Raw genomic sequence first — 52,460 nt, forward strand, 5'->3', positions numbered from 1 at the left:
CTCTCTCTCTCTTTCTCTCTCTATATATATATATATATATGCACAAAATTAAAATGAGAGAGCATTTCATGCCTTTTACAGAGTCATGCTGTGAGAAGATTTCCCTTGGTGCATGTGATTTCAGAGGTCTTGTCCATCATATCCGTTCTTTCTCTTATATCAATACAGGATGAAAACAGTTGAGGAGAAAGGCCATGGCTAACACCAGCATGGCCTCTCAGGCCTCAAAGTAGCATGTTACTCATCATTATTATGAGGTTACCTGAGGTAATCTAAAAGTTAATGATCTAGTTGTGGTTAATGTGTTGGGGGAAAGGAATGTAGAGGTTTTAAGGAAGGAAAACATTTCTGCAGCTTGGTGGAAACCACTGGGAAAGACTGTTGGACAAATCCTGTAATTTTCTGTAACATGGAATAGTTTTATGTCCTATACATGTGTAGAAAATTTGCTGACATCTGAGCAGCCAACATCCATAAACTGATGTCCATAAGTGAAACACCTACACTTCAGTTAAGAACAAATTACTTTACTAGTTACAACATTTTTAAAACAGTCATCCATTATTATATTGATAAATGATACATGGGATTTTGTTCCTGTGTTCATTAAGAAATAACAACTTTATGCTATAAGTAACTATCAGCAAAGTACACTGTCAAATAACAAAAGTCGTTGGATGTAGATATGGCAAGAAATGCATACAATTTACTTCTGAAGATTGCATATTTGATTTATGGTGACTTTATCCAAATGAACAAAGCTTCGTAACAGGTCTGCCTCTGCAGTGTTCCCATGGCACCGGAAGAGGGAATAGTTTTGGAACTACTGGTAGATCTTTAGATGATATAACAAAAATTCCTAGAGTCTTCTGAGTCCCAGTTGTTTAGCAACAGTTTATATTATGAGGTTTTTTAAAAGAAAGGATTGAGAAGTGAGTGATGCCCAGAGATGGTGAGACTACATGCAAGTAGTAAGAACTTCAGGGTTTTTTCCACCGTGTTGTGCAGCTGTGTTGTCACACTCAAGCTCAACTTCATTTTCATAGACGTATGGGACTTCTTCACATCTGAAATATTAAGGGTAGGGAGGAGATTTTTTTATTACATTGTATTCCACTCTAATACACACATATCCTGATTTTGCAAGGTAGATTATGTTGTTAATCCAAGATTACATAGTGAGATTTGCAGCTGAGCAAGGGGTTGAACTCAGGCATTTCTGGTTTTTTAACAACAATACTAGACTGATGTTCATGTCAGTACTGAACAGCAACTGATTTCATGAGGATGGAAGGAAGGATCTATTGTATGAAATCGGAATGTGATGCACAGGTGCTTACTGAAGCATGTATGCTTGTTTGATACAGTTGTCCCTTCTTATACACGGATTTTTTATACATGGATTCAAGCATCCACAGTTTGAAAATGTTCCAAAAAAAGTATAAATTTCAAATATCAAACCTTGATTTTCCATTTTTTATAAAGGATACCATTTTGCTATGTCATTATAGCACTGGAGGGGAAGAGCCCTGCCCTCCTTCCTTCCAACTGTCATCTTCTGGCCTGGGAGGGAGTGAAAGGACAGGCCCAGTGCTATCGGGCCTGGCCTCGATTTAGAAAAAGAGCCCTCCCTCCGGTCCATCTGCCTTGGTCCAGGCCTCAGAGGGAGAGAGGAATGCTGGACCTGATCCCCTCCCCCCCTCACCATTCCCTTCTACTTTTGTGTTGTGTCTTCTTAGATTGTAAGCCTGAGGGCAGGGAACAGTCTATTATCCATTCTGTTGTAAGCCGCCTGGATTCCCAGTGATTGGGTGGCATATAAATAAATCCTATTATTATTGTTGTTGTTGTTGTTGTTGTTGTTGTTGTTGTTATATTTAATGGGACTTGAGCATTCACCGATTTTGTTATCCATGGGGGATCTTGGAACCAAACAAGGGTCCACTGTACTATATGCGATGCACAGATACTTGTGGAGGTGTGCACATATGTATGCATGAAGAAATAAATCAGAACTTGGAAACATTACTTGGACTAATATTCCCAGAAATCTTTATTTAGATCGTATTTAGAATTTTCTGCTGTTTTTTCAGGCAGCAGGTAGCCAGAATCCTACTGGGGGTTTGCATGTTTGTCAGTGGACTAATATCTGTGGGAATCAGAATTGCATAGTTACATAACACCCACATCCAGTAGAGAGCTGCTGTTATGTTACTATGTAGCAGAACTGCCAAAGTGACCAATAATATTGGACCGATATGGACCAATGAACATTGGTGCCTGATACATAACGGGATCGAGGTACAATTGACCAGTGCACAATGGATACCAGGGCATTGATACTCAGTGCACAATTGGAACAATGCACAGCAGGACGAATGCACATCACATTGGTTCCAGTGAGCACTGGACTTCAATGTTCATCAGGCATAGTTGCCAGTGTCCCACTACACATCTTCACAATTCAGTAACTGGGTTTCTTAGCATCTCTGCTACATAATTAAATATATGCAGGGATACATAACAGGTAAAATTCAAGCAAATAATTCTAAATACCTGGCTCAACTACAAGTCCTAGAATTCTATAACATGTAACCAGGACAATTAAAGTGTTTTCAAAATGCTCTAATGGTGCAGTGTGGTCAATTGGCAAGAGATCTGTCAAGATAACAGAGAAAGTAACAGAAACATGAAGGAGTTATCAGAAAAGTAGCCTGGAGCTAGTCTGGAGTCCTACCTTCTCATGAAGTTCATAACTATTTTCACTTGGTATGTGAGACAGGCTTAGACAGACTTGGATTGCAATTCTACATGTATATACCTGGGCATACGCCCCAATTGAACACAATTAATAAATAAAATAATAAATAAAACTTTTATTTATATCCCGCTTTTTGTTAAAACAATGAAAACAGCTTACAATATTAAAATAATACAACCATATATACAAAGTATCTCCCACTTAAAAAGAGATTAAACAATATAAGATTAAAATTACATAAACTATTAAAACCCAATAACGGTGGGCAGAGTCATCACATATATGTGAGGAAATCATCACATGGCCGAGTAATTTATTCTGGGCAGGCTTGCCGAAAGAGATCTGTCTTGACAGCTTTCTTGAAGCTGTCAAAGTTAGTGATTTGACGGATCTCATCCGGCAGGCAATTCCACAGACTGGGAGCGGTTGCAGAAAAGGTCTTCTGGGAGGTCACATTCAGTCTGGCTTTTATAGGCTGCAATAGATTCTTCTCAGAGGACCTGAGTGTACCGGGCAGATTATATGGAAGTAGGCAATCCCTTAGATAAGTTGGGCCCAAGACCAAACCCAAGTGATAACCAACACCTTGTACTGTGCCCAAAAACGAATAGGCAGCCAGTGGAGTGACTTTAATATTGGTGTTATATGGTCACTCTTGAATGTTCCAGTAATCAGCCTGACCACCATATTCTGTACCAGTTGCAGTTTCTGGACTAGGCACAAGGGTAGCCCCATGTAGAGCGCATTGCAAAAATCGAGTCTTGAAGTTACCAGTGTGTGTACTACAGTTTCAATGTCCCCCAGTTCCTGGGTGCAGCTGGCATATCAGCTGAAGCTGATAACAAACGCTCTTGACTGTCACATTCACTTGATTTGACATTTGAAGCGTCAGATCAAGAAGCACCCCCAGACTGCGAACACAGTCCTTTGAGGAGAGCGTGAATCCCTCTATGACTGGAGGATGCAACCCAATGCCTGGTTTGGGGACCCTGACTGTATGTACCTCCATTTTGTCTGGATTCAGCTTGAGCTTGTTTTCCCTCATCGAGTCCATTACTGCCTCAAGACATTGAGGGGAGAAATGACATCTGTCATCATTGCTGATGATCGAGACTTGGAGAAATATATTTCAGTGTCATCAGCATACTGATAACACCCCACCCCATGTCTATGGATGATTTCTCCCAGCGGCTTCATACAAATGTTAAATAGCATTGGGGACGGGATTGAGGTTTACCAGAGTAGATGTGTGTATACTGTTATATTTTACTTAGGCCTGAAATGCATGAGCTAAAAGAAGCAGCTTCTGGCCACTTTGGGGGCATGGCATTTACATGACACATGCCCCCAAAGTGGCTAGAAGTTGCTCCAAGGAAGCATAACCAGAGCCCAAAGCTGCCACAAAAAGGAACTATTTTAATCTGGCTCCAGCGCAGTGAGACTTGAGATCGCAGGTGGCAGCCTGCTTTGAGATTGGCCCAATCATGGTTGGAACAGCCATAGGCTGCTCCTTGCCATCTGTCTGCTTCACCACCACCACCCCTTAGTTATACAAACCTAAAATTTGCTGCAGTTGCTGAATACCTTCCTTCTGTGCCATTAGAAATGACTACCTCTTCTTTGTTAACTTCCATGGAGAACTCTTTGTTTCTCCCTTCCAAGGAATCACTGTAGAAAGAATTAGAGGAAGCATTAGGAGCTAAGAAGGATGGATATTATGTCCACATGTACACACCTGAAACTTAACGTTTCTTTGTTGTTGAGTTTTTTTACAAACTATAACGTCAAGAGCCATGTACACTGAGCCGCTCTGATTGCCTGAGTGCAGATGGGGCATGATACAAATAAATGTTGTTGTTGTTGTTGTTGTTGTTGTTGTTATCATCATCACATTCACAGGTAATGTCTAACAGTCATTAAAAATCATATATTGTAAATGAAAAAGCAGTAAAACGTATGGACTGAGTAAAGTAGAGCGAGACACCCCCATTAAGTACTGTAGAACTTTAAACAACAGTAAAAGAATAGCAGGAGTTACAATTTTTGATAAAATAGTGGAACTACTGAATAACCAACTCAGAGAACCATCCCAGTTTGTAAGGTTTTAAAAATCTGAAAAGAGAAGAGTCTTTCACATCTAAGGCTTGAAACAGATGGCCCTGATGGAGCGGTGCAAGGCTGCACTGGCACCGTTTGCGTTAGGTTCATGGCAACCGCACATGCCCAGTCCCAATCTAGGCTGCTGCCACAGTTCTGAACTGGGCTGGTGAAAGAAGCAGATTCTATCTGCTCCTACTTGGCCCAGATCTTCTGTGATGGCACATCCTCAGCAGACCTTCAGGCTGTGTTTGGGGCATGCATCATCTAAACACCACACCCCCAATGTGGCCTGAAGCTGCGTCATTTTGCCCATGTCTTTCAGGGCTAAGTGATAGTAAAGAAAGTGTCAGGAACACCTTCCTAGAGAAAGCATTCTACAGACAGGGAGCCTGTCCCAACAATAGAGGCAATTGATAAAAGGTCTCAAATAAAGATGTCAGTTCAAGGACAAACTGGTGGGGCAGTTAGAGGAAATATTTTGGTTCTCATGGCATGTTCAGAAAGAAACATTTACACAGCAAAAAATAACAATGGATTATTGGACAGCCACCTTGTATCCCATTTTGGGAGAAAGGTGGGATATAAATCCAATAAATATATAAATGCCCACACTTTCTCATAGAATTGTTGTGGTTCTAAATGTTAGTAGAATAAAATTATACAATATTGTTGTGACATGCAATGGCCAGAATTCACTTTGGGGGCCAAAGTCTAAGGGAATTAGAACTGAACAGTTTCTCAACATTTATATTCAGCAAGGGGCTGTTATGCTACTATGTAGTTGAGTCAGCAAATTGACAATTATGCCTCGGGACTGATGCACAATAGGACCGATGTACAACAGGCCACTAGCTAGGGATTGCTGATTCACATAGGTAGAGCCTCATGTGCATCCAGACACTTTTCCCTATATCCTGATGTGCAGCTTCACTATTCCCTGATCAGGTTCCCTTACCAGCTTTGCTACATAGCTAATATGCATAATGTTATGCAGCACAGACCATAATTGATAATTCTGGCCAATATTGGCAGTACGAAATAACTGATCTGATAGATCAGAGATTTGTGAACTGGTTTTCAGGGAGTTCTAGGACTCCAAAGAAATTTATCAGGACACTTCCACCAGTTAATCTTCCTTGCAAAAAAGCTTGTCCACCACTACTGTGTTTCTCTCCAACCACCACCACTCCACCGCAGTGCTTAGTCACAGGAGAATAATGGATTGATTCTAGATTACAGACTGTTCATACAGGAAAACAAGAAGAAGCTACCATTTTGGCCAGCACATTATCTTCAATGACAACCAGTCATTGTAGCATTAATAGGGTGAAACTGTGGCAGAATACTGCACATGAGGGCTGGATTATATTTGCTGGTGTGGATCCACCCACTGACACAGAAACAGATCAATTCTAGAGTCACTCCAGGACTCCATAAAGATAAAATGAGCAAATTCTGCACAACCTTGGCAAGGAACTGTAGGGGAGGGCATAGCTTCAATCCCTAATGCTACGTTCTAAGGGCCAGTCTAGATGTGTTCATAGATTTGATATCAAATGCTATATTCTGAGTACCAAACTAGATGTGTTAAGATCTGGTGATTCTCTGTGTCTTTTTAAGGTTAAAAGCCACTCTGAAGAATGGGAAATGAATCTTGTCATAATGCTGATTTCAGTCACACACACAAACACACCAATGGGAGGCTTCTGTTTTGTGTTGTGGGGCAGAATATTTTCTCCGCTTGGAGCAAATTCAGTATAAAGTGGATTACATTTGAAAAACAGTAGTGGGGAGTCTTTTACCTGTATACCTTCAACCCATCAATCCCAGCTTTTACCTTTTACCTCTGCAGTTTTTACCATATATATACACACACACACACACACACACACACACACACACACACACACACAGAGAAACGTATTGGATTAAATCCACGAAGAGCTACCAAAACAAAATGTGTGACTATCAATACAATTTCAGCAAGGTTTATTACCAGTCATTGTGACATTAATAGGGTGAAACTGCAACATAATACTGCACACTGGAGCTGGATTATTTACTGGTGTGATTCTACCCACTGACCCAGAAACAGATCAGTTCTGGAGTCACATATATATGGCTTTTTATTAAAGCCTTTGGGATCTAATGGGTTTTATTCAATCTGCACATGCACTATAGTTTACATTATTTTAAGTTGCTTTAACTGGTTTTAAATTGTCTTAAGTGTTAAAAGCTTTCAGCGTTTTAAAATAATTGATATTCTTTTAAAACTGATTGTGTTGTACAAGTGCCCTGGGATCCTCAGATATAGAACACAATACAAATTGTTAAATAAATAAATACCCATGAAAACCCAACTGCAGAACGTCTGACATTGCACCTACTTCAGGTGATGCAACCTGTATTAAAAATGAGTGCATCATCATACCACTATCTTTCTACATTGAAATGTAGGAAATGAAAATCAACACTTACTGCTTATCTTGGCACCATAATCTATTGACAACAAAGGCAACTAATGCCAGAACCAAGAAGACTGTAACTGCAATGGCCCCTTGCATCCATGGCTGGAGTGGCCCATGACCTACAAAGAAAAGGGATTTAAAACAAGATTATTATGCCTCCTAATACAGGTGGGTAGCCTAGTTCTGTATCGGTTGTAATGTGCACAAAGGCTATAAGCTATCATGCATCTGGAAGAGATACATTTCTGTTAAATACCAAGCTTAGTGTTGTGTTTAATAAGTGTCTGAACAGGAGTAACAGTACCTGAAAAGCTGCACATATGTAAATCTAGAAGATTAAAATCTTTACTCTAAACACCATATATAAATTATCTTTCTTTCTTATATCATGCCATAAACAAGTGTCCACTACCAAGAAGAGTACTCATTAAATAATGCCATGATTTTATTTCTGATCAACTATGTGATGAGCCAATATCTGAGGATAAATGGTTGGGAGTGAAGAACTTCTGTTCACTAATTTTGCTTAGAAATGTTGCTTAAGTTCATGATCATCTCACTGAAAGCTTGGAGAGGTTACTTTTAAAGGTAATTTGTTAAGCTATTGTCCCACTGTCACAAAAGTAGTTAGTTACTATGCTGGTTATATATTTTAAAAGCAGCTCTTTACTTACTTGCTCTAACATTCCTAAAGCCGTGGAAAAAATGCCATACTACTAGGATGCCCACCAAAATGTGTCATCAATGCCATTTCCCCCCACAATTTTAGGAATGTTATTTTGTTATCCTCTTACTAGGAAGTCACAAGTAAATAAGTTATTTTAACTTGTTACGCCCAAGCTTTGCTCTGTTTAGGACCTGACATTTTCCCAGACATGCCAAGTTTGCAGTTAACTGACTTTGTAAAATTAATGCAGGAAAGAGCAAGAAAATATTATTTATTCATTCCCTTATATATGTACTCATTTATTTAATACAAAATTTTGTTGTGTGCTGTTTTTTTAAGTCTTTGCATTTGGACTCAAAAGTAAACATTTAAAAATTTATATCAAACACTTACAACACAGCACCCAATCATTTAGAAATAAAGGTCACTTGAAATGAACATAACATGACAGTAAGACAGAGAAGGTAAGCACTGTATGCAATAACAACAATTAAGATTCACATAAAACCAAATTTTAAAAGAAGCATTTATGAAAACTCTATTTAAAATATTCAGAGTTGGGGCCAAACACATCTCAGCATCTGAGTGTGCCCCAGGATTCTTCAGCATCAGTGCTGAAACATGGCAAGTCCTTTAGAAAACACAAAAATTCCCAATTTTTGCTGACACTTTTATTCCTGTGTTCCTAAAGTCCCTTTCTGCCCCTAGCAGGTACCAGGTAACTGTATCACTATTCTGTGCAGACAGGAATAGAGGAAAAGCAAGAAAAGGGGGAATAACAAGGATTCATGACTTCTTTTGAGGGTGAGAATAAAATATTGCAACTGATGCCAGAAACTGCTAGAAAATAATCTGGGTCAACAGAAACACAATTTGAATATTTTAAGAGTCCCTGAGAACTACAGGAACAAAAAAAACCCCTATAAACTATCTATCTATCTATCTATCTATCTATCTATCTATCTATCTATCTATCTATCATCATCTATTTATTTATTTATTTCAGCTGAAGGAGGCCTTGGTTGCGTGGTACTTCAAGTAGGGAAAGATCTGTTTGTCACAGTACATCATTTTTTCACTTGCACATGTCGCATTTAGCCCTGTTTTGTTTTGTGATTGGTTGTTGCATACATTGTATATTTCTGAGGAAACCCCATAACTGGACAGAGAATATGTTAATCACAGGGAATAAGCACTTCTCTTAACATATATTTTGACTGTCAGACTAGTTTTATAACAAAATGAGCAGGGTTGGTGTTTTTTTGTGGGGGCTTTTGTTGTTGTTGTTTTTAAAGACATTTTGGCTGAAAATCTGAAGCATGGCATTCATTCAGACTGTCTCTGTACAGAGGAAGTGCCAACTCTAGAAATGTTTTCACATAACAAACGCAGAGAGTGGAGTCAGGAAAGTAATGCATTTTCTAGGTTTTGCTGCCAAACTGCTTCAGTTTAGCCATCATGGTAACAGTAGTCCTGCTGACAAATATTTTCTTTTCTTTAAGGGTAGCTGCTTCCTTCACGAGCTTCTGACTAACTGCACCAGTCTCTGTGGCTTGTGCTACCACCCCTGAGTTACAATGCATCTTTACTGGAATAGAAACACCCAGCATTTGCCTCACCCTGAAAAGACAATAAGGCTGAGTTTCCCTGATGGTGCAATCTGTCATGAATTGTTAGATTGTTCCAAAGAGGATTAGCACAGCAGACCTGTCAAAGGTGGAGACAGTGTTCCCTAAGCCTTTATTTCAACCTGTTACCAAAATAAAAATCACTAATTTGTTTTCAAAGCTTGAAAAAGTTAGCATTGCCATCCATTACTGTTAACAGTGTAAATTATTAATTTATATGTATTTACTTATTTGTTTTATTTAAATCCCATCCTTTTTCCAAACATGGGCTTCAAGGCGGCATTTAAAAGCATGATACAATTAAAATTTCTAGTATAAAAGTTAAAACACAGTTTTTTGCATTAGTTCATCATATTATTTATGTATTTATTTCTTTATTCATTTATATTCCCCCTTTCTACCAGTAATGGGATTCAAGGCAGCTAACAATGTGTTTTAAAATGATACAATTAAAAACTATACAAAGTAGTTAATAAAAGTATAAATATAAGTGCCACCGAAAACATGTTACTAGTATGATGGCAAGGACAACCTCCCTCTGAAGAAACTTGGCAAGAAAACCCCATAATAGGGGGAAACCCCATGCCTTAGGGTCTCCATGTATTGGAAACAATTTGAAGGCACACAACAACAACAACAACAACAACAACAACAACAACAAATATGTTACTTCTATATTAAAAATAAATTAAAAATGACTTTTTAAAAATTGCCAAAAATACTTCTAAAAATGATCAAAAGTCACCAACCCACTCCCCCATCAAATAAAGTAACAAGATAAAGTAATGTGAAATGATAGTTGCTACTCAGTGGTAATATTTGATTATTAAAATATATTATTTTGAAACCATTGCTTATAATTACAGTGAATGAATGAATTTTATCAAATTGATTCAAACACATTAATTCCAAGCTTTGCTTTTTTTAAAAAAGATTACTTTGATATGCAAGTCTGAACTTGTTGAATTTTAATTGCTTAGCCAAGAAATTGCCTCCAAATGCAACAAAAGCTCTTATGCCTTGTGCTGTATTCAGATTCCAGGAGACTAGGGTAGTAGTATCCTTTCTGCATATTAAAAATATGTCCTCCCTCCCCTCCCTGCTTTATCTACTTTATGTATTCCAATATTATCCTTTGCATTTCAGAAGGATTTAATGGCATTGTACATGGTCACACCTAGTCCCCCCAATTGACACAATTTTATCATCACAGCATCCCAATGAGATTAAGAACACAAGAGAACAAGCCCAAGGCCTATCTAGTCCAACAATCTGATTGCACAGTGACTAGTCGGATGCCTTGAGGGAACGTAAATTGAGGACAACCCTGGAAACCAGACAGGATAAAAGACAGTGCCTGGCCCAAGTTCACATATAAAGTGACTTTCATGGCTGTGTTGTGTCTTGAACCAAGGCGTTCCCTGCCCTTCTCCCACTTGTAATCTAGGCCATTCTGGCTGTGGGTTTCTGGGATCTGTAGTTCAAAGAAGCAACTTTCTTGCATTATTCTGTTTCCAGATTTTTTTAAAAAATGTAATGTATGAAGGTCTAGAGCAGTGATTCCCAATCTTTGGATTTCCACGTATGTTGGCCTTCAGCTCCCAGAACTCCTGACTGTTGGCCAAGCTGGTTGGGGCTTCTGGGAGTTGACATCCAGAACATCTGGAGGATCCAAGTTTGGGAACCACTGGTTTAGAGCAAGGACAGGAGGCCTTGTCTGAATTTTCAGAAGCAAACTTCCATTTTTTTATGTGGAAATGGTGTTTGAGGAAATAGACTCATGATGATGAGGGCTAGCTGGTAACTGAGTGCTTTCCTAGGCTTCCTCCTGCAATTCTCCCAGATCTTAAACCATCTGTGGAATTCTTGCTACAAAAAGGTCCAAAGCTCTAAGAAAAGGGGGGAACGTGACTGCAGTTGTTGTGCCTTAGTTAATGCTGGACTAGTTTAAACCAGTCCAAAGTTCTATCCTGCCATCTTGCATCTTGTCTTCCTTCAGCAATTCAAAAAACATCCTTTGCCCTCTGACACAGAAACAAACCTATCATGCAAAATAGAATGGGATGAAGAGGAAAACCTGTGATCTAGCATTAGTCTAGTGACAATGCAGCTGGTGTGATCCATATCAGAAAAGCCAGGAAGCAGAAAGTAAAATATTGAAGTGACCAGTTGCAAAGAAAGGAAGGAAGGAGGGAAGGACAAGACTATTTAGTAATTGTGCAGATGTACTTTTAGAAATTGTGATTTTGGGGAGGGGGGAGTCTTGCTTATGCCTGGGACTTGTCAAAGTGTACAACCACAAAAGGACACTCTTTTTCAACTGCCCTCCCTACAGTTACTAAAGGGCAGAACACCACATTACATATACTCAGATATTTTAACAATACACCTGTGTATAAGCCTAACATTCAAGCAGCTGTAACATTGAACATGAGTCATCTGCTTGAACTTCCAGTTTGTTCCTGGGCACAATTTAAAGTGCTGGTTATTATCTATAAAGCCCTATATGGCTCAGGTCCAGGCTATTTGACAGACCATATCTCCCCATATGAGCTGGCCCCAATCAGAGATCATCAGGAGAGGTCCTTCTTTTAGTTCCACCACCATCGCAAGCTTGGTTGGTGGGGACACAAGAGAGGGCCTTCTTGGTGGACTGTGGAGCTCCATTCCCAGGGAGGTCAGAATGGCCCCTTCTTTGTTGTCCTTCCATTGGCAAACTAAGACATTTTTATGTATACAGGCTTTTAAAACAGAAAATCATTAAAGGATTGGCTGGGCATGTTGTACTGTTTTAATTGTACTGCTTTTAAACACTTTTGTCTTTTTTAACTGCATTTTATTCTTTTAATGAGTAATGTGTTTTAATGCTGTAACAGTTTAATTCTATTTTAATGTTCACTCTTGTATGTTTTTAATTGTATTCTTTAAAATTTTAAGTCACTTTGAGTTTCAACTTGGGGGGAGAGGGATATAAATAAATATAACAACAATAACAACAGCAACAACAACAACTACTACTGAATTTGAGGATTTTCAACACCACCTTCCCCCCAACCCCAGTTGAAACTCGCATGGAGCTGAAACTGAAGAGGAAAAAGAGCAACCCCCCCCCCCCCGGTAAGTTTATTTTTCCAGCTGCTGCCAGTTATATTCTTCTTCTAATCTTTTATGGACTTTCAGATATGCCACTTTTATCCTGACATTGATTCTCTGCTTTCAATAACGTCAGTGCTATGTAACAAGTGAATCTCATCCCTAACACATAACAAATTTGTTGCATTTTCAGGGATGATACTGTGCACCTCTCTTGTAAATGCTGAATTTCTATGAGTCATGATGATCTTCAGTGCACCAGAGCAGGATTTTTCTACTGCCCTAAGTTACATGTTATGTTCAGCCCATGCTTAAAGAGTTATATATTAACACATAGAGTAAATGTTCTCATAAGGTTAAGATAATAATATATTGCAGGGGTCAGCACCTTGATGGCAATGAGGAAAAGGGAGCAGGGCAGAAAGTGAATGTGAAGAATTTAATGCAATCCCATTTCATGCCTTTAGCAAGAAATTCATGGGTGACCATATTTAGTAGCTTAATACAGCACATCAAAGGTTCTAATTCCAATATGAAGAAATTAAACAAGTTGCAACAATATTTTTTCTTTAGATTTCTGGGACACAAATAAACCAAAACTAGTGGATATTTTGTAATTGTCCTTTGACATATATTCCAGACATTACACAGATACTTGAGCGGAGGTCTCAAAGAGCTGAATGATAATTGGGCTTCTAGTGTTTTGGGTGAGAGACTACACCTTCCTGGAAGAAACTTCTCAATACTTTTAGAAAACCATAAATTCCTGGATTCAACAAAATGTAGCCATAGAAGTTAGTGTATCACAACTGTTATAACTTTGTTGTGTGAAAGAAACAACAAATGTACTTGAGTTGTAAATTCTGCAGTGGGGCATTTTCCTTACTTGTGTCAGTTCCCCTTGCAATCTAGAACCCTGATTTTCCAAGTCATACTCTTAAACCCACAGAAAACCTATCAAAGCTGGGATGCATTACATTTTTGGACTAGAACTCCCACTGGCCAGGCTGTCTAGGTAATTGTGGGAGCCCTAATCCAAAAAAAAGTAATGTAGCCAAGCTTCCTCCTCGCCCATCCCACCTCTTGCTGTCCCAGTGAGTGGAAGACTGTGGAGATGGGAAATGAAGATGTGATGAAAGGGAAGAGGTCAGGAATCTTCTTGTTCTCCCCCTCAGATGATATATGGGAGATTATGGGGGATTTAGTCCAAGACATTGCAAATACACCATCTTGGAAAAGGCTGACTGAAATGTTCTTATCCCATGATCCCCCCTCCCTGCACTCCCTATGACCCTGTTGCTTCTTCTGCTGCAGTATCTGTTGGTGGAGGCATCAGAAGAACTAGGAAATCAAAAGGGAAGGTGAAGCTACTGCTGTCTTCCATGATGAATACATAAAGGCAAATGCTTGCTTGTACTGCTGGAGCTTCCAGCCTCAGTAACTCTACTCATTTTAATGGCATCTACAAAGCAAATGATGAGAAAGGCCAGATGTCAAAGTTTGGATTCATTGCTCTTGAAAATCAGAACCTGTACCGAACCTTTTCAGTCTAAGAGGAAACTGGGACCCTGCCAGGGCCTATGTGGGTGGAATAGCCCTGTCCAACAACTGATGGTGGAAGTGTTACTGAGAGAACACCTGTGCAGTCTTGTAACTCTCTCCAGTAGTAAAACTTCTTGCATTTCTAGTTCGGTGTTAAATGCATCCAACAACATAGGAATGTGTTGTCTGGACACATCCACTGCAGAGATTTTGACTTGACCATGTTCATGATGGGCAGCTTTTTGCTACATGATTTATTTCTCTACAAGAAAATAATACCACCCAGCAATCTTGAAAACACAGAAAATTTATACTTCAGATGAGCTTTTAGAAATACAGAGTAAGTGTCCAAAGAAAAGGGGCAGACAACATTACTAAGGGAATGCATACTCAGCAAATATAAGAGTTCTAGGTGAAACCAATTTTCAGTGTCTTACTCTCCACAATGCTGGAAATATGGAGACTGAAAGAAAATTTAATGAGTGGGCAGGATTCTTATTTGGGGGTCAATGCCCTCATTTTGCCCCCACCAGCTGCCACACTGACATGGAATCTAGAACTGACTCAGATTCAGAAGGTGTCTGAACTAAAGCAGGATTTCTCTGAAGCTGAGTGAATTTAAATGGAAATACCCAGTATATTAGGTATTTATGTCAACAGAGAGACAGAGATACAGATAATCTGTTTCAAAACGTCAGTACCTTTCTTCCCAGGCTCTCTGTATAAAAAACAAATCATTTTGTTGTCTGAGGCAAAGGACAAGATGATCCTCCATCCCCATTCTGTGCGCTAAAGCTAATTGAACTGGCAATGGATCTGATGATGGATCTTTCCTACTTTTATTGCACTGGAGGCAGCAGGTTAGCTTAAGAGACTCAGAACAACTTTATGGTGTACACAGTGCTGTCCTCCTAAGACTACTGTGCCTGCAAGTATAATCCACTTCCAACTGGGGGGGGGGGGGGGGACACTCTTTATCCATTTGTTGATTTCCTGCTAATATTAATGACGGGCACAATAATTTCATTTTTAAAAAATAGGTCCTGTACTGAAACAGGAAGCTTTCAAGTCAAAGTTAAACTGATCTTGGTCACCAAATCAGGGCCTGAACCAAATCTGACAGCTAGCACACATCCCAAGTAAGTAGATGTCTCCTGTTCAGGAACTAATGAGACTGCTTAGCCTCACCAAGAAGCAACATGATGTACCTTCTCCCATGATTTGAACTGTGTTTTAGCTGAATGTTCTAGGATTCCTTCCTTAGATCACAGCAAGGTAGCCACTTTTATTTTAGGTTTGCTGACAGACCCCCTCATGTGTGCCTGCAAATTAGGACCTGCATTACAAAAACTTTTCCAAGACCAAGATTGATTATGGGACATTGCACATTCTTGCCCCCCTCCTTCGCTCCATTTTGGGAGAAAGGAAAGAGGAAAGGTGTTTTCAAGGGCCTGAGGTGCTTGAACATAGGAAGAAATATAAACATTTAGACAAATAAACAAACAAACAAAGGAAAGGACAACTGTTAGTGAATGAGTTGGCAACCATTCATCATCATATTTCTAAACTGCTTAGATTGTATAGTAATGATGGGACAGGGAACAAAGCAGCCCTATGTACATTTTGCAATGTGCTATCCAGATAATCTTTGCTAGCATTAAGAAACATTTTGGTAAGATTACTTTCATAAAAATTTTTATATATATATATATATTGTTTAAGAAAACTAAACAAATCTAAGTTGCAAAACAGGAGAGAATACAATATTTAGTACATAGCTTATTGTTGTTATATTATATATTATTGTTGTTATTGTCATTCTGATTGTTATTATATTTATTTATATCCTGCCTTTTCTCTAGAACTCCAGAATCAGTAGCAAAGGAATATACACTCATGGAAACCATGGAAAAATCAACTGGTGTGTACAGTATGAGATGAATAAATAATCAATTCAAGTAGTCAAATAAAATCTATTACCTATTTGGCAGTTCACTGGTTTCAAAGCAACCAAGAGACAAAAGGTAACAGTCGATAGCGATTTCATGTTGATGGTGTGGGATGTTGGGTGAAGGCTTCTGATCAGAACCCTGAACTGTTTGCTGTAAACAGAAGGGTGTGTTTCTTCCTCTCTGATGAATCCAAGAAGGTAAAATGTGACATCTGAAGACCCAAGATGTGTTTAAGCACTCCTCCCTGTTAGGTAATGAGCCTGGTAGATTATCAAACACACTAATTGGAGGCCTGCCACTCACAGGAGGCTATGCAAATCAAACCATTCCAGCATATTTTGGCAAATTAAGTAGGGACAGAAGTATTTCACTTGCTTCCTCTTTGTCCTGGCATCAGGCTGTTATATGTTGTTTGCAGAGCTGTGGCTTTGGCTCCTTAATAGCCTAAAGGAGAGGGGGAAGAAAAGGAAAGGTGGTTATTTGGCATGAAGGAGCTAAGGAACTGAAAGTTTAGTATGTCTTGTCTCAAGGACTTTAGTACACAATGCAGAAGAAAGTACAGACCAAAATAACTCTTAGGGAATAGTTTTTTGTGGGTTTTTGGGGCTATGTGGCTATGTTCTAGCAGAGTTTCTTCCTGACGTTTCGCCAGCATCTGTGGCTGGCATCTTCAGAGAATGTTCATTCTCTGAAGATGCCAGCCACAGATGCTGGTGAAACGTCAGGAAGAAACTCTGCTAGAACATAGCCACATAGCCCAAAAAACCCACAAAAAACTATGGATGCTGGCCATGAAAGCCTTCAAACTCTTAGGAAAGTTATGAAAACTGAGACATGATAAACAAAAACTTCAGTGGTGTCCAGCAAATATTTCTCAAGTATGATTCTCACTGCTGAAGCCAGATGTAGCAGCCATTGTGACTGCAGGCAGCCTGCCTGCTCTCTAAAACTGAAGTTTTAGAATCAATGAAAAGAACATAAAGATACTAGTTTAAACCAAGTATTGTTTGCTGGGATGCAGAGATTAATGGAGAGCCATTAAAGGGACAGTCAGCATGGGGGCATTGTCTGAGTGTTGGATTACGACTTTGGTAGACCAAGGTTCAAATTCCTGCTGGGCCCTGGAAACCCAGTGGATGATCCTAGACAGGTCTCACTCTCTCAGCCTCAAAGGAAAGCAAAAGCAAACCAACTCTGAAAAATCTTGCCAAGAAAACCCTGTGACAGGGTCACCTTAAGGTCACCATAAGTAGGAAACACCTTAAAGGCAGACAACAACTCTAGTTCTGTGAAGGAACTAGATAAGACTTTCACATGCAATGTTAACTCATTAAGTATCAAAATCAGACTCATCCAGGCCATGGTAGTTCCAGTTTATAGGTATGGGTTGGAAGGTGGACCCAGATACCATGGACTGCAAAAAAAGACATACATAGAATCTTAGAGCTGGGCCATCAAATCCAACCCACTGTCATGCAGGAGTATTATAACTTAAACATTCCCCATAATGCCCATAAAACATCTGTTTAAAGACCTCTAAAGATGGGAGAGCCCAACAACCTCTGAGGCAATCTATTCCACTGTCAAATACCTCTTACAGTCAAGACGTTCTTCCTAATGCTTAGGTGGAATCTCTTTTCTTGTAATTTGAATCCATTTGAAAATAAATGAGTATAAGATCAAATAAAACCTAAACTCTCACTAGAAATTATGGGGCTGTACATACAGCCATGAAGGGGTAGCATGCAGCTGCCCCTTCTTCAGCCGGATTGGGGCTGCAGCAACCTCATGCCGTGGCCCCAATCTGGCTTTTGGAGGATGCAAAAAGTAGCCACAAAAAGCTGCTCCTTTTTGTGCCCTCAGCATGGCTCTATGGTGCCCCTTCATGGCGCCCTGGGGGTGGAGTTAGGGCAAGCATCGTCAGGACGCTGCACTTGGCCCCCGCTGACAGAACGGCTTTTCAGGCCTATCTGGATAGCTCCTAAGATGACTCAACAGAAGCTGTCGTACTTTGGACATATCATGAGTTGATGTGACTCATTGGAAAAGATAATAATGCTTGCTAAAATAGAAAGCAGTAGGAAAAGGAAAAGGCCGCATTACAGTTAGAAAGACACAGTCAAGGAAGCCATGGCTGCCCTGAGTTTGCAAAACCTGAGCAGGGCAGGTGAGGACTTCTACAGGTCTAACATTCATAGGACAATGCTGATTAGACAGCAAATAACAACAGCAATAATTTGGAGTTCTGAGCCACAGTACTCCTTTGTTACTTTCCCAAGCTACAAATCCCAGGATTCCTTAGGATGACGTAGGCCATGGCATTTAAAATATGATCAACAGTGCTATAGTTTTAAGACTCCTGGTGTGTTTACTTGGAAGAGGACAATCTTCATTTGTGCACGTACACCACAGGAGTGTGGTTTCTTTATTATCCAAGAACAGGACAGGCTGACTTGGCAAAGCATGTGATGGGACTTGCAAGGGAGGTAGGAGTCTGGACTCAGAGTGTGATGAGTGTGTGAGAAAGAGAGGGAGGGAGGGAGGGATGGAAAGAAAGCAATACTGAAACTCTACATGATGTTGTTGGTGCTGTTACTTTGTTTGGCAAAACTGTATTTGTATATTAGAAGTTTAGAATAGTTGTAGTCCAAAATTATTATTTTTAAGATGCTGTCTGTTTTATTTTGACTCTGCTTTTGTCTCAGTATGGGACAATATGGAGTAATATCTATTACAAAACACTATATTAATTCTTGATATTATTATTATTATGTTCTTACCATAAGCATATATGTCACATAACTTTGAAAATTTGCTTTTGTGGGGGAAAGAGCTAGAAATTCCTTCAACCCCTCTCTGAGCTAATATTTTAGGCATCTTTGTTGTACTTTTAAAATGGCATGACATAAAGATAATTAAAGGGCCTACCATGCAGAGACAGAGGAGAAGGAGTGGAGGGTGCAGGGGGGGGGCGGAATCAAACCAGATTGCAATGTGGCTCAGCCAGTCAGCTCCCAAGGCTTCGACTCCTCTGTGCAATACAAGCAGAAGAATTCTGAGAGTCTGCTGATGTCATAATGAAGGTAGGAGGAATTGTATCCATTTCTCTGGAGTGGAGAAGCACAGAGAAGAGTAAGTGCAACCCACGGTGAGAATAGTACCACTGCCACCAGAATGCAGTGGGCATGAGCAGCAAAAATGTCTTGCCCATAGAATTCTTGCCACTCCATCTCAGTGACAGACACCCAGTGCAGTACACAATCATTGTACCCCAATAGTGACACCACTACCCAATGTACACACAAGAGCCTATGTCTGTGTACTGTAAACATGCATAGTCTATTAGTCTCAGTTTCACAATCCTCATTGAACCAATGGTATGTGTTAACTCACCATTTGACAACTGATTCACTGGGTTTTTCATTAGTTGGAGTAATCAGTCAGGGTTGCCTGGTCAAGACTATTCTAGGCCCTGAGATCTAGGAATGACCTCATGTGATGTTACAGGAAAGGGGCCCTGGTGGTGTTACAAGGGGCATATACAAAGGGAAATATAAATTCATTAACCTTTCAAGAATGTGTTCTGTTCTTCCTAGAAAAAAGAGAAAAACGGAGAAAAGAGTCCAAGCCTTAAGACTCTAGATACGATTCAGTCCGCAGGGTTGCACTTAAATTGCACTCTGCCATGTCAAATTGAAAGACTGGAATTTTACCTTTGCATGGGCCAGGAATATTTTTGTGTCCTCTACCCCAGCCTGAATAAGAGTTTTGGGGAATGTAACATTGTGTTCCCTACTTTGTGCCTTCTTTGCCAGTCCTGATGAACACATTGCTCTTCTGTGGCTTTTGAACTTCTTTCAGGTATTTCTTTGTGTGGGGTGTGATGATACCACCCTTCACTGATCAATGAGAAAAAGTTAAAACACAACCAGTCTGGTCGTGGTATGTGCAGAGCAGAGAAAAGAGAAAGATAAAAAGAGGGATTTGATAAGAATCTTCAAATATTTAAGGGACTGCCTAAAAGAGAGCATGATTCTCTCCTTTAGGATCGGACAGGAGGTAACCAGCTTAAAATGTTTAACTAGGTAGATTCAAGCTTGGTTACATATTAGGAAAACTATCCTAGTTGTCAGAGCAGTTGCACAAACAAAAAAAACAAGTATCAAAAATACTGGAGCTATGGGATCTTTCTCAGAGCATTTACTGAAAGCACCATTTAAATTAATGATGGGAAACACATTCTCTTCCAGGTGATATTGGACTACTACAACTCTCAGCAGCCATAGCCAGCATAGCTAACAGTGAATGTCAGTTCCAGTCCAACAACATCTAGAGGGCCACATTCTCATCCCTGTTTCACATCACAGGGATGTGCACAACTAATCCTTTAATGTTAATTTGGCCCTCCATTTCATTGCTGTGAATTGCCAGACCAGACTACATGGCTGAGCAACATTTTACTTGTTGGGCATCTTCTCTAAGAAATCAATGTTGGGAGTTGTAGTACAACTGTAGTTGAGGGTGACACTACAACTGTTTTGATGGCTGAATGAATCAGATCACATTAATTCCTTCATCTTCCATGTGTACCTGGTAATGAATTACAGTATATTCTTGTAATTGTTATCCTTACTTTCAGGAGAGCATCTTTAATCCTATGTGTTTTAGACCACACATGATAAATAACTCAGGGACTGTTCAGACCAGCCATTAAGGCTGGCCTGGTAGCAGAGTTGGGGGGGGGGGGTGTGCATCTGCATGACACATGCCCCGACTCCACTCCTAGGGCACCATGACACCAAGGGCCACTCCACATGGTGTGCGGCATCATGATGCTCCTCTGGCAATGTATCCATATGACACAGCACGAAAGGAGCTGTGGCGCTGTGGCTATGACCCCCCTGGAAAGGCCGGAACAGGGCTGTGGTATGCAGATGCCGCAGCCCCAATCCAGCTAGGGGTTGTATGTACAGCCCCTCAGAGTACCTGACAATGCAATCTATGCATGTTAACTCAAATGTGAAACTCACTGAATTCAATGAGAATTACTCCCAGGTATGTATGGGTATGGAAGCTAGAGAGTGAATAAAGCTGAAAGGAACATAATCGATGCATTTGAAATGTGCTACTAAAGCAGAATTCTACAGACTCCCAAAAAGATAAATGAATGAGTCCTAGAGAAAATCAGGCCTGAACTCTCACTATAAAAGAAGATGACTAAACTGAGGTTGTTTTACTTTGAACATATCATGAGATGACTCAATGGAAAAGACGATAAAGCTCAGCACAGTGGGATGCATTGGAATCAGGCTGTAAGTCTCGCCAAAATTACAGAACTAAAAAGGGGTCCATGTATAAAGATTTTTCTCTGCTATCTCTTCAATTTGTTTAATTTGTATGCCCTTACACCTAGAATTTTTGTTGTTATAATCAAGTGAACCTCAGATCAAGTAAGCTCATTTGTTTATGAGAGACCTAGACAGCTTTTTTCAAGGTAACACTTCTGTCACTAGTCTATCACTTTTTCCTTGGCATGTCTGCTAAGAAATAGAAGTTGTGTGGGATGGCTGTATTCATATCATCTGAAATTTGTGGATTTGTTGTTATTATCAGGGATACTAAAGGTTTAACTGTTTGTTCAGAGCAAACAAATAGACTTACTTACCTTCCAGTAGATATAAGGGGTGAGGAGTTCCAGTCATCATATCAAGTGAGATCCTATAATATAGGATTGGATATAAATATTTTAAGTATATAACCTTCACTGTGTTGGCCAAGTATGTAATATATGTCACAATAAGTCGATTTTGGTGTTTACTCCTGTAGGCTACTGCCCTCTATGGGAATTTTTTTTCAATTGCTTAAGTGTGATCATATTATTTTTACATTGCTTATTGAAGAATAAATAGGAAAGAGTTCTGTGGCACCTTACAAACTAATGGATTTTTCATCACCTAAGCTTTCATGGACTACATTCCACTTTATCAGAAATGTCAGATGTGGAATGTAGACTGGCCCTAAGCTTCTGCCAGACTTTTAAAATGTTTGCTCTTAGAAAGATAAAGGCTATTGGGCATTGGCACAATGACTTTGCAGTTAGTAGTCTAGGATATCTTGCTTGGTCCTGGAGATGAGAGAACTGGCTCCAAAGCCCTGTTCAGCTGGGTGACTTCCCTCATCTTCATTCTCCCATCTGAAAATCAGGTGTGACTGATAGTCATTCTTCCCAGCTTCCCAAAAAGCCAGCAGAGATTTGCAGTAAACTCAGCGTGTCCTGTGGGCTAGAAAATCACAGAATATTCTAAGAAAAAAGGGAAGAAAAAGAATATACGAATCTATTTTTACCAAGTACATTTAATCCAGTAGTGTCTACTTCAAGGTCTCCGCTTATGTATCAAAGAAATTATATATGTTGTTATTAAATGCTGTTAAATCAGCTTCAGTTTATCGTGATTTTATGAATGACAGACCTCTAATACATCCTGTCTTCAACAGCCCTGCTCAGATCCTGTAATGGCTGTGGCTTCCTTATCTTAGGACTTTATCACACGGGGAAAATCAGGGGTTTAAACAATGAAAATTGCATTAAAATCGCACAAGTGATTAACTTTTTCATACACATTGCCCTTAAAGAGCCATTATCCCAGGAATAAACAGACAATAAACAGCAACAAATCATTCACAGGATTTTCACATGAATGATTTGTTGCTGTTTATTACCTGTTTATTCTCGGGATAATGTGTCATGCATTTTAATCATGACATTATGTGAAATATTAATTGTGATTTTAAACCCCCGATTTTCTCCATTTGATAAAGCCCATAGTCTACTGGCCTGAAACATCAGTCTTTATCTTTTTACCAAGCTTTATTGTCTTTTCTATTGAGTCAAATCATCTTATGATATGGGCAAAGTTTGGCCCTTTTGGCTTCTAGGAAGAATTCAGACTTGATTTGCTATAGGGCCCATAACTGGTCCTTTGGCAGTCTATGCTATCCACAGAACTCTCCTCCAACACCACATTTCAAATAAGCTGATTTTCTTCCTTTCACGTTTCATCACTGACCAGCTTTCACAAGCATACATAGATATTAGAAATGTGATGGCATGAATGAAGGAGATATATTCTGCACATACTTATATGCACATAGAGAGACAAATTTGGAAATAACTGCCATCTTTTAAATATAAAAATTAAGGTAGCTGTGTTGAGCCATAAAAACAAAACAAAATCCAAAGCCTACAATTGGGCAATGTCTCAGTCATGGTCAACTACAACTTAAGCCTTAAGGTTCTTCATGATTCAATATCAGGATATATAACAGAACATTAGAGGGGGACAAGAAACATGGAAGGCCAAATATTTGGCAAAATTATTCCAGATGAAGAAAAAGGCAGGTTTGGTGAATCACTAGTAGGAATTGCAGCTGATACGAATAAAAGTACCACCAAGATACCACCCAGATGATGGCACCACCCTACTGTGGTGAAATGTATACATATACAATACATTTTACCAAATAAGGGGGATCTCTGTGATCAGATGAAGTGTTCCTCCTCAGACTATTGTCCAAGTGCTAACAGTTGATAGACAACTCTTTCTTACTTATGATTCTTAAAAAAAAAAAAATTGCTGGATAAGACCCAGAGACCTTCCAAACAAATGGTACCTGGTAAAGTAGAGTATTGGCCTTCCAATGTGTGTGGGGCTGTTTTCTGCAAAATGGGATAAATGGCTATCCTAGATGGAGTACATTTGCCCATATTTGCTAAAGTTCCCCACTTCTCTCCTCCCCCCACAGCTCCGACACATATTCACACTTATTTTAACACACCCAATGCTCTTTCCTTATTTTTCTCTAAGTGGAGAAAGCATTAGTATGCAAATTACAAAAAACAATGGAAATTTTGCTGTAATCTAAGGGAGCCTTCCTGAAGTATTCAGACTACCTAAGCCCATGGTATTTAAAAACCTTTTTAAAAGATCCCACATGATGTGGAGGAGAATGCATGGCAGGGGGTAAGATCTGAGAATATAGTGTATGCTTTTGTGCTACAGCCAAGAAGGTTTGCATCTGTCCATTGTCTAGATGGGACTTAAGTTGTTCTGACCCCTCTGACAGTGAGGAGGACACCATCAATAGAGTGCTAACTAACCTTCAAAGGAAGGGCCACTTTTGTATCACAGGACACATGTTGGAGGTAGTTTGGGATGCAGTTCTGGCAGAGGAGTGAGCAATGAATTCTGGTCCCTGTTCTGTCAGTTACTTTCAAAGCAGAACATGTTATAAATGTCTGGTGCAAAGAAACCTGAAACAACATCAAAGGGACTAGAATTTACTCCCAAATGAGCATGGGAGGCCCTTTAAAGATATCTCCAAGGTGCTAATCCCTATTCCCTCAAACAGGTTCAGTATCTAGTTGCTCCTCTGAAATCCCATAGACAGCCTGGAGCAGATTCACCCTCACGTGGACATGGAAAGCACCAGTTACCCCTTCTTAGGATTCTTCCACTACCTTATATTCAAGTACTGGTCTTCAAGCAGAGGCTTAACAGCCATCCTCAGGGCTGTCCTCTTTCTGTTATTCTATAGTGCAGAAAATGGGAAAAGGTTCTGTTTTTTGTTTTCTACACTAAAATTTTCAAATAATACTGGCATGCTGGCTGCAATTACTCTGGAGGCTGTGATCCAAAGAAACTGTTCCAAGTTCTGGAATACTGAGGCTTGTTAGTAGGTTTATACAGAGCTTGAAAATGACCCTTTTTAGACTAGCGCTCCCAGAACCCCACCCCCCCATCCAGCATGGCCAACCCAGTGATCATGGGCATGCTGGTTGGGGGGTCCTGAGAACTGAAGCCACAAGAAAGTAATTTTTCAAAGCTCTGAATTTTCACTCTTAGTGTGCACTGGATATTATTTATTTCCTGATATATGGCCTAATGGCAAACAAAGGAATCCCCATTTTTATCTCACTGTGATAGTGATTTTCTTCTTCTCCAACTTGTTTTACTAATTGTCTCTCTACCTGGTAACAGATGGTTATTTATTGTCTTGTTTCCTCCTACACTATAGAATAATAATCTACCTAGCAAAACATTTTGGACTTTGGTTCCTGGTGGTTGCTTCCAATCCAGTGGCAAGCACTTTAACTCGGATAAACAGTATCATTTCTCTGTGAATGTTATATTTTGAATACATCTCAAAATCAGTCTCCAATGTGGATACCAGTGGCTTAATTCTTTAAGTATCACTGGAAACAATATTATTTTGTAATTCTTGCTTTTGTGTGCAACAATTACCCATTACAAAAAGTCACTTAGGACAACAGTCAGAAATTTGGGGAATAATAAGAGGACTAGCAAAATTATTAAATGAAAAATATATGAGGTGCATTACTTTCAAATACTTTGTTAAGCAACATGCCTCAGGACAGGACATTTTAGTCCACAGAATTCTGCTTTATTACAGAACTCCTAGAAGACTAAACTTCTAAGGTAGGAATTTTCTGAATGTAACCTGCAGAGTGACACAGCCTAAATAGAGTTGTTGCTATATATCTTCAGGTTGGCTCCAGCCTATGGTGACCCTGACAAAGGCTTCTTGTAAAGATTTATTCAAATGAGGTTTTCATTGCCTTCCTCTGAGGCTGAGAGAGTGTGACTTTTGATCCAGTGTCATCCGATGCATTTCCATGGCTGAGTGGAAATTGGAACTCTAGTGTTCCAGAGTCCTAGTCCAACACTCTCTGATCACTTTACACACTAACTCTTCCAACTAGAGTAGAAATGTGGATTCAACAATATTACATTACTTCTCTAAAACCCCATCTTTTCCCCAAAGCTGGAATTAAGAACAGCTTTACAAGATAAAAAGAAATACAAGTTAAAGTCCATGTAGATAAAAAGAATACAAAAATTATGTTTAAATAGATATTAAAACCATTTTAAACATCCCAAGGATAAAACTAATACAACACACTAAGAAATGTCCTTTGCAAACAGAAAGACAGCAGGCACAAAAATGATGTCCCAGCAAGTTTTTTTATTGGATTTTGTATTTTATTAATACCCCTCCTTAAGAGTATACTGTCCCATTTGCAGCTGCCATTGCAAATTGTAAACAGTTTGTTAAACAAATGTAATATGTTATAATATAATCTCAAAATCTGTATAGATGGCTTGATTTAACGGTAAAATTTGTAAATGAGGAGGTATGGCCGTATTTTACCATACCATCAAACTAACCTAGTTGGGGACTAAAGTCTAATGAAGTTATCCCAATCAGTTGCATCTGATTAATGGCACTTTGTAGTTTAACTCTTGCTTGGATAGGGGATATGATTGTGGTTTTGAACTAATATGTCTTGAATGTGGTGCTCTATTACACAATATGATAGAGTTGTTTGTGAGGTGATGGCAGCCTACTCATTGTTGTGTGTTTGCCTGATCGTGCAGTCCTATCCTTGCTTTTTATCCTTACTTTTTATAGACTGTCATTTGTTTATACTCTCCAATCTGCCTGTACATGAACCTATGTTGTGTTTTAAATTGGAATTTTGTAATTGTGCTGGCCAAATGGCCGTAATAAAGTTATTATTATTATTACTGTCCCATTTACCTCCCAAGATGGAACACCGAGTGGTCAACAACAAGAGAAAGCTACAAAAGTGAAAACAGAATCTAGCTGTCATATTAAAACACCATTAATTTTAAAAAGCATAAAATCTTTTTTAAAACATAATAAAGATTAAAAAATAAAGCACAGCTTCCTATAAAAAGATGCCTCTGCACAACCAATTAATTAATGTTTAAATAAAAAGGTCTTTATCTGCCAGCAAAATGAGAGCAGCGAGATGATTAGCCTAGCCTCCCAGAGAAGGGAATTCCACAACCTGGGAGCAGCCACCAAGAAAGTCTTCTCCTGCATTCTCACCAGATGCACCTTTGACGCTGGTAAGACTGAGAGAAAACCCTCCTCTGAAGATCTTAAGGCTCGGACTTGTTCAGAAATGGAGAAAGTTGGATATATCTTATAGTGGAAGGTTAAAGCACTATTAGCAAATTAAAACTAGACAGTATGACTCTTTAGTCTTAGCTTTTAATTTTAATCTTGCCAGCAATCCAAGCAGGGAGCCACTGACAAATGGTGAAAGAGGCATGCCATGGGGTGGTGGAATCAAGACACAACCACAAAGCATGCCCAAAAGGTTTGAGTTTAAGGAAGAGCTGAGGCCAACAGAGGCACAACTGAAAACATACACCACACCTCTCTCTCCATCTTTAAAGGTGCTGGCAGCAAGAAGAACCAGGCAAGCCCCAGGCTGAGATGAGCGAAGGTGACAAGATGAAATGAGTGATTGGTGGAGGAATACATACATATGCACACACTTTCTCACATGTATACATGTGCATAACTTTCCTCCTGGCTGATTGTGGCTCCCCATCCGACTTCAGGAAATAAATATGTGTGAAGGCAGGATAAGCCAAATCAGGTAAGATTAATGGCTAGTCCATCACTGCAAAAGAAAGGATGTCATGGCTACAGGCCCAAAAGCATCATATCATGTTCTAGCGGAATTCTTGGTCTGAGCAGGGGCAAGTAACAGTTCAGATTTTTCACCATTCTCCCTAAGTGTGAATTGCTATGTACAAGCCAGTGCTTGTAAAAAAAAAATGTTCATCTATGATCAGAGGAGTAGTGTGAATTGGCTTGTACTTCACAAGAGCTATAATCTTCAACTTCCACACATGTGTGTATATCTGTATCACTACCTGTATCTATTTCCTAGTTTACCTGATCTGTGGCTGTGGCTGGCTGAGTTTGCATAGGCATTCTTAATCCATTGTACTCACTGCTTTTTCTGATTAATAACTGTGATGGTAAAGCAAATTAAAAATGCATTCATTGAGCCCTGAGATGAGTCGTCTGAATTAATTCTGGTTTCACAATCTGATTGCTGTTGATGAATGTTTATTTATTTCATTTAGTAAAATATTTATACCATGCGCTATATCTGGAAATCCCAGAAGGGTTTACAATAAAATTTAATTAAAACAATAAATGATAACAATAATTTTAAAAGATGAAAATATATAGTTTATCAGTTAAAACCAGATAATTTGAAACCAGTTAAAACAATGTTAAATAGTACAACCATAAGACATGAGTTGTCATGGAGCAGTGGGTGGAGTGCTGGACTAGGACTTGGGAGATTCAAGTTTCCTACTGAACCATGAAACTCACTGGATGATTGTGAGTCAGTCATTCATTCACCCTCTCACACACCTAACAGGACTGTTGTGAAGATGAAATGGAGAGAGGAGGGGAGTATGTACTGTTATAGCTCATTGGAAAAAGGAAGGATATAAATTTAATTAACTGGCTGACAGTACTTTAAAAATGTAGCCCAGTAAACTGTGTGATTATTTAATCTTTCTAGTTGTGGAAAGGAAGTGGTAAGAAGCTATAATGCCAGGAAATGTTATCTTCTAAGATTCAATCTCACCTTTTTGTCTGATTTATGATTTCAAATTTCTTTCCATAATAACATCTACATTTGAAATATGAAACAACTTCTCACTACTTATAATTCTGGATGTTAGAGGAATCCCACAGAAGGTGGTGGTTTGGACATGAATGAATTGATGTCTTCTTAATATGGGGTGGCCACATGTCCTACTTTACAGATGCCATTTGAAGAGCAAACCAGTCCAGAAATCTAGTTTAAAGAGAAAACAATTTTTGGAAAGGGAGAGCAGGAAATCCAGGAGTTGCCTGTCAACAGCAGTTACTGTTTGGGCAGCAGATTGAACATGCCTAAGGGCGGATGGGGAGATCCTGCCTAGAGCTCTCTGGCCAAGAATTCCCTAAACTCCAAATCTCAGGATTCCATACATTGTTGCCATGGCTGTTAAAGTAGAATCATAATGCTACAACTGTATAGTGTGAAAGGGCCCTAGTGAGTCCTCCGGGCCATAGAACCTTCTTTTTTTTCTGGCAAGATTCAACCATGGAATATGTGAAACAATAAAACATATGCCAAGTTTTGCCCTACTGAAAGCTGAAATAAATGTATCATGGCAAATCCACAAGCTCACCAAAAATCACAGGGAATTTTGCAGGAAACTCCAGTTTTGATTCTGGGACTGAGAGGTTATTTCAGTCCTTCACTATTCTGTTTTCCCAATCTAATTCCATCCCAGCCCCAAACATTCACCATCACTCTGAAGCTGGTATTAGCACTACTGAGGAAAGAAACAGAGGAACAAAATACCTACCTGGTCCCAGCTATCAGAGTACACAGATGCTTCTTAAGGGACAATTTAGATTGGGGAACTGGCATGATAGGGAAACAAGGTACCAGGTTTCTGCTAAACTTTTGGAGAAACCTCCTAGTGGTTAGAGCAATTCAGCTGCAGAACAAATTGGCTTCAGAGATGGTAGGCTTTCTTTTGCTGGTAATATCTGATGAGAGGCAGGGCAGCCCCCTGTCCTCCATCACAAATTCTCCATTGAGCCGTGGATTGATCTAGATGACCTCTGAGGTAGATGACCTCTCCAACTCTAGGCTTCTGTTAATATATAAAATAGTGATTGGACATTTAAAATGTAATTCTCCACAAATATGCTTACATACAAGCATATCACCACTCAAGCTGCTTGATATGTTGACAATGGATGTTCATGTCTCACTGTCATCACCTACTTCCTGGGAATTGGTTTGAGGGTTCAGAGCATACTTTTGCGTTTAATAGTTCAGGCTCAGAAACTCTGTGGGAATCAAATTATAGTCACTCCACAGGGTGACGTGGTTCAACTCTTTTCTTTATGAAATTGAGGTTACCTTTTTCTCGGCAAATCCACAAACAGCTTTTCTGGGTAGAAATACCACAAGAGTAGGAGGGAGAGAGGGGCCTTATGAAGCATCTAATTACAATTAAAGGGAGATCAGCCTTTCCATCTGGGGTCACCCTAGATAGTGAAAGAAGGGCAGAAAATGCTCCCATGGCTAGGCTCCCATGACAGATTATCACTTTCATGTGACTTTCAGTGCTATCAGCCTCCATGACTTATCAGCGAATGCAGCTTGCAGTCAGAAATATGCTCCCATCTCACTGCCGATTTGATGCAGGGTGAAGATTAGGAACAATGAAACAGTCAATTTTTCATTCTGGTTTGGGTCGACTGGGCAGCAAAGGTGGCCACCTGCCATTAGCCTTTTCCCTTTTCCAAACCTACACATGGAGACATCTTTGAGAAAATGCAAGGGAGGAAAGAACTTTTAAAATAATCTTTTACAAAAAATACAAGCTTGAGAGTTTTTAGACCAAAATCCTAAGGGCTTATTTGAGCAATGTTATCTACTACGTATGTGCTATTTTCTAGCCACAGCTGCAACATGTTGCCACTGTCATGTACAAAAAAACCAACACTATGCACAAAACTTCAAAGGTAGGTTTTCAAGCACATGCAGGGACGTAGCCAAGGGGGGGGATCTTGGGGTCCGGACCCCCCCTTCCATTAGAAAAATGAATGGTATGTGCTGCTGCGCCGCTGCACCCAAACCCCATTATAATGGTGGCACTTAGTCTGGACCCCCCCCCTTCCTAAAATCCTGGCTACGTCTCCGGCACCTGCCTTTCTTATGTGACATGGAAATAGCTGAGTACTACACCACTGAGGTGGTCTGCAGCTTGTACAAGTATTAAAGGAAAAATGAGGGGAGATTTAAACTTTTTTGGATTTTGGAATGCTGGTTCAATATCCAGCAATGTCCTGGTCATTATGACATTCTTGCTTCCTTTGTTGCTAACTGCCATCAAGTTGACTTCAACTCATGGTGTCTGTATGAATGAGAGACCTCCAAGTCACCCTGTCATCAATAGACCTGCTCAGGTCTTGCAGACTCAGGGTCATAGCTTACCTGATTCAGTCTATCCATCTGGAATGTGGCCTTTCTCTTATCCTGCTGCCTTCTACCTTACCAAGCATTATTGTCTTTTCTAATGAATTTCTTCTCATTTTATGTCCAAAGCATGACAGCCTCAGTGTAGTCACCATGACTTCTAGGGAGAATTCAGGTTTGATTTTCTCTAGGACCCTTCCCCGTGTGTGTGTGTGTGTGTGTGTGTGTGTGTGTGTGTGTGTGGTATTTTAGCAGTCTATGGTATCATCAGAACTCTTCTCCCGAACCACATCTCAAATGAGTTGATTCTCTTCCTATCCACTTCCTTCACTCTCCAGCTTTCATAATCATACACAGAAATGGGAAATACCGTAGCATGGAAAATCCTACATTTAGTATTCAGTTATATATCTTTACACTTCTGGATCTTGTCTAGTTATTTCACAGTTGCCCTTTCAAGCCCAAGTCTTCTTCTGATTTCTTGACTACAGTCTCCATTATGATTGGTGCCAGTGTATGGGAAATCGTGAATTATTTCAATGTTTTCATTGCCTAATGTTTTGTAAGTCATTTGTAATTGTTATTTTTGTTTTTTCCTAGTCTAGAATATTTAATTTAGGGGCTGGACAGACCACCCCTAAGGGATGGCCTGTAGTCACCCCTTTTAGCACTGGATCGGGGCCATGGCAACTACATACCACAGCCCCAATTTCACCTTTCCATGGTGCAAAAAGGAGCTGTAAAAAGCGGCTCCTTTTTGCACCCCGGAAAGAGTGCCATAGCCAATGGTGCCACAGCTTTTCAGTGCTCCTTTGGCGATGCATCATGTAAACGCAGCACCAGAGGAGTGCCGTGACACTGCCCATCATGTGGTGCAGTGCACAGCATCACTCCGGCCTGGGGGCAGAGTCAGGGAGTATGTCGTGTCTGTACAGCCCCTTAATCAGGATCTCATACCAAACGCACCCTAAATGTTTTTTCTTTCTGTAACAATTAAGTAAGCTTAAAAGAGAAATCTTAACTTTGTCCCTTTGGTTCTCTCTTCCTGTGGGCTGGAGTCAAGCAAGTAAATCAGGCCACAGATAGGAGTTTATCAAACGGGAGGAATTTCTCTTAAATTCGAATGAAAAGAAAGTGGGGCCAGAACGCATTCACTTAAAGTCGGTAGTTTAGCGCAATTATGTGAATGTGCATTGCATTCGAACTGGCTTCCCATTGCCCGAAAATAGCATGCCATTGCCCAAATTTGCATGTGGCAGTCTATCACAGAATAACATGAAACCACATGATTGTGTTTGGACTGACTTCCCATTGCCCGAATTTGCGTGTAGTGGGTTATCACACAATAACGTTAAACCCTATGATTGCGTTCAGATTGCCATTGGATTATACTTCCAATTTCCCTTGTCTGATAAACTCCATAGTCAGTTTCCCTGAGCCTCCTGGCCTGTCAGAGGTAGTGGCATCCTTAATGTTGTGTCGCTCGGTTCAGGTGCCTGGCAGTGCTGGAGGGAGGGGGGGCACTAGCCACCCAAGTGCCCACCAAGTGTTGCTGGGAGGGGGGGGGGCACAGCCAAGCAAGTGATATACCAGGGAAGGTGGGAGAGATATGCAAACACTGATTCCACTTTCCCCAGTGCCTTGCCCAGCTCAAGCAAGCCAGCCAAAGCACTAGGGAAGACCGGAGAGATGCACACACTCACTCCTCTTTCCCTGGTGCCATGGTTGGCTCAAGCAAGTCAGTCAAAGCACAGAGGAAGGTGGGAGAGGCATGCAAGTGTAGGGTGACCAGATTTCCTCCTTTTCCAGGACATGTTCTACATTTCGACCTTCTGTCCAGGAGGCATTCCACAATGTCCTCCATTCTGAGCATGACTAAAAAACCCACTGAGTGACACCACTGGTTGGTGGACAGAGTATGCTACTTAGACTGCCCTGCACCCTTTAAACTTGCCTGCTCTCTTTAAACCCTTACTGATAACACTGTCCTGTACTATCAGTGTTGAACTACAATTCAACTGCCAGTTCAATTTGCTTCTGTATGTGGAATGAAAAAAGAGGAGTGTGTCATCGTGTCCTTACCCTCAGACAACAAAGTATCTTGGGCTGGCCCATTTTCTCTCTTTCCTTTTCTTTCTTTCTCTTCCACATAAACACACGCATTGACTATTGGGAATGTGTAATTTAAGAAGATAAGACAGAGGTCAACATTCTGCTATTTCATCACATACTATAATATACATGTTACTGGAGTTCCAGAAGAAAAGAAAACAATATTTTGTGAAAATAATTAGTCAGAGGAGGCCTGAGCAGGGGAAAATTAAATGTGTAAACTATAATCAAAGATTACATTGCTTTGCTTCAGCTAACAGAAATGATCTTCCTCTACCCCAACGAGGTTCACACACAAATTCTCTTCCTTTCAAATGCTAATCCCTACCAGACATGGACTAACAATTACAAATTCATAGGCATCTTTCCCAGGAGCAGGAATTGTTTTGCCCGGTAACAACCTCTAAAAGGAGGTCTTAATAGAAATTCACTAACAGTCACTGGTAAAGCTTCATTAGCCAAAGAGAAAAGACGAGGGCAGGCTGCAGTGGTCCCTAACCACTCTAGGGAAAAATCAATTCAAATTACTTGGAGAAGTAACAAGGCCAGATAATGTGTTTCCTTTGCAGGATTATTGTTTTTGCACATTCTAATGTGCTTGTAGATTAGGTTGCTGTATTTAATCTTGCAGTGGTCCACAGTGACAAGACTGGGAACTAGTAGGATCAGTGTGTGTGTGTGTGTGTGTGTGTGTGTGCCTTCAAGTCACCTATCAACATATGGTGACCCCATGAATTTAATAGGGTTTTCTTAAGCAAAGAAGACTCAGAGGAAGTTCTGCCACTTTCTTCCTCTGAAATATAGCATATAGCTATCTAGGAATTACTTTGACCAACAAAATTTGAATTTGTTCCAGAATAATTATGAAAAGATATCGAATGAAATTAAACAAGACTTCCAGAGACGGATCAAATTGAAATTGTCACTGATGAGAAGAATTCTGGTTATACAAATGAATTTTTTTGCCTAAAATGTTTCCCCCCCCCCACAAACTATACCTGTCTTGGCTAGTGATATGCCTTTCAAGATTTGGCAAGAGTTGCAAAAAGAGTTGGTCCAAATTTATATTTATATTTTTCAAGAGTTGGTCCAAATTTATAAGACAAAGTAAAAAAACAAGGATAAGGTTTAAGTTGTTACAAGATTCAAAGGAAAGGGGAGTTTGGACTATCAGATTTGAAATTATATTTTTCTGCATGCACTTTGGTCTGAATTAAAGAGTAGATAACACTAAATGATGATAGATTTGATAGATAGATCTGAGGCTGACGTGCCTTTTTATGTTATGACAAGTTGAAAGTAAACAAAGACTTTAATAACCATTTTGTAAGACATGTTATTTTAAAGATAAAACCTCTTTAGAACCTCATTTTGGAGGTTTTTAAACAGAAGCTGGATGGCCATCTGTTGGGAGTGCTTTGATTATGTATTCCTGCATGGCAGGGGTTTGGATTGGGTGGCCCTTGGGGTCTCTTCCAATTCTATGATTCTATGATTCCATGATTCTATGAGATACAAATCCAAATTATCCTCTAAAATTCTAATTTGGGTTTCTAATCAAGAGGCTTTGTATCAAATAGAAAACAAACCCATAAAAGATGGATTATTTATAGAGATTTATTAAAGTGGGATAGCGATGAAGTTAAGACTGTAGAGTTAAATGGGCTCAGAAGCTCAGGTATAACACTGAGCTGGAGTACTGGGGAAAATGTGGACTATTGGTTAAAAAGATGTATTGAGTAAATCTTAGAGGGGGAAAAACATAAGATGATGTATAGATAGTATATGACTCCAGTGAGATTGTGTAAGGTTTTTTTTATGTTTAAAGGACTTTAAAATAAATGTTAAATGTGTGATTTATATGAAGATACTTTCTATCATATGTTGAGGTCTTGTGAGACACTAAGAAGTATTGGATACAAATACAGAAACTGATGCAAAGTATCTTTAGATTTAAAATATGACTGAGGCCAGAGTTATTTTTGCAAGGTATAGTAAAAGATAAATTTAATGGAATTAATTTCAAAGTGATGCATTATATGATTATAGTGGCAAGAAAGTTATATGCCCAGAAGTGAAAAAGTGACACTATATAATTGGAAGAAGAATAGGTTATTAATGTCTTTGAAATGATAAACTTGCAACATTGGTTAAAGAAAACATTGGCTTTCTTAAAAGACTTTGAACTATTTTTGTCTTACATCAAAGAGAAAAATGGCAGTTTACGTTAGCAGGATTTGATGTTTAGTGCAACGCTGTTATATTTTATGGTCAGCTGTAGTACTGAGTGCTGCTAGGGTTGCAGAGAAGTTCACTATAAGTTCACTCTTGCATTTGGAGGGTGGAAAACCCACTGTGTGCCTCTTTTTTCTTTTTTCTGTTTGTATTATGCTTTGTAGGTAAATTTCATAGGGAGGGTGGAGATGGGTTTTGTATATATTAGTATTAGTATTTTAGTGTAGTGTATTGCTTTTATGTTAATGTGTTCAATGTATGTTATAAAACAATACAAATATTATATTTAAAAAGGAATATAGCCTACAGCTCCTCTTCTTTGTCAGCAGTCTTCCATCCAAATACTAACCAGGGCTGGACCTGCTTAGCTTCCAAGATCAGATGGAATCTGCTGCCTTTAGGGTAATTTCTCTCTTAGAAGACTTATTTTGACATGTCTTGTGTGGAAATGAAGTAAAAACAGTCATTTGCTTAACTCTGCTGCTAGTATTTTTTCACTCCAAGAGATGTGACTACCCTCTACCAGAGAGCTGTGGCCAAAGAGGAAGGCAGGTTGGGAGGGCAACCTGGGATATTTTGCTGCCTGAGGCAAAAAAAACCCAAGATGCTTTTGCTCTCTTTCACTGGACTGTCAATTAAATTTTACATTAACACTGATGGTGGGATGGTGCCATTCACTACACCTGAGTGAAGTGAGTTAGTTGAGGATGTTCAGGAAATGCCATATGGCACACCCAGTTCTGTCTCCCAATAGAGAGGAATAGCTGAGAACGAATATCAGAAAGGGAATAATTACCAGCATCTGCACATGGTAGGGTTGGCCTAAGGAGGGTCTATGAATCTACTCATTGGCACTGCTCACAGGTAATCAAAGGATCAGCTAAGTTAATACCTTGCAAATTAGTCTTTTGGTCTCCATGTAAAGCTTCTTTGAGCTTTGATATGTAATGTTTATACTTAACAGAGTCTTGCCTGTGCAAAGATGCCTAGGCTGTTATACAAGTACCATGTATATCTACGGGAAGCAAACAAAGAAGGAACAAGCCAAAAATGATAATTATAGGGTGTTTCAAATTAGCTCTTAGCAAAAATAAATAAATAAATAAATAAATAAATAAATAAATAAAATTAACCCTTAGCAAAAAAAAAAAAAAATTCTAAATCTTTGCAAAAATCTTCTAGCCTTTTCAAGAACTATTTGCCCTTTTCCCAGAAGGCTGCTAGGTAGGAATGAAAGGAGGTGAGAATGGAAGGGGAAAGGAGTAGCTAAAAGGAGAAATCAGATAGTTTTGCCTACTTTTAGCTTTGGTTTTATCCTCCATTGGCTATTGCCACCTTGCAGACCCCCGCAGAATCCATCCAAGGGAATGTGGTCTTAGACAGAGAAAAACTTCTAATTCCAAAGGAGGCCCTCCCAACATTTTCAGTCTGCCATGTGTTCATAATGTCAATCATCTTGCTTAGTGTGTTTTCACTTTCATAGAAGCATAGAGCTGGGGGGCCTCATCCTCTAGTTTCACCTCCTAGCTGTTGCTAGAAATGCTCAGTTGGGTGGGTAAATCCACTCTAAGGCGGGATACAGACGGGCAAAAAGGGGTGTATTCATGACGTCATGAAGGTAGAGCCTTCAGACGGCCCTTACCTGAATGCCGTCATGAACGCGCTGCCCGCACGCCCCAAGCGGGAAGAAGCGGCATTAAAAAGGTGCTGCTTTTTTCCGCTTCTTTTTGATATGCGGCGTATTGCGCATCTCCGTCTGTAAGCTGCTGCACCGGTACGCCAGAACTGGCACGCCGTAAATATAAGTTGCCCGTTTTAAAGCTCCGTGTCAGCTGCGTCACATATTGGGTTGGGGTCCGGGACATGCATGGTTTGCAGTCAGGCTTTAATTGCAGCGTCCGCTGCCATGGAGCTGTGGAAGCTGCGGCACAGCTGCGGCGCATTTTAAGTCTCGTAACCCTAACCCTAGAGCTGCATGTGCGCATGCGTTGCTGGAATCGTGGGAAGTTGTAAGTTTTGCCGGTGGATGTTTTGGTTGTAGAAAGTGATAAGGGAAAGTTTGGAATTTAAAGTGACCCCCTACACACATTCCTGCGCCATTTTCACCTGGGAACGGGCACAGTTCAGCTGCTCCTGGCACAGCTGTGCGGCGGCTCCCCTTTGCCACCAGGCAGGATGGCTCAGCCATCCACCAGCACCCCGAAAAAAGGCAGGGGGACGTCTTGGTCTCATGCGGAGACGGCTGACCTTATAGCTATATGGTCCCAGCCAAACATTCTGCAAAAATTGGAGCAGTCCTACCTGAATGCTGACACATATCGAGAAGTGGAAGAGGCCATGAGAGCCAAGGGCCACAACAGAACTTTGGAGGAGTGTCGCCGAAAATGCAAGTCGCTGAAATCTCAATACAAACAATACAGAGATGCCCTGGCCAGAGGTACTACGAAGGGCACCCCCCCGCCCTTTTACAAGGAGCTGCATGCTTTCATTAAAAGTGATGGAAGCATCAGACCCAACAGACTAGCCACCAGTGGGGAGCGTGTGAGGGTCCTGGCGGGCCAGCCAGCCAGAGCGGAGCCTGTGGCGGTGGAGGAGGACGACGAGGATGAGACCCCGGACCTTGAATGTGCCCAAGACCTTTTGATGCCCCCTCAGGGTAAGATGCGCCAGGGCCCCTGGGGGGAAGGGAGGGGGAAATTGGAGAAGGGGAAGATGTGGCCCCGGGGTGGGCACAGGGCAGAGATGACCCTTGTCCCTTGTCATACAGATGAGGAGCAGGAGGAGGAGGAACACCCCGACTCGGGCGACTCCTCCAGCAGCCAGAGACCTCTGGACCCCCGCGCCCTGCTCAGACAAATGTCTGCTGGGGCCGGGAGCTCCAGAAGGAGACCACCATCTCGTGCTGGATCCTCTTCCACGACCAGCAGCTACCGTGACCGCTCACCTGTCTCCCGGGCCAGTGCACCCACCAGCGATGGCAGTGAGGCCGAAGAGAGTATGCAAGGTAAACCCTATATTTATGTTTATAACTGCATGGCTCAACTGCGCAATTGTGGCATGTTTCTTTCACTGCTTACTGTGCTGGTATGTTTGCAAGGTTGCTGTGCAAGTAGGCTTGTGAGTGTCCCTGGCATGGTCATGTGCTGCATGTGTCCCACATTCCTAAGGCACCCCTCCCTTGCATGTAAATCTCTCCTTTCCCCACACCCTTAGTTTGAAGCTCTACCCTTTGCCACAGCTTCGAGTGAGAGTTCCTGCATGGCAGAATGGGGTTGGACTAGATGGCCCTCAGGGTCTCTGCTAACTGTAGGCTTCTGTGACTCTCTGCTTGTATGTCCCATAGTAGGAGGACGAACTGAAGCAGAAGAAGAAGGAGAAGGAGAAGGAGAACCACCTCCAGCTAATCCCATAGCTGCCATGTCAGCAGAGGAGAGACTTGCCACCAAGAAGAAAAGGGTGCGTCCGTCAGCAGCTACTAAAACTGTGGCGGCTGTGGATCAGCTCAAGGCTTGCTCAGAAGAGCACATGGCAGCACTGATGCAGCAGGGGCAGCGAGCCTTTGAGGACAGGGAGAGGGGCAGACAGTCCCGCAGGGAGCTCATGGAAAGGGCACTGGGATTTCAAGAGACGGCACTAGGATTTCAAGAGAGGACACTGGGAGTTCATGAGAGGAACCTAGAAGTTCATGTGAGGGCACTGGGATTTCAAGAGAGGAACCTAGAAGTTCAAGAGAGGGCTGTTCAGAACCAGGAGAGATCAATAGACAGGTCAGACCAGGAGCAGAGGTGACTCAACACCACCTTGGAAGCGCAGACTGTTCTGATGGGGCAAATGCTGGAGATCATGAGGGGAGGGCAGGGTGGCCCGAGACGCAGAAGGGTACGTAGGGAGCAGGGTGGAAGAGGCAGGGCTGTCCCCAGGGTCGTGGACGAAGGGGTTGAGCAGCAGGAGCCCCCAGCAAGAGCTGGAAGAGCCAGGGCTGTCCCCAGGGTCGTGGAGGAAGGAGTAGGGCAGCAGGAGCCCCCAGCAAGAGCAATCCTTCCAGCTGAGGAGCAGGGAGTTGCCATGGAGGTGGAGTTGTCTCAGCAGCCTCTTGCTGGGCCATCCTCCAGCCTCTTCAGTGACTCAGTGGCAGTCCCACCGCCCACACCCCACCCCCAAAGGCAAAGGGCAACTAGAGGGGGCCTGGGATCAAGGGGCAGGGAGCACTGACAAGGCACTAGGTCCCATGATGTCCCATAAAGACATCATTTTGCCTCCCAGGGCATGTGTTCCCTCCCAGCCCTGTGTAATCTATTCTACCCTTCCTGTTCTCTCCTCCCACCATGCCTGGCTCACTGGTCCCCAAACCAGCAACGTCCAAACTCTGTCCTTCCAGGTGTTTGGACTTCATCTCCCAGAATCCCCAGCCACCTTGCCCTGTGGTCTGGGATTCTGGGAGATGAAGTCCAAACGCCTGGAAGGACAGAGTTTGGACATTGCTACCTCCCAGCACTCCTGCCTAGCTTTAGACTGCACAGTTGCGCCTAAGCTGTCACATTCACACTCACAGCCACACTGCCGCAGTTGCGCATAATGAACCACACAAATTTTTTTTAAAAAATAAAGTTTTTTATTAACAATAACAAAACATTTTTTATTTACATATATACAATATATACAAAGGGAAGGGGGAGGGTGAAGGGGGTGGTGGTGAAGGGGGGATGGCAGAGGGGGCAGGGGAGGGAAGCTGCTTCAGGGAGGGGGAGGAGGCGGTGGGGTGGGCAGCCGGCGGAGGATCTCTTGCAGAGTTTCCTCCATGGAGGAGACTCTCTCCGCCAGCTTGTCCACCTTCTCCTCCAGCGCAGAGAACCTCCGCTCCGTCCGGTTCTCTGTGGGGGGAAAAGAAAGAGGATGGTTAGGGTCAGCCTGTGGAGCCCATCACCCACTCCCACACGCAGGGTTTCTGGGTGCCCCCTCTCCCTTCCCTGGGTTCACCTCCACACTTACCTTGCTGCCGGGCTTGGAGCAGGCGATCCATGGCCCTGGCATCCAGGGCCAAGTCCTCTGGCTGGCCAGGCAGGCGGCGGCTCAGCCCAGGCTCCTCTTCCTCGACGGTGGCAACAGCAGTGAGGACTTCAAGCCCTGGAAAAGAGGAAGGAAAGGCCCAAGTTACCATGCTGGCATGGCAGACGAGGGCACAAGTGTCGTGGGGGCTGCAGTCAGGCAACCCCCACCCCTCACCCTAGGGACCTACCTGCCGCCAGAGGAGCCTGCTCTGGCTGCGGAGGGGCCACAGCAGCTGGTCCTGGCTGTGGCCCACCCTCGGGGACATCCTCGTCCCCCGAGGATGGTGGAGAGGGCGACCTGGCACGGTGCCCTCCCTCCCTCCGCCTCCGCCTTGGCCGCACGCCTGCAGAAGGGAAGAGGAGGGATGGCATTGGCACCATGAAGGAAGGAGAGGAGGGCAAGGGAAGGGTCAAGGAGAGGAGGACAGGGCATGGCAAGAGCTCTGACTTACCTGGAGGACGGCGATCTTCTGGTCTGGGCCGATCTCCCCTGATCCACAGGTCCTTCAGCCGCGAGAAGAATGGTGGCCGCTTGTCAACCGGGGGCTCCTCTCCAAAATCTTCAAGGGTTTCAAAGAACGCTGCCTTGAGAGTTTTAAACTTAACTCTACATTGGTGCAGCGTTCTTTGAAACCCTTGATTTCGGAGGGCACGAGATGACTCGAGAAAATGCCCCCGGTTGGGCTTGTTGGTGCTGGCCATCACCCTCCTCGCAGCTGCCTGTGGCATCAGGGAGTCCAGGAGGATCCCGACCTCCTCATCGGTCCAATAGGCGAATCGGACCGGGACCCTCCTGCATGGCACTGCCATGTTGATCGCCGTCCTGGGGTCTTGCACAGTTGCGCACGGGTATATATGGGCACCTGCGGCTCAGGGCCGTTAGGCCAAGGTGGTCCTAGGCCAATGATAGCTTTCAGAGGAGCAGTTTGAATCTCTCCCCCAATAGATGCCCTCTGGGTGCCCTATTGATACATTCAAATGAGCCATTAGGAAAGCTTGAATTTGAGGGGGATTGATACATTGTCAAAGGGGCAATTGGCAGTTGGAGCTGATGTATCTTTTTCACCCAGGAAAACAGGCGCCAGGAGACCTTTTCTGTGTATGTGTTTGTGTGTGTCCCCCTCAGGCACGTGGCAAAACATGCCCACAGCACAGATCAGGAATGATAGGCAGACTCAAACTGTGGATAATGGGATACATTTATTCATGTGCTTATGCTATTACAGAACAATGCACTCTGACATCACAGATGATGGCACAGGAGCCATCCTTCAGATTCTCCTTGTCAGAAAAAAATCTGCCAGGGCATTCCTCACAGTCTCCCCTGCTTTCTTCTTCTCTTTCTCTTGAGCCTCTGTGATTGGTGCCAGGGTGGGCAGCACAAAACGGCGCCTATATCGCATGCCCTCATCCAGGACCCTGCCCTTGGTCTCACAGATGTTGTGCAGAATGACGCATGATACCAGGATGGGCACCACATTCTCCTCTGCCACCAGCAGTGGGGCAGTGAGACAGCGCCATCTCGCCTTCAATCTGCCAAACAATCTCTCCACGGCCCCCCTCACGCGATTCAACTTCTTGTTGAAGAGCTTCTGTTTGGGAGTGCGGGGGGTCTTAAACGGTGTCATGAGCCACTTCCGAATGGGGTAGGCACAGTCAGCCAGTATGAGGGGCCTAATCTGCTGGCCTCTGATGTTGATGCTGGGGTTCCCTTGCACATAGATGCCAGCCTCCATGGCCTCGTAGATGAGAGAATTCCGTGCCACCCTGGCATCGTGGGCTGACCCTTGCCATCTGAGCTCCACGTCCACGAACCTTCCTGTGTGGTCACATGTCCCTTGCAGGATGACAGAATAGGAGCCCCTTCTGTTGACATAGGCATTCCTCAGCCCCAAGGGTGGTATGATCAGGCAGTGGCACCCATCCATGAGGCCAACCACTTGTGGGAAGCCACGGCGACCAAAGGCATCCATAATCTGTGGGGGAAAGAAAGGGAGAGAAAGAGAGGAATTGAGATGACAACTCTTTTACATGTGCGCAACTGCACCATAGCAAGAACAGCAAATGTACAGTGAGGGGGTGACACTTGACACAGAATATCACAGAGCTGCCAAAGATTAAAGGGAAGGTGGTCTGGCTGTCCCTACCTCACGTGCGTTCCCCAGGTACACGGTCCGTGACAGCAGCAGCTTCTCCATGGCCAGGGCAAACTCCACCACGATCTCCCCCACGGTGGCAACGCCAGTCCCAAACAGCGCCCCCGTCACAATGTAGGTGGACTTGTGTGCCAGTGAAAAGACACCAATGGCCACTCTCTTCTCCACCGGGATGGCTTTCCTCATCGCTGTGTCTGCCTTCTCCAGTTCTGGGCGCAGGATGCCCACTAGCCTGTGGAAGAGGGCACGGGGCATTCGGAAGAAATGCCTCCATTGCTCATCAGACCATATGGTTGACACAAAGTTGTCCCACAAGTCTTGGGATGCAGGGACCTTCCAGCATCGGCGGAGGCGTGCCACTCTGGCCAGGGCCATGGCACCGCCAACAGTAGCCTGACAGTGCTATGGCAGCCACTGCCGTGCGCTGTTCTGTGTCATCATCATCATCACTACTGCTGTCATCCAAGTCTACAGCTGTTATGGTGGTGGATGATGGGACCTCCATTGCAGCGGCAATGGAGGCGGAGGGGCCGGAGGGGGCGGAGGGGGCAGAGGAGGCGGAGGAGGCGGAGGAGGCGGAGAAGACGGCGGTGGCACCGGCGACAGCTGTGGCTGTGGATTGCAGCTTCAGGAAGACCACAGGGAACAAAGGAGAGGAGGCATCCATGATGCCAGTGGTGGCACTCGCAATGCGCAAGCGGGCAAGGATGCCAACACCAGCTGATCACCAGCTGGCAGGAGGCCACCTTTGTTCTTGGGCAGGGCGGGGAAAAAAGTTTAAAGGGGCCTGGCGCTTTAAATGTGCACATGCGCATTCCGCAGCTGGCAAAAGGGAAATTGCCGGCTGCTGCTGGACTGCCGCAGCTGCGCACTTCTCATGCGGCAAAAGAAAAAAAAAGCCGCGGTTTGGGCCGCCCGTGCGGAAGCTGCCCCTTTCTTTGCGGCGTCCTCCGAGGCGGCGGTATAGAAGCTACGGGTCCGAAACGGACCCAGGTGAGGCGTCTTCACTGCCCCCCGTGTGGAAGCCCCAACACCTGAAGCACGCCCCCGGGGCGGGCGGTCTGGAGGCTCCGTATTCAGCAGAATACACCTCCAAGACGTCTTCTCCTGCCCGTCTGTATCCCGCCTTAGGCTTAAAGGAATTATCTAGGGTGCTGAAATGGACTCAGAACCTTGGAGAACTCCTTTAACTTGGGCATGGGAGTCTTTAACTTCTTCCATGTGACATTCTTCATATTACTATTTATTTATTTACGGTATTTATACCCCATCCTTCAGCCCTAAAGGCTCTCACAGCGGCTTACAATTATTATTTAATTAGACAGTTCCCTGCCCTCAGGCTTACAATCTAAAATATTTGAAGAAGGATGTGGTCATATTCCCTTTGAGTCTTCTTCTCCCCAAAACTGAACATATCCAATTCCTATTTTCCCAAAATCAAGTTCTATTGGATTCGGAAACAATTTGCATGACCGTGGATAGCAATAGCAATGACAAATACATTTCTATACTGCGTATCAGTGCACTTAAGCACTCCCTAAGTGGTTAACAATGTGTAAGCTAATTGCCCCCCAACAAGCTGGGAACTCATTTTAGTGCCCTATGGAAGGATGCCAGGCTGAGTGGACCCTGGAGCCCTGGGATCAATGGAAGGCTTGACAAGGTCTAGCAGGATGGCAAACAAAATTTGCCAGCAAGCTCCTTTTGGAGGTTGGAGAAGTTGGCTTTTGGCATTTCACCTCATCTCCTACTCCACTTTTCAGAAAGTGGCTGGCCACTTGAGAAATCTCTTCCCAGGTTATATTTGGAACTTCATTTCCCTCCTTAAAAATGTTTCCCACATCTCTTGGGTGAAACTATATTCTTTGCAGACATGTCCGTGTGAAATCCCATTATTTTTTCTCTCTGTCTCTCCTCCTGTTTCAAACAAATAAGACTCATCTCTTATTTATTTGAACTGGGGATAGAAAATAATTAAGGAGATTTAACACAGTCAGGCGAAACAGCAGGAAATTATGGCTTTGTTGATACTTCCTTTGGAGGTGATCAGTGCTGACTGGCCAGAGTTATAATTATTAGCAATTTGGGAGAATTAACAGAGGGTGCTAGTGCCTGACAGTACACAGTGATAATGTGGAGACTGCAGGGACACAGAGAGACAGCCAGGCAAGTGATCAAACAATCAGTCAAATTGCCATAGTATGGAGCTTCTATATCATTCCTCTGCATCCCTTGCAGATCAACACACCATTAACTTAACTGATCTTTTAAATCATACAACCATGTGATCCAAGACCTATCTAGGCCAGCATTCTGTTCACACAGTGACCAACTGGACTCTCTTTCAGAACAATCAAGGCATGAGCATGACTGCACCTTCCCTCTCCCATTCTTCAACAACTGATAAAATGCACAGTAGCATACAGCCTCTGAGACTGGGGAGGATATACAGACATCCTGTCTGTATGATGATGGTCTTGTCCATCAGTCTTGATTCTAATCACTCCACTACATCCAGTGCAGATGACAACCCAGCTCTCATAATCAGTTTCTAAACAGCAAGCCTCTTTGAACTTCTACTGTAGTATTTCTTTAGTGGAATCAAGCAGAAGATGTAGCACAAGGTTTTTGGTGCCAACATCACATCACCCCTCTATTATTCAGACACATCACTCCTCTATTATTGTTTTTTCATCAGCTTCCCATTCCTTGTGTAATTTGATATCAGTTTCTTTTGCAAACTTTCAAATCCCTCTGTGGTCTAGCACCTACTTAACTGGCTGCACTTGTTTCTCCGTACCATCTAGCCTGTGCTCTGAGATCTAGTAACACTGGGCTGCTGACACAACCAATGATTTCCTCTTCTCCTGCTGGGATTTGCCCTTTTCCCCATTCCTATTCTTGGAACCTCCTTCCCTTACACCTCCAGACTACCACTTCTTTAGCCAATTTCAAGGCTGAACTCAAGATGTTTTTGTTTAGGGAAATGTTCCACCTCACAATTTCATTGAATGATTATTATTATGTATCTGTGTTTGTTGTATTTTAAGATGTTTTAATATTATTTTTGTTTTATTAGACTGTATGCCTTAGACAGGTTTTTAATTTTATTTTGTATACTCAGTATGTACAGTGCTGGTCAAATTTACAGTGCTTTATAAATAAAGGTTAATAATAATAACATCGCTCTCTGCCCATGCAGACTTTGCCCAATATGTGTTCAGCTAATAATGACGCTTCCTGGATTACTTAGACACTACACAAGTATAGTCATTCGATCTCACTTTAACTGTCATGGCTCCATCCTATAGAATTTTGGGATTAGCAGTTTTGTGCAGCATTTAGCCTTCTCTGCTAGAGAGCTCAGAGATCCCAGAATTCAGTAGAATATAAAGGTGATGTAGTGTAAAAGGACTGAAGTATTGAACTAGGTCTCTTGCAGTTCTGCACAAATATATTTTAAATGGTTTGCTTTGGTTGTCTTTCCTACAGTTTTAAAAATGAGTGATATCTCATAATTGTGCATCAGTGTTAAGCATGAATATTTCTCTGTTATACTTCATTTTCTAAACTCACATACACACTTGTTGAACTGTGTCAGACAGAATAATAACCAGAGTTTAATTTATGCTGCTCAATGGTACCACCCTGTGGTAGAGAAGAAAACAGGCATACACAGAAGGAGGGGAGCTCCCTATAGCACACTATTAGCAAAACCACATAAACCAGTTCTGTTCTCTGTTGATTCTTTCTCCTTAGTTCATGCTTTATTTCATTCTACATTTATTCTGCAAATGGAAGGATGCAATCAAAGAGAAGTTCATGTTTTAGGTTCTTATCCTACAGACAGAAGAACATTAATCTGTATCTCTACTTTCTGCAGAAATCATGTCTTGCAGAGAAAAATGGCTAATCAACCTTTGTTATTGCTTACCCTATTCCTGTATTTTGCTATAGATATAAACCAAGCAGCAAGAGACACAAGGAACTTAATCAAATGGATTTAGAGAAACTGAAGGACATAAAAAAAAACTTGGGGAGTGTGAGTGTGTGTGTATGCATGCATGCAAAAAACAAGACACTTAGAGGTTGGGGAGAGTGAACTGGGATACAAATTCATGCCAGTGACAGAGAAACCATGGTTGGACACTGCAGGTTGCATACCCATGTTCTACCAGTCATGAAGAGTGAGAGCCATGGCAGCACAACCCCTATTCCATTTGTCCTACCAGGTTCCCCAGAATGGTGTTGCACTTCAATTTTCTCCACCCCTGGTATTTATTTGTAGTTCTATGTACTCTGGGGACCAGAAAATTGTACTCATTTGTTCAACTACACGTTAGCATCCTATTTTCTAGGAATCCTATCAGCATTCCTGATTCTGTAGGCAAATTCTTAAAGTCTCTTAGGCCCTGTACAGACAGGCCTTGAAGCACGTACTGAGTACGTGCTAGGGTTACCTGGGAGCATCCTTTTCAGACGCTCTCTAACCCTAGGATGTCAAAATGGCAGCACCCTATCTACATGGATGCCGCCATTTTGACGTAACGGTTGTGCCGCGTCAAAACGGCACGGCACAGCCATTACGTCCTGACACCACATCAGGCTGCTTGTGGCGGCCTAACCGTGGTGCAGGAAGGAGCTCTGAAATGGGGTTCCTTCCTGGAGGGCACCTCATTTCTGCGGCAACTAGATGGTTGCGGGAACGGCGACAGGGGGAAAGGGGCCAAGCGGCCCCTTTCTCCCCGGCTGCGGCTCCCGGGGTGTCCTGGGGCATGAAGCTCCAAGGACACCCCTTTTTGAGACCAGGGAGGAGCGGCATTTTGCCGCTCCTCCCTGGTCCCGAAAAGCGCTGTATTCAGGCGTTTGGGCTGCCGCTGTGGCTGCCCTGGCCCCAATACGTTGCGCAAAGAGGCAGCTGCAGCCCACCCCAAATTGGCAATCTGTATCCCGCCTTAGATGACAGTGTATTTCCCTCTCTCCTAGAGTCAGCTGAATGCCACACTGTGTTGGTTCCTTTTCCCTGTGCATTAAAAATGATCAGCAGAAATTAAATTATATCTTTAAAATTACAACATTGTATTTAGCCCAAGCTTTTTGTGGATGGCTGGTGTGGTTGATAACCAACATCCTACCCAGTACAACAACAAACAAAGAAGTCAAGAATGTGTTCCACTGAAAGAAGGGGTCCAGAAAGAATTTTAGTTGCCATGGAAGCCATGAACTTCGGAACAACTTCTGACATGGTGGTTTAGGCATAAATGTTGATGTCTCCCAAACATCACAAGTCCCCCTGACTCAGGAATGATCAGGGTGCATGGCACAGCAAGCACATCTTTATTATGTCCCAGGTAGGTAGATATGTACACAGAGAGTTACAGAAACTAGCGGATAGAATACAATCTTATAACAATTACATGTAGCTAGGGTTTGGGAGGAATTCCATGGACAAATGTGGTGTGGGCATTTATTCCATCATGTGCTACCCATTCAGTTCATTCTTCATTCTTTCATATGTTTGTTGGTCATTCATATAGCACTTTTCAGCTTACAAAGTGCTTAATGGCAGTTATTTCACCAGTGGCACAGAAAACAAATGAAAGTTGGTGCCAGTTTGGCCTCCAAAGAGAGAACATTTCACAACTGGGCACCATGGCCCAGTAGGCCCTCTCTCATGGCCTCCTCACACTGGGTCCCTCCAGCAGAGCTCAATCCTCAGGCAGGCATATATAGAGAGAGGGACTCTTTCAAGTGTCAAGGTCCAATGCCATTTGGGGTTTTCTATGGACGCTATCAGACAAGGGAAATTGGAAGTATAATCCAATGGCAATCTGAACGCAATCATGGAGTTTAACATTATTGCATGATAGACTACCACACACAATTTTGGGCGATGGGAAGTCAGTCCAAACGCAATCATGGGGTTTCACGTTATTGCGTGAGAGGTGATCACACACAATTTCATGCAATGGCAAACTATTTTGGGGCAATGGGAAGTCAGTTCGAATGCAATTCAAATTCACGTAAATTCGCTGAACTAGCAAATTCACGTGAATGTGTTCTGGACCCACTTTCTTTTCATTCGAAATTAAGAGAAATTCCTCCCGTGTGATAAACTCCTATGTCATCAATTCACCAGCACCTCAACTGCCTCCACTCTGTCTTGCTGTGAAGGCCTTGAATCATGAAGCAGGTAAGGTTTTCTATGGTTTCAGGCCTTTCATGAACACTAGTCTCTTGTTTTTGAAAAGATGTCCTTTTGGATTATTACTATGAAGATTTTCAGTTTATTTAGCTGCATTATCCTAGAATAGCTGGTGGCATTTATGGATTAGCAGATATTTATTTCTCCAGCAGTCACCCAAGTTGATGTCTGAAAGGCAGTCTTTTTCTTTTCTTTTCTTTTTTTAAAGACTAGAAAACTGATTGTTGCAGTATTACATCCAAGTGACTTCTGTAATTAAGCTGAGGGAGGAGGGAAGGGGAGGGAACCCCATCAGAATCAAGTGAAATATATCTTTTCACCTCCACTTTCCATTCAAAGAGCTCCCAGTTACACGCTGTTGTTTCCTTACAAGTGCACTCGAAACCCCAGCAAGTGCCTAACAAAAGGTTTTCCTTTCCTTTCTGGTGTCTGTTAAACAAGCTCTTTATTTACCAACCCACATCTGCTTAGTGGTGTCAAGTTGGCAACAGGCCCCCTTGCATTACCATAATAACACTGGGGAGGGATTTGGCCTGCCAAGCACTGCAATAACTGAGATTGGCTCAGTGTTTTGTTTTGTTTTTTAAGAAGAAAAAGAAAGGAAGGAAGGAAGGAAGGAAGGAAGAACAGAAAGGAATGAGACACAGACAGGAGAACAGCCGTAGTCCCTCGTCTGATGGCCAGTGCGCAAGTGAGCAGCTGCAGGTATGGAAGGAAGCTGTGAAGAAGGAGATGTGCTGATGATTTCTCTGTCACAGCAGGAAGAAAGGATTGGAACAACAGGCTTGATTTTGCCATCAATACTGATGAATGAGACTGGGTTTTTTTCTTCTTTTTAAAGTTCACAACACTCTTTATCCAGAGATTAGGCTATCTACTTTTGGGAACTGTCACTCCCAGAATTCCCCATCCAGGGGCATTGCTGACTGGTGGATTCTGGGGTCTGTACTCTAAAAAGTAACTTTCCTGAGCTCTGCTTTCACACATGTGAAACAAAAGTTATTCATTTTTCGGTGCTCTGGAGGCAAAGGCAGATACACGGTGTGTCCCAGGAGTAAGAGATGCAATAAAAGATAAAAGCAATAGGGTGGGGGGAATAGATTTTATATGTATTGTTATGTGGAGCTTGGGAATAGGCACTTTGGTGTGGCCTGAGAGTGAAGAGAAAGGCAAGTCTCCAGGACGGAAGAGACTTGTTAATTAGAAAATAATAAGCCAGTCACCCGCTCCCTTTCCCACTGAGAAATAGTGTGCCTGTCCCTGTTCAGGACTTCTCAGGCCATATTTAGCAAGCTGATGATTGAAGATCCTTTGACAAATGGTAGGGAAGCCCCTGGGGACCTGTGGAAACGTCAATTCTTCCACGATCCCATCCGCTGCTGACAATATGTCAGCATGCAGGAGCAGCACAATGCAACCTGGGCACCTCTTTGGCTCAAAATTATATGGAAATTATTATGGTAGGTGTCCTGTTTTGGAACTGGGTTTAGTTCCAGTCATCCCCAAGGGCTCTTTTGGTGATGAACACTGACACACATTACTGCTATAGCATAAGCTTTATTGGTGTAAATGATGCAGCAGATGGTACACAGCAAAGAAGCATTCCAGCCCTTTTGCTGATAGGGTCCAGCGAATTCACAACCATTGATAGAACTGGGTCCCCAAACTAATTCTACCCAGACTGTCCCCAGCTGACAATGAAATTCCCTATCACTAGCTGTATGGGACATCTGGGTTGAAGTGTGACCCTTCCCAGAGTCCAGGCCAATGGGAGATTGAGTCCCACGGGTTATATAGTGCAAAGTAAACAGAAAATCAAAGTGCACAAGCATCATCCATCTCTTTGCCACCCTTGATAGTTATGAGAACTGTGCGAGCAGCTTAGTAATAGATGAAAATTTACTCCCCCATCCATTCCCAGCCTTTTGTAATTTCCCCCCCAGCCTTGAACTGCCAAGCTAATGCAAAAATTATCAAACAAGGTCACTAATACACAGGGACTCTTTCACAGCACTGGATAGCTGTTAACGTTTAGCCATGATATTAACAAGGACTCCAAAACCTATCATCCTGGTATCAGGGGCCTAACTCACTACAGTAAAGAAGTGATGTCCACATTCTGCTGTTTGGGCCTGGAGGACAAATTAATGTAGGTGCAAATATCAATATATGAAATAAAATATTCAAAACATAAAGGGTGTACTGAAGGCAAAAAAGGGCCCCCAGTGTTAGCTGATGGTTGTTGGGTGGTAGAAAGGAAGTGGGAAAGGGGGCAAACCTGACAGAACCCTTGACTCTGGAGTTTATCATACTGGCCCTGAAACGGGCCCAGTGTGTTCTAAACGTGTGCACGCGGGGGCGCGCACAGAACAGGATGGGGCCAAGAACCCCATTTTATCGCACGCTGGAACACTGCCTTTGCCGCCGGGCATTCCAATTGTGTCCCCATTCCATCCCAGACGGCGCCATTTCTGAGAACTGTTCTTGTGCGCATGTTTAGAATGCACTGGGCCCGTTTCAGGGCCAGTACAATAAACTCCTATGTTTTGTCTTCCATTGCAGACAAGCTCACAGCTTAGTAGAACACAGGTTGCTGCTTTATTAATGACCAGACTATTTCTCCATGTCAACTATGGTGCAATAACTCATTAACAACTCAAGCAGGAATGTGAAAGAAAGAAAGAAAGAAAGAAAGAAAGAAAGTCCGTCCTTTAGCCAAGAAATATATTCTGGGGTTGCCATGGAGACCATGCAGCAAAATACAACAAAAGCCAAAATACATATCAGGGTGATACCATTTTTAGCCCTAACAAAATACTCTATGCTAGTTTTCAAAGCTCGCTGGCTTCTTCATCAGGAAAAGATGTTAAAAATCATACAGATGGGGGGAAAAGTGACAGTGATGGGGCCATTTTATTCCATTTTGTTCCAGATGTTTTCTTGAGTTTGATGTTTAAAGTGGTCTCATTGAGGATTGATGCAGGCAGAGGCCACATCTCTTCCTGGTCAGGAGTGGACTGAGGACATAGGTGTTAAAAGCCAGCCTATATATGTTCGGTCTGCATTAACAGCAACCTAATAAAGGTATTGAGTGTGATGTGTGTGTTGGATTTTGCTGTCTTTTCCCTAAAAATTAGAAGCTATTTTTATGAGAACTCACAAAAGCCCTCATGTTGAAATGAATTGCCACTGGTGTTCTGTGGCTAATAGTATCTATTGTGTGGAATCATGTGGGTTTAAATGTGTACATATTGGTGAGTGTGTACGTTAGCACAACATAGGACTATTTTGTCAAGGCCTTGGGTTTGTGTTGTTGATTATTGTAGGAAAATATTTTTTTTCTGATAGCATGAGAAAAAGTTCTCAGATTCTTCTAGGTTTGTTTCAGTATCTGGGTAACAGAAATTTCCACTGCCAGGTTTCACATTGCACCTTTTGCACAACTGGGATTTGTTGTGATATTTGTACTGTTTTTATTTCTGTGGATGTATTACACTACACCGTTATAGCAGTCTAACACCACTTTAACTGTCATGGCCCCATCCAATGGAATCTTGGCATTTGTAATTTGGTGAGATTAGAGAT

General features: G+C 42.3%; 1 protein-coding gene across 1 annotated transcript; it reads right to left on the reverse strand.

Moving 5' to 3' along the window:
- Positions 1-511: 511 nt before the first annotated feature.
- PDZK1IP1 (PDZK1 interacting protein 1) lies at positions 512-16,455 on the reverse strand. The gene is made up of 4 exons (XM_089518651.1): positions 16,240-16,455; positions 7,340-7,448; positions 4,319-4,429; positions 512-1,067 (listed from the first exon to the last, which is right to left on the reverse strand). Exons 1-4 carry the CDS (start codon positions 16,304-16,306, stop codon positions 959-961), a joined length of 396 nt encoding a protein of 131 aa, XP_089374777.1. The 5' UTR covers positions 16,307-16,455; the 3' UTR covers positions 512-958.
- Positions 16,456-52,460: the final 36,005 nt, after the last annotated feature.

This window comes from Sceloporus occidentalis, unplaced genomic scaffold (genome assembly GCF_023333645.1).
Source record: "Sceloporus occidentalis isolate IW3139 unplaced genomic scaffold, rSceOcc1.0.p SCAF_3, whole genome shotgun sequence".
Taxonomy (NCBI): domain Eukaryota; kingdom Metazoa; phylum Chordata; class Lepidosauria; order Squamata; family Phrynosomatidae; genus Sceloporus; species Sceloporus occidentalis.

Excerpts from the sequence above, each read along its gene's own strand:
- PDZK1IP1 (XM_089518651.1), bottom strand. The coding sequence starts at position 16,306 with ATGAAATCGCTATCGACTGTTACCTTTTGTCTCTTGGTTGCTTTGAAA. Across the intron at positions 7,449-16,239 it reads ACCAGTGAACTGCCAAATAG|GTCATGGGCCACTCCAGCCA; the intron begins GTAATAGATTTT and ends TTTTCTTTGTAG. Across the intron at positions 1,068-4,318 it reads GCAACTGCAGCAAATTTTAG|ATGTGAAGAAGTCCCATACG; the intron begins GTTTGTATAACT and ends TTAATATTTCAG.